The following is a 72,089-nucleotide window of genomic DNA, read 5'->3' on the forward strand; positions in this document are numbered from 1 at the left end:
CAGTAAAATCCCAAACTTCAGGTATTACGCTCGATTGGAGTTCTTCAGGTAGACTTTCAATGGACATGGGCTTAATTTCTGTGTCGGGCCTCAGTAACATCAATTTATATAGGCCATCTTCATCTGGGGTCTGAATTTCAACACCATTTGGTGAGCAAAAGATGGTGCAACGCATTTTGCACAACAAATCTCGTCCTAATAGGTTTACGGGACTGGAATCACAGACCACAAATCTGTGCATTTCCTTGAAATTTCCTATGGAAATTTCCATAGGTTCTGTTACCGGAGTACTGATTATCTGATTTGAAACTCCCACTACTTGGATAGCTTCTCCCGAGAGGGGTAGGTTAGGAACATCCGCTGTTCTCACAGTGGAACGGGTAGCACCAGTGTCCAACAGAAAGGTGACATCTGTCCCTTCAACCTTTCCTTCAATGTATGGTCCAGTCTGGTCTACCGGTAAGGAGGCGCCAAGCACGCACTCCTTGTCCTCCCCTCTCAGGCCCCGTCAGTATTGATCATCACAGAGAAAAGTATCATTTAACAGGTACTGTGGAATGGGTGCATTTCTTTCATTCTCTCCTTCCCACACTTCGACCCTTTCATTCTGTTGACCCTGATTCCTATAATTTTGTCTAGGAGCACGTGGCAACGGGGGTTGATTTACCTGCTGTTGGGTCTTTCGGATCCCCTCTTTCTGCACCTGTGGATTTAAACCATTTACGGGGGCATTATCAGCCTGCAAGTGCGGACATTTATCTCTCCAATGCCCCATCTGACCACATCCGTGACAGGGGAATTTTCCCATAGCCTCTTCTCTACTCATTTTTACCCGGGGCCTGCCTCCACCCCCCGCAGTCGGATTTGGAGCATTATTACTGTTAGTCATTTTACTTAACTGTTTTTCTTGTTGTTCAGCTAATTTCACCTGAGCCCACATCACCTTCTCCTTTAGGGCTTTCTTTTTGTTCTCGATCTCATCTTCGCAGTATTTGGCATACTTGAGAACATCATCAATGGGTTTCCCTTGCCAACTGATTTTGTTATCTCTAATCCACTGGGATATTTCAGGTCTCAATCCTAACACGAATCGATAACTGAAATGGGTCATATCCTTCGTGTCCACATTATCGATTCCACTGTAAGTTTTGAACACCTGTAGTAACCTTTCATAAAAGGAGTGGACTGATTCATCACGCTCTTGGGTAGTTCTATCTATACGGGTCCAATCAGTTTCTTTTGCAGGTACCTTTTTCTTTAGGTATTGTATGACTTGGTTATATTTTCTCATTACGTCAGGTGAGGGAGCTCCAGTTACAGAGTCTCTCTCGTACTCCTCATTGGGCTAATCGATTTCAATTTTACATTCGGTCCATAGGTCTACAGGTACTACAATGTCGAAAAACCCATCCAGGTCTTTCAGGAGACATTTCTGAACCTTTATGAAGCGTTCAACCTGTCGGTACCACTCAACCGGTTTCTCCCTCAATTTAGGGAAGTCATTGGTAAATGACACTATATCTTGTCTGGACCAAGGGACATGGACATATTTTCCCCCTGGGACTTCTCTCATGGGACATAATTTTTCCGGTTTGTCAACTTCTTGTAGGACATATTCAGCAGTCCGTGGTCTCTCCTTGCTATCCTCCTTTTTCTTTGCCCACCTGGCTTTCCACTTATTTAGATCTCCCCATTTCTGTACTAGGTTTATCAGTTCCTTAATCTGCATCTTCTTCCCTACTGTATTTAGGTTTTCTAAATCTTTGTCTGAAAAATCTACTCTGTAGGATTTTTGTAGTACTTTGGATCTGCTAACATCAATTCCCATGCATGCTGCCGTGTCCATTAATTTTTCGAAAAATATTTTTGCATTCCGGGTGAGATTCTTGCACATGAACAACAACTCCTCTTCATCCCGGACATTCAATCGGTCTAATCCCACATTTCCTGCTGTCAATTCCTCTAATTCTATTCTTAATTTACAGATATCTAAAGGTTTCGGATGAGAGTCTCCTCCTTCTAATTCTCGGGTCCATCTCTCTATTTCCTCAGGAGTTACTACCCTAGCACTTCGAGTCCCTGATGAAGACTCTATTAGTACGTCTTTGTTCCTAGTCTGAGTTCCAGTTCGAGACATACTACTTCCCTGTTCCTTATTAGGCAGATCCATCAAGGAAACCATGGACTCGCATTCACTTGCTTGGTCATCAATAATGAGTGGTTCCCTTCTGGGCGGGGGCATCATCGGGGTTATGACTGGAGTTTTGGGAGTATTCATTCTGTCCCCATATAGAGGAAAAACTGGACCAATGGTTACTGGAATCGTCAGGGCTTCAGGATTTGGATTAATCTGAGCTATGGCATGTATGAGATCGTTTCGCTGTCCTCTCAGGGCCTCCCTTTCCTGCTCGTGTAACACCCTATTAATGGGGGGGTCCTGTATCATTTGGGGTACTAGAGAAGGATAAATATTCGGAGCTGATGGAGTTGACAAAACTGGTCTTTCCTCACCAAAGGGGTTATAATTCGGGACCACGGGGTCGGGTCTACCAAATCCCTCTCCTCCCGCTCTTCTCTGTTCTATCCCTGTGGAATCGGCTTCACTAGTACTTCTTCTTCCTCAAGGTCGCAATGGAGTAGTTAAGCTTTGAGATCTGGTTTCTTCATTATAAGGCGGGGGACCTTTCATAAATAAGTCCTCTAAAAATTCATCTTCTGATTCACCCAGGGGCATCATGTGTTGGGTTTTCTCAGTACATTTCTTCCCTCCCATCATCTCATTAGCTCCGAACATGGGGAATAACCCTTCTACCATCATATTTTGTCTCCACTGTTTCAATTTCTGCTCCTTGGTTTCCTTTACCAATTTTGGATACCATCGGGTCACTCCCTTGTCCATCCGGGGTCTGTCTCGCTCTAGAGCCTCAATTTCCCATTCCTCTAGAGCTTCATACTGAGTTAATCTAGGTCTGGGATGTAATTCATTCATTCGGGTCCTTAGGTTAAATAGGACTCTCCCGTTAAAAGTACCATCAATGGGAAAGGCTAAAACTCCATCCTCCGCAGTGTACTTTACCCAGTTCTCTAACCATACACAGGTATGATACCCTTTTTCTAACATCATGAAAGAGGCGGGAGTATCTGGCGGAGGAATGATCACTCCCTCCCTAGTTCGTACGGGTTTGTCAGTTTTGAAGAAATTCTTTATTTTGCTGGCAAATGACATTTTTCTCTTTCCTCCGTACATGTTGTGAGGTCTGCCTCTTCTCATCAACTCTTTATGACACCCTAGATTTCGTAGATCAGGCAGGAAATCAGGGTACCACATACACCACTCGTAACAATCTATAAGCTCGGTGCGGAAAATTTTTACTTCGTTTGTGCTTCCAATGCTAGCGCGACTCCAATTTCTCAACAACCAATCAGTGCAGAGGTTGCAGACGTTCTTGACCAATGGGTGCGCGGCCTTTTCGCGAGACGCTTTCTCACGCTCAGGCACTCACCCCTCCCTTACAATTTCAGCTTCACTACACACCCGCTGGTTTAACCAATCCCAGCGCGGCACGGAGTGACGTCAGAGCAGCCCTTCGACTGACTCCCTCCTTTACAAGGTAACGGAAACTTTGTATTTTCTCTAAGGTGCTAATGTTAATTTTAGTCAACAACGTGTAACATTCGCCATTGTGTAGGAGTGTTCTAAAGAGATAGAAAGTTCTTCTTTTACTGCAAGTAAACCACTTCTGTCTACTTTTCATACACTTCGGATAGACTTCTCTTGCCTACCCTATCACGCAAGCATTAGAAAACCTGCTACTTCCCAGACTCATCCACTTCTTTCCGGGATATATACTAAGCCTGAGGTTTCGACAGCGTTTCCCTCTGCTAACACGCAAGCTCCGATGACTCTATTACTCCCTTAGTGTGACCCTTACTAGGTGATATCAGACCAAGGTTTCTATCAGCAGTCCCGTTACTTTCATTCATACAGTTTTCCGAAAAAGACCTAATTAGCGCTTCCAGTTCCACTTGAACCATGCACTAACCTTTCCTCCCTACAAATGACCTCAGAACGCGATGGATTCTACTCACCATCCGTTATACAATTCCCCGGGGATTTCAGACGACACTCAACAGTCACACACAATTGGTTAATAAAACATATAATATTTAGTAGCAATACATATATAAAATTATCTCAAAACAATTAAAATATTTTAAAAACAGTTGCGCAATAAAATATTAAGTAACATAATCAATATTAAAATTTTAGCAGCACATTTATTTTTCACGGTTTATTTTCTAACTATCTTATCTACCTATCTTACTAGTCCTAACCATTCCTCTGCTTACCAGAAATTACTGATAGAGCGCGCAGGTCACCCGGCTCACCGAATTTCTTTTCCACGCACTGGGCCCTGGCGTGTAAAAAAATGTTTATTCAATTTCAATGATAACGTTTTTACTGGGGTGAACCAGGTGATTTTCCAAATAACACGCTCTTATGAGTAATCGATGGGGTGACTCTTACACCACTTACTATTCATGTACCTGACTTACCACAGGCACATTACTCCTGACGGATCAGGAGCTAGCAGTGGACAGGTGATAAGGGTTTTCCTAAAAGGGAGAAAATTCTACTTTACACATTTAATACCTTTAATATCGCTTAATGTTTAATGACCACAGACACCTTGATGGTTTTAAGGGTTTTATATAGTTATAAGTTTAAAATGAAAATGCCATTACAAGGAGGCAAATGCAAAGCAATACATCAATGATTAAAATCAGAACCAGGATGTAACTATGAATAAGTGTGAGTATCATAGAGTAGAAGGGAACACTATAGGGCATGAATCACAATAAACATATTAACTAATATGGTTTAGACTAGGGCAAGGACGTGAGGAGGACCTAATGTGTGACCTAATAATTTTATACTAATTCCTAAACCTTATGCTATCTTTACTAACTTCACGGCAACCATACTAAGGGAAAGGGAATAAGTGGAACAATCTAGATAAACAGTTGGGTTTAACAATGTCCTATAGGAAGGGTAAAAGTGGAACATTTACTAATAATCAATTGCATGAAATTACATTCAAAGGAGATATGGAGAATATCACAGGCAAGATTGCTTTAATTAGAAGAGGAAAATTAAGGGTATAGTATAGACAGACACCTATGCCAATATTTACCTAAGTGAGAATGAGGACTAACCCTGGCCACGGGTCAGTTGGGAAAGAACGGGACAAGGACCCTCAAGGATTCAGGAATACCAGAAGGTGAGCAAGTACAGCTCATGGACAGTCAGGACAGGATACCCCTCAGGTCTGGGTCAGGACTGGGTTCACCAAGGCACGACCAACCCCTCACAGCTTCGGATGCAACGCCAGCGTTACCCCCTCTTCTGCACGGAATCCGCCAATAACCTCGATTGGGTTTTCGAATTCCCAGCAAAGTGCTTCGCTTAGCACTTAGGACTAATTTCCACCCCTTGGAGTTTGTGGAAAGTTTCAGGCAGAATGCTCCGCAGCACTCTGTATCAGGCACCTATAGAGTTCGTAGGGTCAGTGACAGGTCTGCTACTCGGACAAGTCGGACAATTTCTCCAAGCTAAGCTAGGCTATATATACAGTTTTAAGTTCCCAAGACCACCCATAAATGTTGCAAAATGACAAAGTCCCATCTTCTGATTGGTCAAGGGAGGTGGTTTAAGACATTTGTCACCACCTATATTTCTATTACGTATTTCACGTGACATTACCCTCCCCCTAGCATCTGGGTTCCCAGGCATACGTGTGGGAAAGTACAATAGTAAAGTAAAGGTTTGAAACATTGTTGCACATTCAGAGTAAAAATAGCATGTCTTCAAGGGCGAAGGTGCGCTTGGAAAGGACAGTCCCATTTTCAATGGCCAACTGGCCAGGTTCCATTGCTGCACGTCCCAGTTCTCAGGTCACGTGAGTGGGGTAACGTCAGCTTCAATATGGTTCCCATCCCTACTTCCAGGCCCTCATTTACGCGATACATGAAAAGTAAGCGAAAACAAATTAATAACACAGAATAAAATGAATACACTGTACACCATGACCAACTACTCTTAATCCCTTATTTTATAATACTTATAGCATTAAGAGTTAGTGCAGAAAAGATGCATATACAAAAGCGGCTTAAGATAGCATGAAGCATGATTAAAGACAAGCGGCCATTTTAGCAACAATGCGCATGAGCGAACTTTTCCCTCCAGATTGCGAGTGCGTCACATCACATGGGTATGACCGACGCATGCGCAGACTGAATTTCTGCAAAGCGGCCATTTTATTAATGTGCAAGCGTGATTATGATGAAAAAAACACATAGGCAAGCCTCCTAGGGACACCCGTGTGTTGGGGAAATACAAATAAAATGACAAACAATCGGAGTTAGTACAGTTATGATTTAGGCGAGGTTCATGAAAGAGAGCAAGTCGCGTTACGTGCGAATCCTTGCTCCATCAACCACACTGACGTGAGTCAGTGGTGGTAAAAATTCACGTAGTGGTTTGGTATTAACACGGTAACCATTTTTGTGAGCACAATGACAGTCCCGATAACCACACTGACGTGAGCACAATGGCGGACAAAATTCACTTAGTGGTTTGGTATTAATACGGTTCGTACCTACGGGTGAATGTAAAATGTAGCCAATAATTATATAAAATTGCTGACAATGAAATACATCACTTCGTTTAATTTGCAGGCTAAACAGAGAATATTCGCCTCGCTCTGCCTCCTGTACAAATAAATCACTACAGAGGTATGTATCTACATAAAGTAATGTGGAACACTAATTGATCAGTATAAGAAATAGGTAAAGTATAAAATGGATTATTACCTTATCCTAAATTATAGGTAAGAGGAGCATCTACGCTGTTAGAGTCGGCTGACCGGCATTACGTTTCAGAAAGTGACCAGGACTCCATGTGGAGCAGGTTCACAAGAGGTGAGCGAACCACCACGCCCTCAATTCTTTAGACATTAGTCCACTGACCATTCTCTGATATTTATTTATTATATATCCAACAGGCTGTCCTACATATATACAGTCCTGATGAAGACCCGCCCTTGATGCGTTAAATCACCGCATTGTCCCCAGGGTCGAAACGTCGACGCAAACCCTTTCTTTGTTTGAACCAACTATTCAAAATCTCTTAGGAACCTACATCAAATTATTGCATCTATCAGATTATTGTGTATATAGTTGTCTTCGTCAATGAGTACATGAACTAACAATTTTACTTGTTGTTTAAATTGTGTATCAATTATTTGCACAAAATGTATGTGTTAATTATGTTTTAAGTATGTTTTAGGGGCAGCTACTGTAGTCATTTATGTTTCAGATTTAAAATATGAAAGTATTTGAGTAAAAATGTGCTTTCTTTCTTATCATATGGTCAGTGTATTTAATTGTTTGTGCCATAAATAGTGCCAACCTTGTATCCTGATTAGGGACGAAGTAAACAAATAACAATATTGAAATACTAAATCAATAGGTATTCCTGTCCAACAGGACCATCATTATTAAGTTCATTCGCCAATCACAGTACTAGCACAAGCACTAACCATCACACTCCAACTAGTGCGATAACCCAGGATATTCCAGGCCACCCAAAACTAAAATTATGGCTTGGGTGACAGGTATTAGTCATTTTTATTGTGTAGTAAATTATAAAACAACTGTTGTTGTGCTTACTTCACGAGCACGGGAAACCACAGGCTCAAATTAAGCTCTTCTGAAAGCTCACTCCTGCACTGAGGAGAGCACATCAGAGAAAGATGGAGCTATGGATTGAAACTGTGGCGGTATGAATCTCAGCACAAATAGGTCAGTGAGTGAATAGGGTAATTCCTGGGGGTTCATGGGATACTAACTGCACCACCTCATAGACTGAGCAAAGTCAATGCGCTGCCTGATGGACCATTTGTCTTTGCTCCCATGTCTGTAAAATGGCATGAAATGCGAAAACTAGGGGTAACTGTTCCTAAATAAGAGAGGAAAGGAAGAGTTCTATTGAGGTTAGACAGATTGAGAGGGATAGTCAACAAGACTGTTTTTTTTGGTTTGTTTTTTTGAGTTTCAAAAACCTTTCTTTAGGTTGAGACACAACAAAAGTACAGACGTTGCACCATAGTCAACAAGACTGTTTCATGTTGCCCTCACATATCTCAAGGGATGTCATGCTTCATCATAGGGTGGTTGCTCTTCGTCGGGCCCGCACTGCAATGCCCTACGGGTCCCCCGAAGGGTCTTGTTTACTGTCCCTCTCAATCTGTCTAACCTCAATAGAACGCTTCCTTCCCTCTCTTATTTAGGAACAGTGATGCCTAGTTTTTGCATTTATCTCTACCCTAGGAGCAAGGGCACTGGACCTTTTTCCAGACCCTAGTCCCCCCCCTTATTCTTTGACAGATTGTACAATGGAATTGACACAAATGCTTCCCTCATTTGCATGAGCTTACTCCATCATGCAAATGGGAGAACACTTTCTTGGGATAAGGTTGGCACATTATGCACCAGTGCATTCCAAATTACAGAAGGAGCGCACAAGTGTCTGGAGCCCCTTATGCAATACCAAAGTGCTTTAAGGGTGCAAAAAAACAGAGCAAACGCCCACTGCACCACTGGGGAAATTTGCTTTATGCCAGCCCAGCTGTTGTAAATGGTCCCTGCCAACTATATCAGTGGGTAGGGCTCATGTCTGAATCAGCAGAAGAAATCCCTCAATGAAAGCTTGAGCTATGGTTAAAGGTTGAGTTTGAATAGCAAAATATTGAATTGATGCACTGCCTCCAACATTTAGTCAGTGGTGGTGGAAGACAGCTCATTCTTATGATGTTGAATCTGTTATATAGAACATGGTACTGTCCCCGGAATGTTTGAGTATTGGGCACTCCTCTACAATTTTCTCAACAAGTTTTGATGGATTTAATGCTTTTTCGGACTCCAAAGTTGAATGCATGATTTCTATAATGATTTGTATGTTTTTGTTGATTGATGCAGCCTTTTTGTACATTTGGATTTTCATTTCATTTTGGATATTACAAAATAAACAAAAATGACAATGTGCATGGGTTAAGAAAAGAGTCATAAGTGAGGATTCATATGTAGGCTCACAGAGGGAGATTTAAGTTTAGTTAGAAACTTTAGTTTCATTCAGATTGTGTTTTAAAATGCCCTAACGTACAATTAAAACCATTGCATGCAACTAATGACACTACTTAGATTTGCTTTGGAATGGCATCGCTTAGGTAGTCTGAAAATGCATACGATAGGGCTTTCATTTATACATCAACGGTAGCCTACCGAATCAATGTCTGCCAGAAGGATGTCTTATTGATACCAGGGATGTACGAAATTGACGGAATTGCCTTTAGCACAATTATGTGAAATTTCAGATAAATTGACATGAAATGCAGATATAGCAATTTTTTTTATATTTTAATGTGACATTAATATAATTTATTTTATTTAAACATTTCTAAAGCGCATCTGTCACCCAACAGGTATCCTAGCGCTATTCTTGTAACAATTTGAGGTCGAAAGAGTTGTCCTCTATAGTGATAATTTCAAGCCATACCGAAATACAACCTCGCATCAACTTTGGACAGGAGGACACACTTCACACTAACAAAAAACCAGCCAAACACAAGTGCCGTGAACAAGAGCTGCCTGCGTTCTGTTCGTTACTCCAATTATGCCAAGCAACATATTGGCATAACTTCACATAATTTTACGTAAAAAGCATAATGTGAACTGCTGGCACTTACACACATTTCACCAGGGTAATTGAAGCTTATTGATACTTCGTGGTTGAACAACCTATCCATGTCACATCGTAAGGCAACAAAAGTAAAAAATCTGAAATTAGGCAGTGCTCCACTTGGCAAATGTGTAGGACTAGTGGTCACTGTTGGTGTCTTTCCTTTTGTCTTTTTTCACAATTTCACATCTTGCAGGGCCCTTCTCTCCCACTCTAGGGAATTGATTCGGTTTGGACATGTTTCATTACAATCACCTGCATCTTCCTGCCCTGTCTCTGGAGAATTACATCTGTGTTCTTGTTGTTTACCTGTTCCTAAATTTACTCTTTTGGTTTAATGAGGAACTCCAAGCAACTGTTTTTGTTTCTGTCTAATTTCCCCTGGACCTTTTACCTTTCCATTGTACCTTTCTCGTTTTTTTTAAGTCGTGTGGCTAAGATACGTACATGTTGTTAAAGCTCATGTCATGGAACTACTCACCGAGACCATCTTTATGTGACAGGATTTCCTAGTACAGGGTATTTCTTCCTGTATGATATACAAGTTCAATTATGAATTTATTGCAACATTGTCATGCCTAATACTGTGGGCCCTGTTTGAAGAAATATGCCTAGGCCTAGAACATCTGAATAATTGAAAATCTTTAATTATAAACAATATTGCTGACTTTAAATACGTTCTATGTTTTGGGTCATACAATTTGTTACCATCATTGCAAAGAAAATAAGATCAACGCTCAAATTTACCATCATTTGCTTCAAAGTCCAAATCTCCAAACTATACATACTTATACAGAAAGCTAATCAGAGATTTATCTGATCTAGTTAAAGAAACCCAAAATGGTCTATTCACCGAGAGCTACCCCATTTTAGCCAGTTGTTAAGACTAAGAAGAAATACAAGTGATCCTAAACGTTTACTGCATTATATCATGTGTAGTTTGGAGGTGAATTGTGAATCAGCTTTCTGGTGCGAAAACTGACCAGAGCATAGCAATAAAATGCTTTGCAATTGAAGGGCAAAGCTCTTATTCATGTATGCACAGGGGTAATGGGGTAGTAACAGCCCAAATATCCTTAGGATCCCAAGAACAGCCAGACATACGTAAGCTACTTTGCCCAGACTGTACATCGAATCCTAATGCCAAATGAAACCAGGAACAAACACGGAGCAAGCGGAATGAGTAAAATGTGTAATTTAGTTGACGTGAACACTTACAACGACGAATCCTTTGAAAGTCATCGCCACATTGGAATTTGTACTGGCAGCTATACCTCGAGTGCAAATCGCAGGCTAGCTATCCTTGCGTTGCAGCACAATGCTTAGAATTGCTCTAAACCAGTCGGTTAATTATGACACTGCACATTTTTACCATTCACGCAATGCAACACTGTTTGTTTTGACGCAGCTCTGTGAAGCATGAATGTTAGTTGGCATAAGTCTAAAAACTTGCTTTTAAAGCAGCCTAGTCTGAAACAAAAAAAGTAACCAAGGATTAATCAATCTGCCTGTAAACATCTGACAAAAACATGAACACTGGTGAATTTACCTTTTTTTATTTATGTTCTCGTTTCAGATAACCAGTGATCCACTGAAGTTTGATAAAAGGTCCATGATCATCCCTCCATCCCACAAGAGACTCTACCACCTATTGCAATCACTGGAAACAATGTTACTCATCGGGAACTTTACCACCTTCTATTTAAATGTCTTCAGTTCTTTATTGCAATTTATTAGACACTTAGTGACATGCTGATATTTATAGGATCTCCTTCCCCCAAAACGTTGCCCCGTGAAAACCCCAACATTATCATCTTCTTTAACACATAGCTATGAGTTTGAGATGACTTTCCTCAGTAATTTCTACAAGAGAATTAATAGTGTATATTATCCAAACCTTTTACCCAATACTCTGTTTCTGTAAAGATTTTCATATTTAACTATTTTTTGTTACCTGCTGGTTTGCAATATTCATGAATACAAATAGCACATTGACTTCTATTTCCTCCAAATATCCATTATCTTAGCTATACTCTCGGCAGGTGCTAGTAATCGTCATCATAAACTGTTTAGGGAGAAATATTGAGTTTAGTCGTAAATTATTCACGTAGCAGTATTTATGGATTTGAGAACACTATCAGCATATATACTGGTGTACTCTTGAATTCTGCATCTATGATACGAGTTGAATCTAACTCTTTAATTCTGCATCTATAATATGAGTTGAATTCATCTATGATATGAGTTGATTCTATCAACATTCATTTACTCATCATGCTTGGTGTATAATGCATTTCATACATTGTATAATACTTGCTGATTTGCATATTCAAGTTACTTCCTACTCCAGGCAGTTGAGCAAAGCAAAGTTTTTATATTTTTATATTTATCCTTTTACTTGTCTTTTTACAGTTTATTCGGTGTCATGCTCCAAATGTTCTATGTTCTTAGTTGACATCAAAATCGTACAATACTGAGAAATGCATTTTATTGTAATATTTGATTGTGGATTGAAGCTTCTGTACATTTAAATTTTACATAGCTGCTTCTAGTTTAGAAGTAAAGGGAAAGAGCGAATCTGCATGTATGGCTGCCTCTTGCTAGGTTAGCAACCCTCCTTGGTCCTTAGGTGCCTAACTTCTTCAGAGACAATAGGTTTTATATGCTCTATATCTTGCACATTTTGGTAAACTTCTGGCAACGTCAGGGCCAGTATCATGATCCTGTTCTCTCTGCTGTGCCCGCTTTTTCTCATCTTGATATCTGATTATAACAAATAAGCTTCATGCGAATGGGCCTAAATGGTTAAAAAAAACTTTTTTAGAAGTAGGATCACAAGTGATCACCAGAAATAAGAGGCGGATTCCAGAAATCCAGACTTAAGGCAGTGTCTTGAGACTTTTTTGATCCAAATAAGAAGATCTAGTTTAGGAAGGGTTTTGCCATGTCTCTATAAAATGTGGGCCAATTTGATAAAATAATAAAATACTTTAAACTACAATTGACGAACATTAATCCAATTTTTGAGTGTGGAAACTAGTGACCCTGCTCTTTAAAGGCTTAAATGATGCAAGTGGTTTAAATGCATGCATTACGTTACTTGTTTTCATGACTGATCGTTCATGGTTTCGATCTCTGAAGTCGTTGTATACCTTACAAATCATCTGGCCATTTTGTAAATCATTTCTGTCATCGATTAACATCTGAAAAAGATGGACTACCTGCTGATGTGATCTGGACTACTTGCTGACGTGATATGGACTACCTGCTGACGTGATCTGGACTACCTGCTGACCAACCGCTGTCCATGCAGGTAACATCGGTGGGACGGTGGGTCCGTGTAAGGGGGGATTTTGAGGGACGATACAGAGGGAACGTTAAAGAAATAATTAATTTTCCCTCTGCATCGTCCTTCGAAATCCCCCTTACACGGCCCCACCGCTCTTACCTGCACGGACTGTGGCTGCTGCTGACGTGATGTGGACTAGCTGCTGACATGATCTGTAGTAGCATGTTGTTCACAGATGCTAGCTCGGAAACACCATCTAGCAGCTCTTGAATGCTTTGCAAGACTTGAGTGTGAGCCTTTTCTCTCTTTCTGATCACTGTCATATGGCTGTGATAAACAAGTACCAGATAACCAATCACTCTCAACCTTCCACAGCGCACTGACATCACGCCACACCTGAAAGAGCTTCACAGGCTCCCAATACACAAACAAGCACAATTTAAACTTACCAATACTTACAAGGCATTACATAACACTGGGCCAGGATACCTTAACAAATGCATCTGCTTTCTCCAACCTTTCAGACACCTCCACTGGTCCAAACTCCTACTTGCACACATCCGTAAAACCAGTTCCGGTGGTTGAACCCTCTGCTAATAGCACATAAAGCATGAAAAGACTTGCTGCTAAAGTAAGAGTCTCCGCCTCACATCTTGTATTCAGGAAGAAGCTGAAGACCTGGTTTCGAGAAGTCGTACTAGGCCCTAAGTTTGGCTAGACACGCCTGCTCAGCGCCAGGATACCCTCTTGGGTGATAGTGCATTCTACAAATCTGCATACTATGTCTTAACAGTTGCAGAATGTTCACACCGCTATGGGCCTCTGTTGTGGGTACTTTAATCTGGAGGCAACCCTGCTGTGAAGAGCATCACTCTAGTCTAGACAAAGCCTGAGTAGGACACAATGGAAAAATGGAACCAAACTGGTTCTGAAAGTGCAGAAGAGAACACATCCCCTGTATGCTGCACCTCTATAAGAGTGGGAGACTTTGCCCCACTTGTTGTTCTGGTTGTGGGTTCTCTCAGTCAGAGTGGGTGCACCATAGAGAACCCAGAGGACTATTACACAACCAGAGCTGATGTCTGCCTGACAGCTAGCTTCCCAGAAGTGATAGGACATCACCCAGAGTCTGAACTCCAAGCAGAGATGTCATTGTCCTAGAATGCCTGGAGGATCCTTCCTGGAAGTAAAGGAGGGAGTCAATGCTGCAGGTGGAGCAGAATACTGGTGTGGACAAGAGCAGCTGACCCTGGTGTGCTGCAAGCGTGAATCTGATCAATATCAAAGAAGCAGAGAATCCACAACACTGCTGAATAGTGTATGAGTAGATTACCTCCTTGGCCCATGGTTTGCATCAGAGGCACTTGCACCAAAGTGTGGCTGAGCAGACTGCACAGCTGAAAGAGAGACCTGTATAAGCCCCTGGCACTTACTCCAAGAGTGCCTGAAGGGACTTGTTTCATGACACTTGCCCAATGTGTGCCCAAGCTACAAGTGAAGCTGTTGCGTCTAGGCATTTGCCATTATGTGCACGAGAGACTGTTTGGCTGTTGAGTAACTGACCAGAAGTAAACTTGATGGGACCAAACCTGCTTTGATGTACTAAAGTGCTTTGAAGCTACTCAGCTACTGTCGACGGAATGGCAACACAAAACAGACCACGTTGTTGTCATTACACAGATAGGACCACGCAGCCAAATCGATGAATCACCCAGTCCAAGAGGAGGGGGATAGTGCTGTGACCTGTGTGCCCATATGCCATTGGTGCTGTGTGATTGGAAGAAGGCTGCCGCCTGAATACATCCACATGTCGCTGCTGCCTGCCAACACTGCTGAGTGTCCACCCAGAAGGAGTGTAGGAGCCACTTTACATACCTGCAGCTGGTGCATCTTCTGTCACTTTGGGATCACCACATCTGAAGGTCGAGAGTCTGGAGTGAGGCCTACCACTTACCTGGACTGTAGGAGAGACAAACACTCAAAGGCTGAGGGCCTGCTACTGCCTACCAGACTGAAGGGAGGGAGAACTGCACCAATAGTGAACTCTACCTTGGTGCAGGGTAGAACTGGGCAGAAGGGCCATCATTGTTGGGAGGCAGGAGTCCTGCACGAGAACTTATTATCGGTCACATTTTTGTGTACAATGTAGCATTCCATTTTACTGTGTACTGAATTACTTCAAGATAAGCACGGGCTGGTAATCGTTATTACATTATTGGGTGTCTGTTGAGTGCTGAGCCTGTTGTACCCTCTGCACGAACCACCCTGAGGAGCGTGTGACCGCCATTGCTACCCTGAGTGTCAAAACCTGAAGAAGTTGTACCTGGCCCAGTCTTTGGAGCCATAGTAGGGAGGACACCGGGAAATCATTGGCAAATTACCCTAGCCCCCACAGCTGTAGCCCAACAGCCCAGACATGCTTTGTTGCCCACTAATGGGGTACGGCAGTGATGCTGACAAAACACCTGGGCCAGACCCGTTTGACCCGATACCTTCCATGCCATTAATTGAAGCATGCCACACTTCATAACATAATTAAATTGCCATGTTTAATTGTGCAATAAATTGGCAGTGAATATTTTACTATTGGTGGATATTTCAGTACATCAGGCCTTTCTGAAGAGGATGTTATCAAATCAACAATCTTTGTTAAGTGTCTAAGTGTTAGAGTAATTAAATGGGGAAGTTATTTTGTTATGAGACTTGTTTTTGAGGCTTGTAACTATAGAGTCCATATTTGTGATCTTCGTAAAAACCCAAAAGTTACATAGAGTGGGATGGGATTACAGTGGACTTCTCCAAAATCAATTAAAAAAAACAGCAACTCTAGAAGACGAACTGACATTTTTTAATTGACCGCATAGTAAGAATTGATATTGGGCCACTAGAATAATATTGTCTAAATAAATCAGTAAACATATGCCCTGCGACCTAAGGTAAGCAATCACTGGCATCATCAAATGAAAGGGTGGTCAATTGTTATAAATGGTCCTTTATCTGAAAAAAATGTTTGGTTGCATGAAAATTGGGAATCTGTGAGCTGTAGTGTGACCATCCAATCCGGAGATGAAAAACAAACGTTGAGCTGGATAATAGCCTCTGACCTCAAATGACAATAAAGACCAACTAGTTGAAGTGCTGAAGATTTATTACGACTCTTATTTTTTTAATGTATATTGTTCAAATATCTGATTTCGTGCAAAGGAAAAAATCCACTGTCCCCTTCTTCAGAGGTTCCTAAGGGAGTTCAGAAAACTTGTGTTTGAGGAGTAGCGTGTAGATTTGCTGTGAACGATTGTTGATTTCACGGGGCTAAATCAATCTGAATCCCTGTGATAGATGATGGAAACTCACTGTTGATAAATCCTGCTCTGTTTTGTCCTCTTGTGTAATATTACAAGAAGGAGGGGTGGAGGTTGAACTTGTCCCTGCTCCTATTGACCATCATGAAACACCAGAACCAAAAACACTCCTTAAAGAGACGCATGCCTTATATATTGCTGCAAAGGCTGTGACATACATACTTGGACATTTATTTAATTAAATATTCTCCAAATTGAAAACCATAGGATGCAGGGCCTGCTTCCGTATAGGAGAGCTAGGCTAGTGATTAATCCTTTGTAATTAAAAGGCACTTGCCCAGTTCATGGGATATAGTTGAATAGGCATGACCAATGAAACATTACTCTGTAAACTCAATTGTTACAAATATCTGAGGTGCCCTCTTTAGCATTTTAGGTCTTCTACATATTTTAATGGGTGCCATTGTTTATATTATTTAATCTTCAAATGGTGACCATGCCCGGTCAATGGTTTTCTTCGGGTCTTTACAGTACTTTGAAAAGAAGCAGAAGAGCATTGTCTCAGCAGAGGTAGGGATTAAAGTTGTCAGCAATTGATGGGGTGAAGAGAAGTCCACCCTGAGTCTCTTCCATGCTACCTTATGTAATTGTTGAAAAATGATGGCATAGATATAAACCAATAATTGTGCCATATGAGACCATTCTGAAGAAACACTGAGTTTTATAAAGGATAGACCAAACAGAGACTCACCTGAAATATAGAATTTCAGCGTGACAATCATGTCCAATAATTCTCATAAATAGATTTATATGCCCTCTGGGTTCTTTCTTTGTAGGTACAAACCAATTCAACTCATTGTCATCAACACTCTCCTTTAAGGTGTTAAGAGTGAACTATATCATCCGAATCTTTATTAGTATTACCAGTATCACCAGGTTGGCACTGTCAGTGACCAGTTTGTTGACCTACTGGCGGTGAAGGATGGGGTGGTAAGGTGCATGTGGTGATATGGAGAGGTGGTCAGAAAGCTGACTGTAGGCTAGATATTGTCGTGTTGAGCCAAACCCCAATAGGGCTTCAAAGAATGATTAATAACCTTGTTACTTACCTGGAGCACAAAAGTTTGGAATTGAATAAAGAGAAGACTAAGGTGGTCCGCTTAGTAGACCCCAAAAAATCGACCTTTAGATGCTATGCAAATGGAACCCAAATAAAGGAGGAAGCGTCTTACAAATATTTAGGTCTAAAATTGGGGCGAGGACCGACCCACAAAGAACACAAAATAGACCTAAAGGCGAAAACACATTCCTTGATCTATGCACACAGGTTACTATACAAAACAAGCATTTACAATGCAATGGTTTTGCCTTTGTTAAAGTTAGAGCTATTGGCATTGCTCTTGACATTATTTTTATTTATGTGTTTTTTTTAAAACATAAATAAATGGCATTGTCATTTACAATGCCAATAGCTTAATCGCTCGCAAATGCATGACCTCTTGCATTTTACACCCACACAGAGCCACCCACACAGAGCCACACACGCAAAGCCACACACACGCAAAGCCGCACTCTGCACTGGCAACAGAGGGTTGGCATGAGAGGGTAGGGAGAGCACATGGACAACGGAGGGTGGGCAGGAGAGGGTAAAGAAAGCACACGGGCAACAGAGGGTTGGCATGAGAGGGCGGGGAGAGCACACGGAAAATGGAGGGTGGGCAGGAGAGGGTAGGGAGAGCACAGGTCAACAGAGGGTGGGCAGGAGAGGGTATGGAGAGCACATGGACAATGGAGGGTGGTCAGGAGAGGGTAAAGAAAGCACACGGGCAATAGAGGGTGGTCAGGAGAGAGTGGGGAGAGCACACGGACATCGGAGGGTGGGCAGGAGAGGGTAAAAAAAGCACACGTCAACAGAGGGTGGGCAGGAGAGGGTGGGGAGAGCACACGGACATCGGAGGGTGGGCAGGAGAGGGTAAAGAAAGCACACGGGCAATAGAGGGTGGGCAGGAGAGGGTGGGGAGAGCACACGGACATCGGAGGGTGGGCAGGAGAGGGTAAAGAAAGCACACGGGCAATAGAGGGTGGGCAGGAGAGGGTGGGGAGAGCACACGTCAACAAAGGGTAGGCAGGAGAGGGTATGGAGAGCACATGGACAATGGAGGGTGGGCAGGAGAGGGTAGGGAGAGCACACTGACAACGAAGGATGGGTAGGAGATGCTGGGTCAAGCAAAATGACAAAGGATGAAAGGCAGGAACAGAATGAGTGAGAAACACAGAGGGGGAGAAGTACACAAGGGAGCCAGCTGGAGGAAACACGCACTCTCATAAAGTGGTGCTTAAATAAAAAGAAAAAAGTACCACCTGAAATAGTGAGCCGTGGATGGACAGCAGTGCGTCCATAACGCTAAAGAAGAAAAAAAAAAAGAAATAAAGTAGAGGGAGGAAAACCTACCGAAGCTAAGAATTCCAAGCAAGCAAAGGAGAGTGACAATGAACCGAAGTAGAAATGGGCGGGCGCTAAGTCCACTGTAAAGTACCAAAACGTCTGGCAACAGACAGAGGTGAGACATAATAAAAATAAAATGATGTACACAGTGGGCTTTGGATCCAGTCAGAGGAGTATTGGTCACTCACCTCCTGGTACATGACAGCGAGGGGGGGGGGCGGGAACGGGGCACAGGACAGCGAGGGGGGGAGGGCGGGAACGGGGCACAGGACAGCGAGGGGGGAGGGCGGGAACGGGGCACAGGACAGCGAGGGGGGGAGGGCGGGAACGGGGCACAGGACAGGGAGGGGGGGGGGCGGGAACAGCACACGGTGTTCAATTATTCTCCTGGCGATGTGATTACTGCCAAAAGAGTCCACTTCAACATAAGAAATTCAAGGCATAGTGCATGTAATCAAAAGTTTGCTAATCCTCTTAATAGCACCATGCCCTGCTCCCAATTAGATAAAAGCCATACAGTAAGCCTAAACTTGCTCTAAATAGTATGGCAACCACGTGCTTGGGCGATACAAGTCTGAATGCAACCCCCTGGGCACCAAAAACAAACAAGCAACGGAGAGTGAAAGGGGAGGGGGGTGCGGAACGGACAGCGGGAGGGGGCGGGAACGGGGCACAGGACAGCGAGGGGGGAGGGCGGGAACGGGGCACAGGATAGCGAGGGGGGGGGGAGGGCGGGAACGGTGCACAGGACAGCGAGGGGGGGGAGGGCGGGAACGGGGCACAGGACAGCGAGGGGGGGGGAGGGCGGGAACGGGGCACAGGACAGCGAGGGGGGGGAGGGCGGGAACAGCACACGGTCAGCGGGAGGGGGGGCGGGAAGGCAATCATAGATATAATTAAATTATGTTCGACACCTGCTGGCTCATAGAAAGAAAAAAAACATGTTCGACAACAGCTGGCTCAATCTCGAGCCCCCACGGGGCTGCAGGCAGCTATTGGTACCATTACCCAACTGAACTACATTAATGTAATGGTCTTGGGGGTCGAAGGGCGACTGCCCGCCAGGCTGACTGGCAGGGATTACACTGGCAGATGTGTGAACTCGCCAACCTCGGAGGCGGACGGCAGCCCTGCTGTTTGGGAACAAGGCACGGGCTGGGAGGCGAGAGGAGAGAGGTCGGAAATGGAGGAGGTTAGGGCGGGGGCGTCTGGAGCCTGGAGGGTGCAGGTAGAGGGTACCAACGCCGCCCTCAGCAGCCAAGGCAGTGATAACATGAGAGCTTAACTGCTCTCCGAAGGTAAGTAACAGGCAGAGCTCATGCGGGTGACCGGCAAACCTCGTCCCAGACGCGGGATGGAGGCGAGTTACTCGTCAGCAGTTTGGACGGGCGGGGCCGGCGGATTGCTGCGGTTTAGCACAAGTGATTTCAAAAGGATAAGTGAGAGGCCGCCTGCCAGGCAGGGGTGATACGGGTTTCTCTTTCATAACAAGGTTAGCGCACCCTTTCACTGCGTTTGCTTCAGCTCTTCTGTCGCTGGTAACGTCGCAAAAACAGGCGATACCGCTACCGCAATGGCCCCGCCATAACCTAACTTGCCCTAAACTACCCTTGCCAGCAGACCAGTAACCTTTGGAAAGTGCTTTCTCGCCTGGGGGCCGTTCCTGTGGGATGAAGCTAAATGAATTTCCTTTCACTGAAGCCACGCCCAAACATCGACACTAACAAGGCCTTTCTCTTCTGACAGGACTTTGAAATCCTGCAAGTTAAACCCGATTCAACACTTTTAACCAGACGATTGTTCACCATGAAGAGAGCAGGCCGGGATAAGAAAGGCGAAAATATGCACTTGCGCATTTTTACGTTTTATTTAACTCTTTTCTCCAGATGAGAAAATCATGCAGGTGAGCATGCATGGCAGGAAAAGTCACTTAAAATGTTTGGGAAAGCTAACATGTTACAACCTTGATGTTTTTATCAGCACTTACAAAAAACACTTTTTTGGGGAAAAGTACATTTTTTTGCTCGCCTGCTCTAGATTTACTATTGCGTAAAATACCAGCGACTTGTGAAGTTTTTCAAAGGGGTAAACACAATGGTCAGTAAATTTATGACTGGAAGTCTCATTTTAAAGTTACACATGCAGCAGAGAAAGGTTTATGAATTAGGCCCAGTCATCACTGTGAGCCCCCGTGCTGCCCTTCCTTGGTGAAAGCCTCACACCGGTCACGCTACCTGGTTCTGACTTGCATGGCCCTTACTGTATTATGCTGGCCAGCATACTGGTCAACTAACCCACATTTGGCGGTTGTCACACGCTTTATCGAGTTAATTCCCATTGATGGGATCACAGTCCGAAAGCCAGACTAACCCCACATTTTTAGGTCGAGTATCCCACTAGAGTGCATGTTTAAGCCGCCTAAGTCATGCAGGTCTCTCACCCTGCACTCCATGTTTCTCTCCGTTTCCCGACTGCTTCTCCCCACATCCTGCTGTTGTGCTCGGCGGTCTTCTCTCCTTTGGTTTCATCACACTCGCTCGCTGTGTTGCATTCCCCCCCCCCCGCCACACGATTGCTTTTGCATTCCCTTCAGCTCCTTCCCAGTTGCTTTTGCGCCCCTTCCCACGTGCCCTCCAACTTGTTGCTTCATTGTTTGCCACCAACCTCCATGTGTTGCTGCGCTGTGCCCCAAGCCACATGTTTCAGCCGGCATAAAAAAATAACAGGTTTTCTAACTCCGCATCCAAAGTAACCCGAGCACAGACAAGGAAGGCGGGCATCAGGAAACAAGCGGGAGGGGGCGGGAAAGGGGGAGGAGAGACGCAGCGCCATTGCGAGGCCAGCATCAGGAACCCGAGCACAGACAAGGAAGGCGGGCATCAGGAAACAAGCGGGAGGGGGCGGGAAAGGGGGAGGAGAGACGCAGCGCCATTGCGAGGCCAGCATCAGGAACCCGAGCACAGACAAGGAAGGCGGGCATCAGGAAACAAGCGGGAAGGGGCGGGAAAGGGGGAGGAGAGACGCAGCGCCATTGCGAGGCCAGCATCAGGAAACAAGCGGGAGGGGGCGGGAAAGGGGGCAGGAGAGACGCAGAAGTGCCGGCAATGCCGGACCAGATTCGGGGGCGTTCCCGGCTTTTTGCTGACGTCGCGTGACGTCGGCAAAAGCCAAAGAATCTCGGGAACGCCCCCGAATCTGGTCCGGCATTGACGGACAGGCCCATCGTCCAATGGCTATGCTCCATTTATGGAGCTAGCCAATAAATGACGAGGGCCGACCCAAACCCACACTACAGTTCTCATTAGGTTTTCGCCTGCGCGAAAAAGCTGCGCAGAGCGCCGCTTTCGCCAGGCAAAACCTAAAAATTGAGTTGTCCAAACTATACCCATCTTTTAATGGTGATGGAATCACAGACCTTACCGACCTTGTCATATGCACTGGTCACCTGGTGTGGCAAAGAGGTGGGGCTGTTAAACAATCTACAAACAAAGGTATACAAAGCGGTTTTAAACCTCCCAAAATCAGCCTCGCCAGCACAGGTTCATCTAGAATTTGGCCTGCAGAACCAGAAGTTTCGTGGCACGAGTAGTTTCGGGAAACTTTGCCACAAAATACGTCTGTCAGAAGAAGGTTCACTGGACAGCCTGTGTTGGAAAGAAATTGAAAACCAACTGAAACAAACCACTCTAAGCTGTTGGGGAAATTTCTTGATCAAATCCTTGAGGGGGTTAGGAATTCAATCGACATGGGATTCTATCCCAGACAGAACCAGCTTTGACAAAATAACAAATAATGCTGCTAAATGGAAATCCTTTCTGGAAGACAAATCAATAACCTCCAAACGTCGACATGGGTGGACACTGATTAATTCATACTCCTTGATAAAGTCCCAGCCTTATTTAGAAAGTCACTTTAACATGACACTAAAGCAGAGATATATAGAACATCGGCTGGGTTTACACCTTTCGAAGGATCTGCAACCACCCTGGAAAGGCAGTTACACGGACCTTCATTGTCGCCTATGTGATTACCAAAATGAAACGCTACCCCACCTGCAATGCTTTTGCCCAGCTATTATGGACCTATGGAGACAGCTTTTAAAAGACATTTTTAATAAGTTGAACATTTGTAAATGCAGGCAAGCTGTAATTCGATGGCTGGAGGGATCGTCTCCCATGTTGGCTTGTAGGGGGGTCAAATACATGAGAAAAATACAATCTCTCCTACGACAAGCGGAACTTGGGGAAACAAGTAAAGTTGAAAACGGCAAACCCAATGCTTGATAGATAAATTTCAGCAAGTGTGAAAACATGTCATTAAAGAGCAGGAAAAATTGACTGATTTGAGACGACCAGTTAAAAAAGAAGGGAAAAAAAAATTATGGACTCTCCAAACTCAACATTGTATAAAATAAGCCTTCCAAATGAACTCTATGATTTTAAGCACACGATAATGGGTAAAAGTTACGAGATGAAATGCCTTACGTCATACGTATTACAAAGTGTGTGAAAATTTTAAGGAATATTTTTCTACTGTATTTTGTAAATGATTTTAAATATTTGGAAACAATAAATCTTTTTTGACTTTTGACTTTTTTTTACTTTTGTAGGCTAGAATTACTATGATATATTGTAGCATTGTACCAACAGAGTGCAAGTTCAAAATACTAAATATCTGTCGTATCAGAAGACTGTGAAGACACCTTTCTGTTCCATCAACATTTCGCCGGCATATTCTTTTTCAGACCAATTAAATTGTCTGACAAACCACTGCATATATTTATGGCAGCATCAGTAATAGGAATCCATGGCCTGCACCCACAAGCAGGCAGGGTATTAGGGGAAATGACATCTCAAACAGTCTCCCCCAGATCTTTCACATTTGCATAAACAAAGAAATTGCTTAACTGACAGAAACAGTAACAGAATTCAATTCTGTCTATTTTGTTTTAAACATTTTTTAATTCAGGCCTATTTCTAATACTGGTGCATCATTTGATAGAGGTTGGTCTTTATAATTACTCATATTATAATATTTTTACAATAATACTATCAGTGATGTATGAACGTATGTATGTATGTATGCATATTTTGGTATTTCTAAATTGTACACCTAGCTAGCTAGCAATGGAGCGCTGCACTGGGGCCAAACCGCAATCGGGGTACTTAGGGCAGAGGGAGGAGGTTGATCTAGTGGAAGAAGTGATGAGAAGTCAGCCTATCTGAGGTATTGGTCCTTGACGAGGTAAGTTTTCAATTTCTTCCTGAAATGTGTTCAAGATCCTGGGAGCATAGGCTGAGAAGGCTTGTTTTCTTGTTTGCTCCTTCCTTCAGTGTTAAGTCTCCAATCTGGTGATGTTGTAGCTCATATCCTGGTGTTGATAGCCAGATATTGTCAGTTTGTTAGCTAGGTAGCTAGGGGTCTAGGTGTAGAGGGCCTTGTGGGTGATGCAGCTGATCTTGAAGGGAACCGCTGTATATCCCTTAGCGCAAAGGTTATGTGGTCAGGGCTCGAGTCGGGGTACCATGTGGGTGGACGGTGTCCCCCCACTTATTTTACCGGGAGCTCGATAACAATAAACTGCAACTGAGTGCAAGCCACCTTTCGTGACGTCACTTCCTGTTGTGACGTCAGCGTCAACCACTTCTTTTTTTAGGACTGGTGCCCAGTATGTGGTTAAATATCTTCTGCCACTTAACGAGTCATGATGATGCACGCAGGATACCTTTCAGGGATGCGAACATGGCCTCTGGGTTGCCTTTGAGCAGGCTGTTGTCTCCATTTAAGAGGGAGAGGACTCGGTGTGAGCTGTCATTCCGAACTCTTATCCTGAGAGAAAAGGTTTCACTTTTTTTAGAGGCAAGAGTTCGAACCAGGCCTCCAGACAATGTGCTCTTTGAGTGAGAGGTTGAAGTTGAGGGTGAATATGAGGGATTTGGCCTGTCCTTTCCCTTGCAATGTATAGCATTTTAAGTTAAAGTTGGAGAGTCATGACTGAATCAGAGAATGTTTGTCAGTGTTGATAAAGGAGGGGTATTCAGTCTTTATGAGGTTTAGCACCAGGTAGTTCGCTTGCATCTACGGTATTTGCGTTTCAAGGCAGGTTTTGTGTATCTGTATGTCATGGATTTAGGGTTTTTGGAGATACAGTTTGGTAAGAATACTTATGGATATTGAAAACACTGTCTGCAAGAGTGGCTCTTAAGGTTTCCATATAAGGGCTGAAAATGATGCGAGACAGGATGAAGCACTAGGCAACTCTGCGAGTGACGGGGAGATTGTGAGTTGTGCTCATTTCTATCTGAACGAATTGTGGCTGTTGGTGAGGTTGAATGAGTACCATTGTAGGGTTTTGCCATGCAAGTTTTCAGGGTGTGGGTCAATGATAGACAGTCCACAGTGTTGAAAGCTATGGAGAGGTCAAGAAGGACCTAAAGGCAAAGGTCATTTTTGTCACTGACATTGACCACTTGCGGCTCGGCTGTTTCATTACTGCAGCGTGACCTGAACCATGATTGGTATAGTTCAATTAGGTCATTTTTGCTGATACGCACCTGCAGATGGGTGCAGACTGGCAGCCTTCTATAATATGTTTCCAACAAATGGGAGGTGGGTTATAGAACAGTATTTGTCAATGCCAGATAGATGTTTGTTTTAGCGGGTGGGAACTGCACGATCTGGAGACTTTGTTCCTTGGTTTTGGTGCTGGAGTTGCAGGGCCGATTGTAGTCTACGTGGAAGGCAGGGTGGGAGTTTTGTATAAAGGCAGAGCTGATGAGGTCTGGTATTTCTTCTATGAAGTACTTGTAGGTGCTGTGTGGTCTGTAGTTGATGAAAGGAGGCTGTTTTTCAGATAGAGAGAAAAACAGTACCAGGAGAGATGCTTAAAAGGCTTAGGTGTAGCCATGTTGAAGATGGTTCAGAATACATTTTCTTTTGTGACTGTGAGCCTCACCCCAGTTTTGCATCTGCAGTCTGTATGTTGAATGCTGTATTCAGAGGTAGTGAAGGAGTAGAATTGTGTATTTTAAATTGCTGAAAATGGATCCACATAATTTGGGATTCCATAGATCACTCACATTCATTGAAGAAACTTATAATTCATTAATGAGCCTTTATCAATCCAGTGCAAAACCAGAAACGTCCCCGACCGCAAATGCCCCATGTCTCCAATATTTAAGTATCCTTTGGAGTAGTCTGCTACTCATTTGCAAAGTACTCAGCAACTCAGCACAATGCTTAATTTGAGCCAGTGGTTTCCTGTGCTTGGCACCAGGACCTAATTCTCAACACTTGCACTAATGAAAGTCCACCACATGTCAAATTTTGAGAAGAGCACCTCAACAGTGTTTAATAATTCTAGATCAATTAAAAATTAATAATACCAACTGCCCACATCACTCTTATGGCTTTGGGTGCTAGAAATAGTCTGGAATGTCACACTTGTAGGAGTGCTGTGGTCAGGGGCGTTGCATGGTCAGTAATGTTGAAGGGTGTGAGCTTCTGCTTTTCCAACAATCACAATGGCGTATCATGTTAATCATTATATGAGATGCAGCACATGTGGAGGCTTAAGGGTCAGTGGAAGGGGAAAGGAGAGCGGATTGTGACGGGGTACTCAAAACACTGTAGTTTGTAAAATAACCATGTTGTAAGAACTTCAAATTAGAGTCCGTACAATAAAGTTGTATTAAATGCAAATTGCCAAATGCCTGACACTGCAAGAAAAGAGCATGACAAACTGTAACCTTATTTATGACTGAATGCCTAGAGAGGGCCAGGTTAGAGAGGAGAGCTAATACGAGGCTAAGTGAGTTAAGTGAGCGGGGCACAAAAGATGGGGATGAGCGAGGAGGAAAGCTGAATATCATGTTGTGGAATATTGCGGTCCTAGCCGGAAAATTTGAAAACACAGAGTGGAGGAATCAACTCCAGGGTTTTCATATACTAGCTTTTCAGGAGACGTGGGCAGTTAACCCCTCCCCCTTCCAAATAGAGGGTTATAAATCCTTCTTTGTGCCCGCACAAGAAAGTGGAGCAGGAAGAGCGAGAGGAGGGTTGGCACTTTATGTCGACCTAACCCTAGAAGGTAGCTGGTCTGTACCAACCTGGACGTCACATACCCTTCAAGCAGTAACGTTTCAAAGCAGAGGGTTGAGGTTACAGCTGCTCAACATCTATAACCCAGGGCCAATGAATGGGAACAATGCCGCCCTATGTGAGATAGAAGAAAGACTCACACAAGAGGCGGAACAGAGGAAAGGGGGGGACCAATTACATTACTAATGGGTGACCTCAATTGCCACCTCTGTCCAAACCTCTCCCCTATATCAACAGATTGGGACACCTGCCCATTTAAAGATGGTCTGCACTTTGAACATAGCCATGAGGGTACAGCACTAACTAAATTGGTAGAAACCCACTCATTAGCCCACACCATTGACCTGATAGTCCCGGAGGTAGAGGGCATATATGTCCCAACGTTTAAAGGAAGAGGTTGCTCCACCACTATAGACTATATAATGATATCCACCTTTGCCAAAAATAGACTAGCAAAGGTTAGAATGGAATGGAGCACCTTTAGTGATCATCATAACCCCTTAGTTATGGAAATTACATACACTGGTGGGGGGGGGGTAAGCACAACCATGGGGACACTAGCCTGCAGCCCACAGATCAGGGGAGGCGACTAAGGTGGACAAAAATAAATCCTCAGGAGTTTTATAAAACACTAATCCAAAAAGGAGGAAAACAGGTTGAAGACTGTCTGGACCCCCTAATAGAAGGACCAGAGTTAGTTGCAATATTTGGATCCCTGACAAAACTAGTCGATAAACTATTGGAAGCAAGAGGGCCAAGTAAGGGTCTTAAGCAACCAAGGTGGTTCGATAAAAGTTGCTCCAAGGCACTGAGGAACTTAAAAGCATGTCTTAAAGCTAACCCAAGGGATAAGGCAGAAGTGGCTAACTGTAGACAGGTCTATAAAATCAAAGTAAACGAGAGGAAGACCACCCTACAAGCAGAAGTATGGGCTGATTTGAGAGAGGCAGGAGAAAACAGGGACTTTGCAGAATTTTGGAGAATTGTAAAAAGGCCCTGTTTCCAAGATAATTCCGTCCCGGTGATTAGCACCAATATCCTGCCAGAGCAATGGGTTGCTCACTTTGAGGGGCTCTATAACTAATCGAAGGTAGCAATCCATGAAGGGGGATGGGAGGGTACCCGGAGTGCTGAAATAGACTTTGCAGTAGAGGAGATAATTAAGGAGATCCAAGGTTTGACCCCGAATAAAGCTCCAGGGCCAGATGGCACCCCACCAGACCTATACAGAAGTAATATAGACCTCTGGGCCCCAATCCTAACCAGGGTCCTAAACGCGGCTATTAAATCAGGTCTACCACGCTCCTGGTCCACTGCACTGATCGTACGCATTTTTAAGAAAGGGAGTAGGGATGATCCAAAATGTTATAGGCCGAGTTCGCTCATTGATGTCTCGGCCAAAATACTAGGTCGAGTGATTCTGAATCGGCTTATGGAGTGGACAGAGGAACACCGAACTATAGTTGATATACAGTACGGGTTTAGAGCCGGAAAATCAACCAGCGACCAGTGCCTGAATCTGTACCTGCTAACCACCAAATATACAAAAGCCAGCAAGGGTACGATTTACATGGGATTCATGGACTTGGCTGCGGCCTTTGACAATGTGAATAGGAATAAACTGTGGGCCATGATGCACAAGATAGGTATAGATGTGGGGTTGATAAACATCTTAAAAGAGCTGCACTGGAACACCACCGCCAGGGTCCGTTTTAGCCCAGAGGGGGGCGCACGGACCCTTTTTTGTGCTCAGGAGGAGTAAGGCAAGGGTGCATTCTTGCCCCTTTCCTTTTTTCACTCTATATCAATGCCTTAGAGAGTGCCCTCATCTCCCTAGCTGTGGACTGCCCCAAAGTAGGACCGCGTCAAATCCCAGTACTATTGTACGCGGATGACGCAGTCCTGCTTGCCTGAACACCGAGGGGTCTACAACAACTGGTGGATGGATTTGTCAAGTTCATGGCCGAATTGGATCTATCTGTAAATCTGAAGAAATCCTTTGTTATGGTGGCCGGCAAAAAACCTGCAAAAAAGTTCGTGTTTAAAATAGGGACGCTTACTCTGGATATAGTAAATACTTTTCCCTATCTGGGCCTTCTGTTTGATGGTGAAATTCAATTCAGTCAACTGATCGAGGAGCATTGCACCAAGCTAGTTTCTTCGAATGGTGCAATATTAAGCTTTGCTCGCAGGCTGGGACGATGGTGCCCCGAACAAGTAATGACCCTGTATGGATCAATTAGTATGACAAAGGCCCTGTATGGTGCGGAGGTGTGGGGCTTCAGGGACTGTAAAAAACTACAAGTAGAGGAAGACAAATTTCTCCGAAGAATCCTGAAAATCCCACACTCTGTCCCTGCCGAAATTGCTCATACAGAACTTGGGACACCATATATCTCAGACTATGTTAAGCTGCGGCCAATTATAGCCTGGATCAAAATTTGGACCAATCCAGAGGCATCACTGAGCAGGGAAATTGTTACAGACTGTTTGCAAAGGGATAAGGGGCTACAAATTCCCTGGTTAAAATATGTTAAACATTCCTTAGAGTATATAGACCAGGATCAGCTTTTTAGCGACCCTTCTTCGATCTCTATCAGCTGTAAATTAAGTGTCAAAAAGCTGCTTCAAGAGAAATTTGAAACTGTTAGATGTGGTCTTGGCTCAATAAAGAGTTCAATAGCAACTCATGGTTTAGTGAGAAATGGGGCGGGTATGGAACCCTATCTGTTTCTGATGTATAGCCAGCATGATAGATTTTTAATGTGCTGTTTTAGGCTCAATCGGTTACCTAACATTTTAGCATATCCCTCTGGTTTTACTGTAACGATTGAGCAGAAGGGTACCTGGGGCTGCGACAATAGGTCTCCGCAGGATACCCTTCATTTTGAACTTTTATGTCCATTTTATCGAAATCCTAGGCGTTTATTATTGGTTGACATCCTTAGGAAACAGAAATTTCGTCATGCAAGAGCTGCACTGCTTTTCTTACAGAAAGCCAGTGACACGCACACTTTATGCTCTATTTTAAGCTTTTTAAAAGTAGCTGTAAGACTGAGAAACACAAGAAATTAACCAACCTTGTAGATAATAATTATCTCTCCTCGTGAATTGTATCCTTTCCTCCCTACAGTTTTTAATTTGCTAAAAAGTTCAGAAATGTAATTTAATGAATTTTTATTGTGTAATGTATTGTGCAATGTATTTTTATGATGGTTTTTTAATCGTTGAAATAAAGATTTACTGAACTTACTGAACTGAATGACTAATACTGGGCTTCGAGGGAGTAGCATGCTACCCATCCACAAAGTGATTCAATGCCTTGGCAAGAGTAGCAAGCACTGTATAAATAATAAATCCATACCTCTAGGTTGCCAGTGGGCATGGGCAGCTCTTGCTTACAAAAAACATGCAGGAATCACTGCCAACAATCCAGGGCAAAGCAGACACTGTTGACTGATAACTTTGCATTCAGTCCAGACGCTGCTTCCTTCTGGGTAGAGAGGAGTTTCTCTCACCAAAGACAAACAGGTACAGAAAAATGTGCAGAGAGTTCTGTGTGGTCCTAAGCGTGGGTGAATTTCTGTCAGTGGTGGAAGCCATGTTTCGGTATACTCTCCTAATGTCCCTCCAAAATGTTGGGTTCACTTTGGCTGGGGAGGACTGTGGACAGTCTCAAATGACAGCAGGTCTTAGCTAGCCCGAGGCGAGTGTGGGGGACACAACATACTCACCCTGGCCACCAACACGCTCCAGAGGTCTACCAGGTGGCTAATGTATATGGCTCCTGAGTCTTGCCTTATACAAAGGTACTTGGTTCTTCTGCAGGGCCTGGGCCGTTCTTAGCAGACTTTCTGCGTCTGCCTGGAGGCCTGGGCACTGTTTTGACAACTGCAAAATGTTAGGAACACTAGAACACAATTCCTCATGCCGGAAACACATTTACATGAGGGACCATAGCCCTGTATGTAGCTGTAGTGAGCCACCCGTCCCTACAAGCCTATTTCCTACATCACAGATACCCCTTGGCCCGTCGGCCACGGAAATGAACAAGGCGGGGGCACTCGGGGTCTTTTTCGGGTAGTACTTAGTCAGTGGTGTGCGCGCCACTCCTTAAGCCGCGCCCATACGCCTAGCCTCGACTTCGGGCCACTATAAAACAGCCACGAAGGAAATGGGGATGCGTAGACAGGAGAGACTTGTGGAAGATGTGTAAGGTACACCGTGATTAATGTTTTGTAAGATCTTGAGGCTGAGAATATGTACTATGTCGTCCAATCATGTACTGTATGACTATTATTTAAATCAATAAACAAAGTTAAAAAGAAAAAAAAAACAGCCACGAAGGCCGCGTTTCCTAGGCATGTATTCGACGGTTATGGGAGAAATTACTACGAGACGTTGGCTCTTCTTTCACAACAAAATGATTTATGCCCACGTGACGCAGAGGATAAGAGCTTGGACAGGTACACGGCGGGCGTTTCATCGCGCCAAGAGGGAACATGAAGACGGACACGCTGTACCTCTTCCACTGAAGTGTTTCTCAAACACTTTTCTCCTCGGGGCAGCCCCCGCGGCCTGTGATATCTTCCGCTGTAAAACGGCGTCATTCGTTTTACGGAGAACTAATCTCTCGGTGACTGGGCCACGCGCGCGCCAAGTGTTTGTCTTGGCCTCGCGCGCTCTTCGGGGATGGCTTTGTACTTGTTTCTCCGAAAGCATTATGTAAGAGTTAGGGGATGCGAGCCCTGCCAAGCGTGTCTGTGGTCTGGAAGGAGGCTGGGGCTTGCGCTCCGAGCAAAACGTTCGAGAGGGTGATCTCATGGTGTGACTTTCCACGGAGCTCAGGCCTCTGCCGCCCGCAGCAGCCAGCAGCTACTGCTGGGGCTCGAGCAGCCCCTTTGTCACTGGAGGGCCGCGACGAGGCAGAGAGAAATACAAATACACATTTGCTAAAGCTGTTTTGTTTCTTCATGAGGAAAATAGTTTTCTGTATGGAAAAATTTCATTCCCTGCATTCGCATCAATTTTCCCACCCTGGATAAGGGCTTACTCCAGCCCTTGACAAGACTTATTCTCTGAGAACATCAAGGATGGGAAGGTTTTTAGGCACTGGGAGATTAAGGGTGGGAATATGTATGCCAAAACTTTCTGAAAGTTTGACCCACTTGGGAAGGTATTTCCACCCTACAACAGCCACAACCACCTTGTGGCAACGAGCAAATTTGCATAAAATATAAAAGAATACCTGAGTTGAATCTTGCGTTATGTGTGGGTTCCAGTAAAGAACAGATTTCAGTACAATTTGATGTTCACCGTTTAAATAGCCTAACATGGCCAAAGGGCAATGGGACACCTTTACATCAGAACCAGATTACATCACACTAGGTTAGAATCCTATTTTTTATTAGAACATTGGAATGTTGGGCGCTCTAGTGACGACAATGGAGTGCTGCGGGCTTATAATGGCCGGTAGAAGCCCAGAGCTCCAGCATTCCAAATGTTTGTCATTCACTGCTGTTGCTGTGAACAAAGGCCACATGCATTCCTAGGGGATATAAATTTGATGTTCGAACCCTGGTTCCCAGCACCAAAGTCGTCAATCTAGCCGCTAGACCTCATCCTCTCCCCTTATTAAAGGTCTGCACCTTTGGCGCGGGCCTTTAACGTTGGAGAGGGCCTTTAATGGACGTATAGTCCAGTACAGCACGCTATAAAGCTATATTAGGTACTGGGAGATTAAGGGATTTCCTCAGAATCACAGGATGTTTAGCCAAAACCAGGAGTCAAATCTAGCTCCCCTGTCCTAAAGTCAACAGCCTTAGCCATTAGGCCACATTTTCTCCCCCGTTGCCACTGGAACCACCTAAACCGTTATTTTGAGAACCTTGAAGTGTTTCCCTGGGGAGACCCAGGCAACTACAAGTTGCTCATTGTGTCCAGGCCTGAAATTATTGGTTCAGAATTAGTATGTACCTGAGTTAAAGTCCTCAGAATAGTTGACAATTTATGTAAAAGACCTTGTAAATGTGGTATGACAGGCTATTCCCCATTTTGGAGTCTTTAGCTTGTAATCCGCCTTAACTCATGGGGAAATTCGGGACGTAATTGTTAATTCTGGACCCAGAATCATCAGGCGGAGTTACAAAGGAACTTTTAATGAGGGCTTAAGCCAGGTGCGGTCGGCACAGGTAAGAGCAGTAGGGCTGGGCGAGGTGGGGGTAGAAGTTGACTAACAGCGGGAAAGGTAAAATTAATTTAAAAAATAAATAAAACCACTTACCTTGCGTTCAGTGATATGGTGTGTGCAGGGTAAGGGGCTTTATTTTTTTTAATTTAATTTTACTCCTCCCATCATCTGTTGACTCCCCCCATCACGTCCCACTGCTCTTACATGTGCGGCCCGCACCTGGCCTAAGCAGTGTTGTCCTCTGTTGGCTAAACAGTAATTCTTTCTTCATAAAGAAGGTTCCCGGGCTTTAATTACCCATACGCGAGATGCTACTGTACTGTACTCACCTAAATGGTACTAGAGCTATCAACATATAAAGGATTAAGCCGCGGTTGGCCTACCGTGGATATGAACTGCAGTTTGGACACACACAGATAAACAAAGGCCCATTTATACGTACACAAAGCGCGCATCTCACTGCCTGGTCTTTCTGACCAGTATTATCAGTCACACATACCACAAATAACCTCAAGGGGGTCCACGTTGATACTGACAAGAGTGTGTGTCTAGATGCTGCTAGAAAGTCCCTGCCATTAAAGACTGCGAGCCCCTTCACAAAGCATCTTCTGTGGTTGATTGTTTCGTAATCCCAACTATGGGGCGACTTCCTGCGGAATTTATAGGAGTGAAGTCCACAGGGGAAAGTCTTATGAGTTGTGTCCTATATTCGGCGTAAGCACAGCCAAATTGGTATGAAGAGATTATAATGTATACTAAAGCAAAGACGCAATCATGAAACCAGAATGGCTGATCAGCGTGAAGGCATTGTATAATCAGCAAACACGCGTTAGCAAAGGGTATTATGTAACAAGAAAACCTTTAACAAAGAAACGTGTTGTAACAAAAAGGCATAATGTAACTAGCAAGCATGCTGCAGCAAAAAGGAATGATTTAACAAGCAAACAATGTATAAACGGGTAAGATATAACAGTGGATCTTACAGCGCGCTACTGCACCATGCCATGTTGTGCAAAACAACAGCACAACATTCCATAACATACAATACCATTATGTGGAATGCATGCCAGGCCGTGCATACCATGCGCTGTCAAACCAACCAACCAGAATGCCATATCAGACCATCACAAGCCACACTACATCACACCATGCAAATCATTCCATGCCATAGGTACAATACCGCAGCACATTGCACCATACCAGGCCATGCCTTACCATGCAATGACAGGCCATACCTTACAATACCATACCATACCATACTATACCATGCAATACCTTACAATACCATACCATACCATACCATACCATACCATACCATACCATAGCATACCATGCAATGACAGGCCCTACCTCACAATACCATACCATAGCATAACTTCCCATACCATGCAATACCTTACCATACCATACCATACCATGCAATGACAGGCCATTCCTTACTATACCATGGCATACCATGCATGTTGTACCATACCATTTCATACCATACCATACCATACCATACCATACCATACCATACCATACCACACCACAATACCATACCATACCACAGCACAGTAGCGTATACCATATAATCGAACACTGCACCATACATACTATACCATAGTATCGTGCAGGACAGCATAAAACATTGTAACTTTACACAGTGTAACAGTACACTGAACAGCACAACGCGTGTGCGCTAATTGACTGTTAGAGCAATGAAGGCAACACATAGATGTGACCTAAAAAAACGGATTTTACATGCATTCTCTGGATAGAGTGTCACAGTATGAGGAGAATGTTTTGATGGCTGATGCAAACAAATTCTGGTTCACTATGGCTTACTTCGCAACACTTGCCGGCACCCTCCATAGCAGCAGCCGCAACAAGTTTCCCGGGCCCATGCCTGATCAGATGTGCTGCTTCGGCCCAGGCTCTTCTTTGAATTCTGTGACTTGGAGTCTTGTTTTTTCCAATATAAAACAGGACTAAAAGTCCCAGAATTCAAAGAAAGATAAACACTAGGACTTGAGCAACAAATCACACATGGTCTTGGGAAACATGGCAGCTTTGTATCAGGAACTGGAAAATATACATTCATAGTCCCCTAAGAAGCCACAAAAGAGAACACTATCTGTTTGTGCAGTAAACCCCTTTCTGTGTGAATGTAGTTTTTAAAGGTCTGTGTAGAGAAAACAATTATTTTCTGGGACTCGGATGGCTACCCATCTGAGTCCCATAGGCACGTGCCTTATAGCAGCCATGTGTTGTTTTATAATTGCACTTATATTGCGCACACCATCCCTGCTGAGGGGTTACAGTGCTTTAAGGTGAATAACATGGGAGTGGCCAGAAAAAAAATAACTTTAATTTGAAATATATGGCTGCCACTGAGTGAGTGAGTGAAGTGTGTGGTTCCCAACCCTTCCAAGAGGATGTGGCCAAATGGCTAGAGCAGGCGATCTCGAAGCTGGGGAACCGGGATCGAGTCTAGGCAGGGACGCTCAACATCCTGTAATTCTGGGCAAATCACTTAATCTCCTGTGCCTACCAAAAATTAATATACCCGTCTGTAACGTAACTGGTGCTCATGTAAAGCGTTTTGATACCTTCCGGACGAGTTTGCGCTATATAAACCCCCCCACGCCCCCCCAAAAAAGGTCTGCAGGAATTGTTCCCCCAAGGAAAGTTACCTTCTTCCTTTCCTTTTATCTCCTTTCTATTTTTCTATCCATCTTTCTTTTTTTATTTACTTCTAAGAACCTTCTTTCCCTCCTGTTTTGTTTTTTCCTTTTCATTTTTCCTCCCTCCCTTTTTTTGTGCTCTCAATCTATTTGCATCTCACTTACATTTCTTTGCAATTTTGCCATTTAGCTTTCTCTCTTTAACCATGTTTGAATTCTTTGCCACACCCTAAACCTCACCACACAACTGTTTTCATTGTATATTCTATCTTGCATTGTACTTTATTAGCTTAGCGTCTGTCTTGAAAGCAGAAAGTTAAGAAGAGCACTGAACAAAAAGGTAGTGGTTAATCCAGTGGTTAATGTATGTAATTGGTTACTGATTAATACTGCTTTTTATTGGTTGTTGGGATTAGTCATGTGCTAGCAAGAAAACCATTGCATGCATTTACTCCAATTTAGTTGATCAGCCAAGAGTAAATTAGTAAGAGTTAGCTGTGATAAATAGAGGAGGGGCAGAGGGTTAGCGGGTATGTGAGTTATGAAGTTTTGACTAGATCAGTAGACAGGCATGGGGAGATTAGGCATTGTTAGGTTTCAGTGATATAGTTTCAAAGAAAGAATCTGTGACCTTTGAGGTGAGTTGCGAGGAAATTGCAGAAATATAAAAAGGCAGACAGTTTAGGGTAAGCTACAGCCAAAGAGAGGGAGGCACACGAGGATGGAGGATGAGGAGTCTTTCGCCAAAAAGGGAGGTGAGAAAATAATCACTATTTTTAAGTCAGTGCCACTTTTTCATGCATGTTTTTAAGAATATAGAGAAGGCCTATTTGAGACACCATGCAATCTGAGGGCATGAAACTGTAGAAAGAAATGGCATTATTTGCATATGGGATTATATTTTACTCTATATAATTTGTACAGCGCTTACCACCCCCATGTGGGGTGCCAAGCGCCTATTCTTACAGATAGCACGCTACCCAGAGATACGTGAAATTACGCCTTCCCCACACCAACAACTTAAATGAAAACTTTCAAAGCACCTACGGATCTCATTCGGCCCTGATCATTAGTGTGTAGTGTAGGGAATCTATTTCTAGAAAGAGAGGTCAGAACTTGTACTGGCACGTGCCTTTATGAACACAATCATGCAGATTCCTTGATGGATCAGGTTGGGAATGCCCAACCTTTCACCATTCATCTGAAATCCATACAATTCTTGGTCACTCTATGCTTTGCAAGTAGGGAATTCCGGAATTTGTCAGCACAAATGCAGAAAATAGTGCCATCAATCTTTTTCTTCCTGCAAAGTGGAAGTATTAAATCATGTCATGTCCTGGCTCAGCTCTTTATAGTCTTTTAATATAAAAATAATTATTTTTTTATAACCTATATTTGGTAGCAAGTTGTTGAGAAAAAGATCTTTTCAACCAAAGGGGGAAGAAAACACAACACATCAAACTGACAGTTGAAGACGTCTACCCAAAACATATGTTTAGAGACATTTAGTTTCATGAGCAGCTGTATTTCAATGGATACGTCATAACTTTGGGTTCTCTGAGGCACACCCCAGCCACTGGTTCAGTTCAATGTCCATTCCTGTATGTGTAAATATTACCTCCATCGACCCCCCAAATGTTCTCATATTTCAGGGGGCCTCTCTTTGCTTCCTAAACCAGTTTCCTGAAAACCCGACATCTGTTCAAGCCTCTTAACAAGCCTGACTTAGTATACATGGTGATGCATCTCCCCATTGAAAAGTTATGGCTCTCTTAAACTATGACTTTTTTGTTTCATAAAATCCAACTCTTCTAAAAGCCTCAGAAGCTTGTTTGTGGTCCATCTCCATTCTCGTCTCTAGTATTCCTTTAGCATCTCTGGCCAATCTTTCAAGCTCTACAGTTCCTGAAGGTATGGTAAAGTTGTCATTTTCCAACTCACGTTAATTTGTAAGCCGGTCCTAGTTCTATCAGCCTCTCTTCCACAGTCAGGCCCCCATGGATTATATGTGATTGAGATCCGAGAGCTTGTCCAGCCAAACTTCAGCACTGATAGGTACCTCACCCTGGCGGCACAAGCAGGCTCCTCTTTAATTAGCCCATTCTAGCTCCCCGTCATCTTAATGTATTGTTTCTAAAGTTTCCACAAAGTGTCTGATGTGAACATCTGCAGAGTTCACTATACCTTGGGTTCTGTTCTTTATTTAACCCTCCTTTTAAAACACAGCATACAGCGAGTCTTGATAGGGAAACATATAGAGCTTTGGATGCCATTCTCCAGTAAACAACTCTATCTTCAAATATTATTCAACATCTTTGGAAATACACAGAGTCACCTGTCTGTTGTCACCATGAGTATTGTAATAAACAGCAGCATTTGTGTGCTTTAACTGAGGAAGTTTCTAGCCTGTCGGCTTCCTCGGCAGCCATCTTGAGTTCATCTTCTTCAGTATCTGTCAAGTTTATTCAAGCACTTTTTGTCTTCCCTCAGGCATACATAACCTACTAAGTAGAAGCATGTGGTTTTATGACACTATAAAATATATAACTACATTGTGATATTTTACCACACTTTTACTGTGTAGACCTTTATAATGAAAATTAATTAAAAAAATATATTTTACCTCTACAACCCAACCTCTACGACGCATAATTATATGAAATATTTATATGAAGTATTTAAAATGATGAATGCATGGTTTCTCAGTCTTTTATTTTCCCTTTACCTCTTTGGTACCAAAAAAAAGTTACGTGTAAGTGACTTATAGAGAAATTGAATCTTTCAACTAAACTTACATGGCTACCTGTAAAAGTATTCATATGTCAAATGAGGACATCACCTACAAAATTTCAACACACACATATTAAAAAGCCCAAAAAAGTCCAACAATGAACATGTAGTTTATATCTTAAAAACTTATACCATGAAAACGCTTATTAACCGTCACAGAAAGTAGGTTGTCTCTCCCAAGGAGATCTGTGATTAGACAGGGCACTGGTAGTGTCTAAAGGATAACAGGATCTATAAACACATGTACAAATGAAAAGGTTTCACCCCTTGATTTGTTACTCCATTCCTTTTTTAAAGAAGAGAAACTGAGGGAATGTCTTCACTTTCATCACATAGTGCCTGGTTATGATGCGGTCTCAGGACCAACCTACCTCCGGTCGACGTCCCAACAACGGCATTACAATGCGACCATACATGGTGCGATCACATACTCCATTTCCCTATGGAAGCTTGTGCTGCGGCCATAAACTGCCCATGCCACAAACTCCCATAAAGAAATCGGATCCTGTGTAAATCCCTGCACCAAGTAGCAGGCACCTCAGGGTGCCTGCCACATCGTGCAGTGATTTACAGGGGGCACAATAGGAGCCACTCAGCCCCCCAACTGGAGCCTGCAGAGACATGGGACCTGTGCTAGGGGCCACCAAAGTTGCTTTCCGACAGGCTTTTTATGTCGGAAAGCCCGACATGAAAAGCCTGTCGGAAACTGACATCATAATCTCCACGGAGTAAATGTCGTACATAGTGGGTTATGAGTGGCCTCCGACTACCTGACGGGCTCCGTGAGCCCGTCAGTAGCCAGTTGGTCTGACCGTCCGTTTTCAAATCCAACAGCCTTTATCATAATAAGACAGTCGGATATGAAACATGGGATGTGAGTCGGAAAGCCTCCGACCGCCCATAGTGTCTTTAGAAATAAATATGAGTTGGATGAACGATTTCAAGAATTCAAAAATGTAAATTGATACACAATGAACTAAAACATACACATGCATTTTTCACCTTTTGATCTGACTGTGAAAAACAGATTAGAATTCATATAAGCCTTTTAAGTCTTCAAATTCCAACAGGTATAACTAAGATACCTGAAAATAATACACACTTGCTTTTCCGAAGGAAATAGATAATAAAACAGATTTTCTTCAGTAAAGAAATCGAGCAATCTGATATAGTAAGTGTAGATAAAATACCAATATAACAAAGAACCATAAAAATACAGTTCAGGTAGCCATTAAAATTTTTTTTTTTTGTTTTCCTAGAAAACAGTAGAAAACAGTGACAAAGCAACCTATGTACATCTAGAAAAGGAACCAGACTTTTATATAATTGACAATATTTATATGTTAGGGAAAGAATTACGCAACTGCGGGTTCCCTGGAAGTGTGTGAACTATTTCAGCACAAAATGTACAGGAAAAGCTAATACTATGAGAGACGGGGTTAAAAACCACAGACCACATCATGCTGCATCCGCAGTATAAAGGAAAGTGAGGGAAACTAGTGAGGCATTGAAAGACACAGTTAATATATCAAGAGAGCCCTCGGGTTTAATACTGAAACAACAACTTGACACACCCCAACATGTTGCAGGCCTGTAGCCCTCAATACCAAATCTGAAAAGAACTATAATCCATAAAAGACAACATGGAAAGGGCTACACTGCACACCATTTAACTTACAATCAAATACTACTACTTGACAAACTAAAAAGAATGCATAATAACAAACACTTTTGGCAGTATGCAATTCAGCATGTCAATAAAAGAAGATTCATATTTTTCTCAACACAAAAAAATCTACTAGCTGTTGAAAGGAGTCAAATTTGGGTGGTGGATGGCACGTTTAAAACTTGTCCAACTTCATTGACCAAATTTAAGTGAGTCACAAAAAAGCAGGAGTAAATAACATGCTATTAATATACGCTTTACTGCCTGACCAAAACAATGATTCTTACAGTGAATTTTTGAACTGGGTAACTTAAAAAATCCCAAAAATCCTCACTGCAAAATTTATAAATGATTTAGAATTACCTATGGTAAACTTAATGAAAAATTGTCTGTCGCTGCATCTTTAGATGGCGAGGCAGAGCCAATAATACCACTGAAGGATAGATTTAGCATCCCACCCTCTATCACTTTTTAGAAGCTTCTAAAAAAGAGCAGAATTACCAAGAAATGAGGCAACCCCAAACATTGCAGGTATTCTAAACCTCTTTTTTTTTTTAACTGAGACAAAACCAATCACAAGTACTTGAAAAATGCAGATAATTTGGAATCCTTTCAAGTGTAAACTACTTAGAAATGCTTTCTTTTATATTACAGTACTAAAGAAATACTACCATACTAACAGTTCTAATCTATAAAACCTTAAGTGAAACAAACATACAAAAATATTTAAAATAATGCTAGACAGGTTTCATGCAAAGATCTGAAAAGCACTCTGGGTTCTTGCACTAAGCTTGCACAGCTGGGTTCGGACGTTGAGAGGCAGAGCCAGAGCCAGAGAAGAGCGCCGTGGAAGAGTAGCTGCAGGAGCAGGAACAGTGGCTGAAGAAGAGGAGCAGAAGCTGCTGGTGTGCCCGTGCCAGGCACCACGATCGACCGCCATTCTCGAGTGCTGTCCCCAATGGGATGCCTAGGACACCATCACAAACCCAATATCCACACATGAGGCTGCCAGAGGAGTCACAAAAAGATAAAAGGGTAGAGCAGGAGGCTAGGGAAGTGTTGTGCAGTGGTGGTTGGTACAGAACAATGGTGGCGAGGCGGGTGGGTTGAGGGGATGTGAAAATAAAAAATTAAAACCCCACTTACCTCGTCTGTAGGGCCGCTGTCTCTACATCTCTCCTCCGGTATTGTCTCTCCTCTGGAAGCAGGATGTACCCAGGCTCCCCTAAGCCAATCACGATGCTGCTGTCACCATGACAGCAGCATCGTGATTGGTCTGAGCTTTGTGGTTCGGTACTCAGATGGAGACTGGGAGCCTTGGCATGTTCTCCACAATGGATGTGCATTACAGCCTTGTGGAGAACATGCTAAGTGCGCATGACTGTTTGGCTGGCCCAAGAGAGACGGACAAACCGTCATGCACACTTAGGTGCATGAACCACTCCTCCCCCTTCTGGCTGTGAGACAGCCCCATGCCACCCCACCCCCAAAACTGCCCCAGTAAGGAAAAATAAAACGATAATAATGATGTGTTATTATCATTTTCTTTCCCTTTTTTTCACTGCTAAAAAGCAGTGGGACGATGCTCCTCCGCCTCAGCAGAGGAGCCGTCACTGGTGTTGTGGCCCCATGGTGTGGTACACTTACACTAGGCTAAGCAGATGGGCTGGACAGCGCAGAGGCGGTTTGCTTGTCAGACTTGTGCAAAGCAAAGTTCCCCCTTCCTGCCGAATCTTTCTAATGGCCAGCCACCACAGCATACAGTGCATTTTTGGTGTCCCCACTGGAAAGCTTCTTCAACTAATTAAACACCCGAAGCATTCGAGCGATGAAAACCCCTTCAAAAAAGTAATGCATTATGTATTGCTCCACTGCAAACATCCACACTGGACTCGCCCTGATGACACTCACCGGAGGCTTCAGAACAGGCAAACACTGCAAGGTTATTCAAATCGCAGAGTAGGATCACACAATGGAGGCTGCAATTGGCTCCCAGGTGTGTTAAATCAGGCAGGTAAGCAATGAAATCTAAAAACTCTTCAGCAATCAATTTTTCTCAGTCAGAATGAGACTACCACTAATGTAACCCTCCTGCCATGAAACTTACTTAGCAATCATAAAATAATGCATTGCCCTCAGGCTGCCTCCTTTTTTTCTCATGACCTAATCTGTAAGCAGGATGCATGAAGTGAGTCACCACTGTCAGTTCAAGGATTCACTGAATAATACACTTTAGCACAGAGAACAAACTGAAAGAAGGGCCATGCCCTTCAATTTACCTACATTCTTTTAAGTAAATAAAATGGAGACTGACAACCTATCTTTGCTAGTAATTCTAATAAAAACTGGGCATAAGGCCAACAGGTAATTTATTTACTTGTTATCACCCTGTACATAAACCCATCACCTAAGCTAAAGAAATAAAGCATGAATGCAGTTATCTCTATCTTGACAGACGTGAAACCTCAACACAAGGATTCCCACTGGATAATGACAGGCGATTTTAATCCCAACCTAAGGGACTCCCTGACAAGAGGAGCTCAGTATCACATGGAACATGACACCCAGGAGTTGCCACCTCATGTCTAAAGTCACCTGAGGAAGGATGCAAACGGAGAATTCTTGCTAACGATGGAGCATGATTTTTGCAAAATATTCTTGCTTGATCAAATCTGCTCATAAGTATGTTATTAATAAAAACAAATGACTAAACGTGTGAAAATTATTAACACGGGTACTTGAAAAGAATAATGTGAAAAATGTGCAAGGGAGAGACAAAACATTAGTAACTGTAAGGTGTAATGATTTATGTGCTGAACATAAATGATTACATGGGTTTTATGTAAACACATAGCATGAGAGAGAGAATTACTAAATGTGTACTAGAAAACTCACAAGTAGATTAATGAACGAGTAATAATGGAAACGTTTTCAGAATTTCTTTTTTTCCGTGAATGTTTTTTTTCTCAATAGCAAGAAAACATCAATTATTAATAGTTAAAATTCTGAAATAAGATTAAACTTATGGGTTTAATTAGAATAATACATCTTCTGAATTATCGATCTCTTATGTATTTCCTTTTGATCTTTTAACTGAAGTGTGTTTTATTTCTTTAGGAAAACAAAGATTTTACAGTTTCTCCAAGAAGGCCTTACTCTGCTAAAATTATTTTTCTTTTCTAACATAGGCCTCAGAAGAATGTACTTTATCCTTCTATTATTTTCTAAAATGCTGATTTATTTTGTTTAGTTGTGCACAAATGAAGGAATATAACTAGGATTTCCTCTTCCTACCGTTAGAGTATTTCTTTCTTTGAATAATTGTGTCAACTGTGTTGCAAGCTGATGTGGAAGTGAGCACAAGGACATGGAGAAGAATACAATTACCATTTCCTGCTTCCGAAGAGGATGATGACATGTAATTAAACAAAGAACTTTAACAGAAAAACCTGGATGAACGGGCTAGGACAATGGTCACCTCATAAGGCTGACCAATGAAATCAAGTGGATTGTAAAAACGTTTACTTTAGGGGGGATGGATTTTGAACATTTGGGGTAAAATTATTACAGTGGGGAAATAACTAGACAGTAGCTGTTTCTATGCGAAGAGAGCCTTAGCTGCTATTCTCTCTATGCTACTCTGGCTGGCTACTATGCCTGCAATTCCTGGGCGAGGCTATCCTGATTACCTTGCACTTCAATGGCTGGTGATGTTGCTCGAGCTAAACCTTTTCAGCCAAAGGGTTAGCTATTTCTAACTATTGCACGATGTGCATTAGTTTCATTGATGTAGGTTTGTATGAAATCTAAATTGCATATTGATACTGCAATTAATTTTTTCTCTCTATCTCTCCTCTCACACTCATTATTGATTTATTTATGTTTTTGTTATGAACTGTATTTACTTGTGAATGTGCCTGTAATATTGAACTAATGAAGATATTTGGTGTATCTTATGTACTTGTGTATTGACCAATTTATATTTTGAAATATTTAGATAAAAGTAACTTGATAAGTATTCAGGGTTTGTCATTATCGATGAGGTATTGACATTTTGCATATTGTGACTATGGTTGTTAGTTAGGCTTTTCCTTCATTATAGCTCCTTATGAAGGAAATAGCATCTGTCTCTCATTATCGAGTCTCTATTAACTCTACCAAAGGTCAATCGGAGGTCCTGATATTGTAAGTAATTTATGAATATACATGGTCCCAACTCTTGGTTATAGAGAAGTTCCTGAAAATCAGGATTATTGTGCATGATAATATAATTTCCACCGTTTGCCCTGGATCACTACCTTTCTTGAGTGCTTTTCTCTCAGCGCCTTAAACAGACACTTTCCTAAGGACCACCCAAGGTCTTATACCCACTATACAGCCAAGAGCTCTGCAGTATTGGGTTATACTTTCATCTCTTGTCAACTTTTCACTTGTATTACAGATTTCTCTATCTTCAAGGGCTATAAAAGTGGTCATCTCCCACAAATATTTGTTATGGTAAACACAAATCTCAATCTGGACAAAGTAATCGCCAAAGGCCAAAGTAATAACTATGACAGCAAAAAAATATCACATTGGAAATTTAAAGTTGAGACATTATATGATCATTGGAAGGCACACATTTTCCAGCTTGTCGAACACCAACTGTGAACATGTTCACTACATGGCAAACGCTACAGAACTCATTGTTAACACACTTAAGTGTATGCGGGAAGCCAAAAAACAGACACATGCTCGTCCTTAACACCTTCCATGCTGATGACGAGCTCAGCTCGTCATGAGGCACACTGCTCGTGTGCTCATGACAAGCTGAGCTCGTCATGACCACATCGTTTCTATTGACCTTCAGCACAGCAGACAAATATCTCAAGCAGTCAAGGTGTTAACCAGTCCAATAGATGGTGCACCCAGACCCTGAAGAGTACCCAAGCTCTTCTAAAGAAATAACTAACAACATTATTTAACGACACAGAGAATGAGGCCACAGCTCAAAACGTCTAGGAATTACGTAAAGAATATAAAAAAGCAATGTAGGAAGCAAAAAGGATGCATGAAGGAAAGGACTGCTTAGCGATATATTTTGTCAGCATGAGTAAAAAACAGCAAAAATTCTGGGAAATCATAAAAAAGAAACCACACTCGCAGATTACTGTTAAAGGCAATAGTTTTCTGCCTGATGTCTGTACCAACTAAATTTCCAACATTTATGGAGGCTCAATTTACATAGCTAGAAGAGCAACCGAGCTATAACAGTGACAGTTTTCCACATATGGTGGTATTCAGGCCGGAACATACAAGATCATACCATGAAGAGTAGGTCTGAAAGTGCGCCATGACAAAATGGTGTCCCAGTCGCACTTAATAACTGTGATAAAGAGCATTGGACAATGCTCATTGCATGGTTACCATGACAATCCCAGACTCATGGCATGGATCAATACTACATCCAATTTACAAAAAGGATCAACATTACACCAAAGCCCGAGGCTAATAGCTCTCTTAGACATAGAGTCCAACTACTTGCAAATCTGTTGATGAAAGATCTGGAGACATGGGCAATCAACTCTAACCCAATACCTTTTAATCAATCATGTTTCCTTGAATCAGCAAGTACCACATATAACTTAGTTGTAGTAAAGGACATCTCATTTCAAAGTAGTATAAAGTACTTTCTTATCCAATACAGGCCCCAGCCTAGTAGAGAGCATATGGAATAGGATGCTCCCCTCAAAACGTCCTTCAATCATCTCCCTGTCCCTTACCTACATTTCAAATTAAATCATAATACCAGTACTGACAGGAATGATCTAAGGTGTCACATAAGGGACAATTCACATTACCATTACAACACATCCCTTGGAGGGGGGATACAGCAGGCCAGTCCCGGCCAGGAGAAACGCCAAGTGGCTGTGTCCGCACGGCAGACAGAGCGGGGGACCGCCCGCTGCGACGGAATACAGGGCGGTAAGAGAAGAGACCGCTGTCCGCGCCGAGGAGGAAGGAGCCCGATGGGACAAAAGTGAGGCTTCCCCCTGCGTCATCGGCCTGGGGGATATTGGGGGGATCTCCGGCGGCCCAGCGGACGGGGGGGAGTTGCAGTGGGCCCCGCACCCGGGCCATATAAACACAAGCGGAGACTGGATCCTGTAACCCGGAGGCCTCCGAAGCTGACTTACAGGGCACGGCGGGGAGAGGATCCTGCGACCTTGGACCCCGTTGGCGGCTCGCGACCCCAGGCCTGCGCCTCAGACAGGCGGGAGTTCGCGGACTTTCGACGAACGGGGACGGGGCTGCCTGGAAAGTGGTGATCCTCCTAAAAGCGAAGTGTGGAACCGGAGCCTGACTGGCCGGACTAGGCTGGGGTCGGTGGCGGTGAGGCCTCTGCCCTGTGGTGCGACCCTGAGGAGGAGCTGGAGTAGGCTGAACAAAGGGCCGCCCTGGTGCGAAGGCGCAGTCGGAGAGCACAACGGACATGAGGCCTGGACCCTGAGGATCTTTGCTGAATCGGCCGGGCGAGAAGGCTGACCCGTGCTTTGATAGCAGATGGAATACCGCACCCCGGGGGAGAGTTACATGGAGGGTTGAACTTGAAACGGGCGCACAGGAGCTAACACGAGCACTGCAACAAGGAGCGGAGGTGGTCAAGCTAACCACGGAACTGCCTTTGAGCTAGAAAAAGGGGACGACCCCCTCTGATAGCGTACCGACACTAGAGAGCTGCAGAGGAAAGGACGCGAGCTACAGTGTTCTGAAAGACCCTAGGGCGACCCAAGAACACCGGAGCGCATATTCCCATCGCGCCATGGGGAAAACCAAAGGCAAAACCGAGGGGGCCACGGCCTCCGAGTCCCTGGAGGGGGGCACAGCGGGACCATCGGACTTACAGCAGCTTCAGGACCGCATCCTTGAGGCTATTGCAGCAACCAGAGATGCCTTGCAACAAGACATTGCGCAGGTGGTGACGGGTCTGGGGCTCCTGCGAGCTGACCACGATAAACTCAAGGATAGAGTTAAAGAAACGGAAGAGACTTGAGGTTTTAGCCCCAGCCCACAAAACCATGGAAGCGCAGTTTTCGGATGCTTTGGAGAGGATACAAACGCTGGAGAGAAGGGCCGAGGATGCCTAAAACAGAAGTCGACGCAGTAATGTTCGGATAGTGGGTCTGCCGGAAAAAACAGAAGGGGAAGATATGATAGGGTATCTGGACGACTGGCTAAAGACTCAAGTAGCACCGGAAGGCCTGTCGCCATTCTTCACCCTGGAACGTGCTCACCGGGTCCCGGCTAGGCCCCCCAAGCCAGGATTGCCTCCTAGACCTGTAGTGGCCAAACTGCTACACTACAAGGACAGAGACCTCTTACTCCAGCGTGCCCGAGAAGTGGGGCCGTTCCAAGTGGCAAACAGCAAGGTGACCTTATTCCCGGACTACACCTTCGAGACGCAGAAGCTGCGGGCCTCTTTTTTATCCATAAAACGTGAACTGCGGAATGAGGGAATTCGATACTCCCTGCTCTTCCCGGCCAAATTAAGAGTTATACTGGACGACAAGACACACTTCTTCCCTACATCGGCGGATGCCTGGGACTGGTGGGAGACGTATAAAGGGGGCACAGATGGCGCCAGAGTTCGAGAGGAGCGGGAGAGAGCGAAGACACAAACACGGAAATCTCAAAGACTGCGATGGAGGCAACAAGGCACGAAAAAACCCTCGGTGTCTCAGACGGAGGCGGGGAGGCAAGCTGCGTTACAGGCGGACGAAGCGCTGTCCAACGCAGACGCCTCCCCATCGCAGAGGGGCTCACACTCAGAGACCAAAGACACAGGATCAGAGTCGGAGGCATCAGAGACAAGCAGTGCCAAGGGCCCGTCGGTGACTCCACAAACCTCGGGGGAGATCCTGAACATTTGATATGATGCGGACATTGGAAGGCCACTCCTACGGAGAACAACAGTTGCGAACTGTAAGGTATTGCTGTGGGGGGGCTCAAGCTGGGCGATCAGACAGCTGCTACTTACTGGGGGCGGGGAGGGCGGCTGTTACCACCTTCGGACCTAGCCGCAACCCGATTGCCCTTAAGGCGACCACGGTTACGACCGTGAATTAGTCTGGCAGTTGAGGGGATGGACCTAGTTTGGATGGGTACTGATAGTTTGACATTGGGGCCTATTCTGGGGGGGGGTGGCAAAGGGTATTGTTGGGGTTGATATGGCTTATGACCAAAGGATAACACAGAACCAGAGGGGATACATTAAGCCAGACGTTTTAAAGGTTTATTGGGGAGAGTCCACCACTCATGATATTACAGAACTGAGACAGGAACAGAATCACGAACTATGGGACAATGGCTAATGCAAACAAAATAAGATGTATAACCTGGAATGTGCGGGGGCTACACACAATGGCACAAAGACATAAAGTACACGCCTATCTGGTCCGTCGAGGGGTACACATTGCACTGCTGCAGGAGACTCACATTACGAAGCCGGAAGGAATAGCACTACAAAAGAGATGGCTGGGCCAGATATTCAACACCACTTACTCAGCGTTTGCCAGAGGGGCATTAATATGGATCAGGGCGGGTGTCCCGTTCCAGGCGACCAGGCACATGTAAGACCCTGAGGGACGCTATGTAGCGGTGAAGGGTAGGTTGAGAGGGAGGGACATTACACTGTGTAGCATCTATGCGCCAAACACTGATCAGGTGTCCTTTTTCATTAGACTTTCTGGGGACTGGCGCATTTCCTGGCAGGCCCAATTCTAATGGGGGGGATTTCAATTCAGTAGCGAACACAGCACTAGATAGATCCCACCTGAACTTGGCAGATTCTCCCGTTCACCGCCTCACGAAAGGTAGACTAGATTGGCAGGAACGATGGGGATTGGTGGATGTGTGGCGTATACAACACCCTGCGGCGAGAGATTACTCGTTCTTCTCGAGTCTCCACGACCTACATGGCCGAATCGACAAAATGATGTGCTCCCGGGAGGTCGTGCAGACAGTGATAAGAACCGAGTATCTAACCAGGACAATCTCGGACCACAATCCATTGCTAATTGGAATGGGCTGGGTCAGGGAGGTATCGTGGGTCCCGACCTGGAGACTGCGCCCCAAAACATTGGATGATCCACCTTTCCGGGAGGAACTAGAAGGAGGCATTAGCCAATACTTCGAGGTAAACGAGGGGTCCACAGCATCCAGGGCAATGGAGTGGAACGCTTTTAAGGTGGTGGTCAGGGGCCAGTGCATAGGGAAACATGCGGGTGCGCGGAGGGTGCTGGTGGAGGATTTACAAAAGGCGGACTCCACACTGAGGGACGCTGAACGGGCTAGGCCGGGGCGCCCACACTTGCAGGAAGAGGTGAACTCAGCTAGAGAGGCAGTGGCAGTAGAGGTGGAACGCCTTTGTAGCTTCGATTATAAGGCATATATGCTTCGGGCCCATGTTGAGGGGGATAAGGCGGGTGCACTACTTGCGTGGCTAGCGAACCCTGCCAGGCGTAGCTCTTCGATACTAGCGATCGAAGGGCCGGAGGGACAAATGCATTACTCGCAGATGAAGATACTGGACTGCTTTCAGAGCTACTACACGACCCTATACAGCAATGCACTGGCGGGGCGGGAGGTCGACATACACGCCTTTCTGGGGGATCTTCAGTTACTACACCTGGAGGAGGAACAAGCGACCGCACTGGGAAGGGATATAGAACTAGGCGAGATTCGAGGGGCAATTAAACGAATGGCTCGGAACAAAACGCCGGGCCTAGATGGCCTACCCATCGAATTTTATAGTACATACATAGACTTATTGACGCCTAGACTACAGACGGTGTATAATGAGGCTAAGAAGACCGGACAACTACCCCAATCCATGCGAGAGGCCTTAGTGGTCCCACTATTAAAACCTGGAAGAGCAGGAGAACACCCGGTCTCTTACAGGCCGCTGTCCATGCTGACCACGGATTACAAAATATTAAGTTCCATTCTGGCGGAGAGGCTCCTACAACACATGCCCGACCTGGTCCACGAGGATCAATCGGGTTTTATCCCTGCTCGGAGCACGACAATAAACATAAGGAGACTTTCACGTTTGGTGGACAGCCCACACATGGAAGCCCAGACGCCCCTGGTCTTATCCATAGATATAGAGAAGGCGTTTGATAGCCTAGAGTGGATTTATTTATATAGGGCCATGGAGCATTTTGGACTGGGGGAAGGATATATCAAATGGACGCAGGTACTCTATGCGGCAGCGGTAGCCAGGGTGAGGATAGGACCCCTTGTCTCACACCAGTATCCGGTGGAGAGAGGCACCCGGCAGGGCTGCTCCCTGTCCCCCCTCTTGTTTGCCCTGGCGATCGATTCAAGCGTATTGGAAGGAGGGGCTTGTAGAGCCAATGACAACTATGGCCTGCCAATATACCATGATGGCAGCCGGAACCTATGAAGCGGTGACTTGTTTGTACTCGAGAATGCTCCGGGAAAATTTGCCACCGCTGTCGGCGCTGAAGGCCAAATGGGAAGCAGACCTGGATAGAGAGATCCCGGAAACGGTTTTGGCAGGTTTAGTGCGGCGAGCCAGGAACAGCACGAGGAATGCGCGCTTTCAGCAGATCCATTTTTATGTGCTGCACAGGGCATATTTAACACCGGGGAAAATCAAGAAATACTTCGGTGCGGATAATGCGGTATATCCGAGATGTGCTCTCGAGGGAGCGGAGCTGGTACACATGTTGTGGTCCTGCCCTGGTCTCCGAGAATACTGGCAGGAGGTGGGTGACACTTTGTCGGAGGTGACGGAGAGAACAATCCAATATGACGTAGCAGTTTGTTTGTTGCACTGGTTCCCCCACACGCCTAAAAACAAAACAACGAGCACATTTATTGACATGGGCTTATTGGTAGCCAAACGGGAAATTACAAGAAACTGGAAGGCAAGAGTAGGTCCCACACACAGGAGATGGGCCACAGAATTCTTGAAATGGGCCGCTTGTGATAGTACACACAGATATCAGATGGCTCGCCGTAAACCAACGGATAGGGCACTGGACACGACGGTGGCTTGGGAGACAATGGTCCAAGCCTTGAGAGACAGTGCGCAACAGGGGGAAGAGACAGAACTGGAAGACACAGAGGTAGGCCCTAGGATGGGACCAGGGACATCGCAAAACTAGGTCGCATTTGAAGGCGACTCCTAATAGCACCCATAGACAGGGAAGAAGTGAATAATCCTGAGTGGGTGGTGGACACGTGGGGAGGGGGAGGGGTGGTAGTTGGGGGGATTTTCAGGGGGTGGGGAGTTTATAGAGTAGAACTTCAGAAAAGCAGACAAGTTCATACTTTAGAGGGAGGGTTACACCGACCACATAGAACTGAACAATGGGAAGTTTCCTGCTTATCCCCACTCGACCTCCGGGTTGTGGGCCGAAAGGCTGTGTAAAGAAATTAAGGGAAACGAAAAAAGCGAGAAATTAGCAAAGTAACCCAATGCAACTTATGTGATACTGTAAATCTGCAATACAAATTATGTTTCAAAAAAAAAATTACAACACATCCCTTCCCAACAAAATAAAATAAATATAGAATAAAATGTAAAAAACAAATTGGGCTTCTTACAATTTTTAACTAAATAACTGAAGGGTAAAACATACCTCATTCTACTTCTTAATAAGTTCTTGTATATGGTTCAAGAGTACTTAAGTATAATTTTATTACAAAGCTTTAATCGCAGAGCAAGTATTAACTCCATAGTTAACCTACTACATGCTTCAAATGTATATATACATTAAAACTACAACATGCTTTAAATATATATAGGTACCATGTACAAATACTAATTACAAACATAGTCTTTGAATTTTACAGGTTTTTGGTTTCTCATTATTAACCTACTCAACCTCTCCTCTCTCTCACAAAATGATGTGGCGGCAAATGATTGATTTTCCTTGCACTTTTTATGTCGAACAATATCTCCCATATGTTTCATGACATTGCTCTCTCCACATTCATTCCCATGTTTCCAGCAGGGCCGGCTACTCCACTAAGGAGGAGGAGGGTCGCCCCATTCACTGTTTTGCAGCAGTCAAAAAAGGGAAAAATAAAATGATAATAACTTGATGTTATTATAATGTTATTTTGTCCTGCTGCAGCAGCTTTGCGGGGTGGGGCTGCTCTGCTGACAGAGAAGGGGGAGGAGGAGAGGTGGGCACACTTGAGGTAATAGAAAATTTCAGGTAGCTAGTGTGTCCCCAACTCGCACCCCATCCAAACACACGTGTCCCCTGCATGTCATGTAATTCCTTTTCCGTGCATGCTAGAAAGTCGCATATGCATTTGCGTCCAATGTTAACATGTCACTTATACAGTTCCCCAAGAAAATCATGTTAATTAGGCTTCTAGGCCTATGGTGCCAACCTCTTTACATGGTACACTTATGAATAAAGCACACGTTTTCTCCATGTTTCCTGGCCCAGTCGAGCCAGGCCCTTAACAAGACTCCAAGTTCTTTTCTGCCTCTGAAGCTGCAGTTTAGGTATGCATCCCTGACCTCTACCTTACATTGCACAGACGAGCGGTGCCCGGCTCGGCCTGCTTGCCTGCCAAGACGATATTTTGCCTACAAGTTATCTGCTCAGCCTCCGCGAAAACACATTCCAGTCTAGTGAAATAGGTAAACATATTCCCGGCTGCAGAGCAAAGGGCCCTGCCTTCCTGTCTCCATGCAAGTAATTCACTGCTCCCGTTACCATGGTAGGCCCATGGCCCCCGCACTCTACATGAAGATTCATACGCACGCACTAGCATTCAGTGATGAACGGCCTCTGCCCGAGAGACCTTTTACTTCAGACACTACATCCTCCAAACATGAGATACCAGATATGCTATAGGTGCAGGTCGTTCTGACATCCCAGACATTAGTCTTCTCTACTAGTGTAAAAGTCAAAGCCCCCAGCTCTCCCCAGTTACACGTCATGCTCAGTTGCGCGCGCATAGAGGTCAAGAGTTTCTGCTGATTCTGCAAACTTTCTCTAAAGCATCCACCCACTTGTGACGTTTCATGTGACGTTTCTCTGACATGTCCAGTGCACGCCCATGTGTACGCCTTCTTACACGCCTTCTGTTACGCACATGTGTTCTTATCTCTCTCTTTTCACCTGTTACGCCTACTGTATTCGATTCAATTATACTGTTTTACTATATATAATGTGTGATGTTAATAAAATGTTGAATGTCCCTTCCTGAACCTTAGTGGTGATGGAACTCGATGTCCCATACCTCGAGGTATTTCATTAAAGTCCGTATGACTCAGATTCCACGGACTCTGCCTCTCGTTTAATTGAGCTATTCTTTTGACTTTTAATTGTATGGAAAAATGATACGGTAATTTTATTTACCACATAATTTGGCGCCCGAACAGGGACCCCCCTTCCCCACTCGCCGGCGATGTACCGCAGGCCTTGGCCCCTTCCACAGCTGTGACGGAACCAGTGCACTCCTGCGGGTTTTTCCTGCTAATCTCCCTCAGGCCTACGGAGGAGACGGTGACTGCGACCCGGCATCCAGACGAGGCGGTGAGGAATGCGGAGGATCCCGACCAGAGCCCCTAGTCGAGAGAGCAAGGTCCGAGGTATCCAGAGGCCCACCTGTTCCGAAGCGCATGCGTAGGAGGATTCGTAGCCTGACGCAGTCCAGTCCAGTCCAGTTTCCGAGGCCTTCAGTTTCTGCTTCCCGGTGAGTACCGTTATTGGGAACGCATCTAGACGGGTTCATTAATTTGTGCCCGGTCAAGACAGGTCTGGGTACACAGACCTGGTCCAGACGTGTTTACTTCGGTAAATACGGTAAGACGTGTCTCTTTATGGGACCGGTATGTCTGTACTGTTCTAGCAGTGCATCTAGTAATTCAGTATTCTAGAATCACGAGACTTTTCCAGTGTTGTGTTTTCTGTACCAGGTAGTAACTGTTCGAAAATGTTTTAATGTGTTTTCATGTCGTGGTATGAATGATTGTTTGCTATTCATTACTGTGTTTATTGTGTTCACGTTCAAATCAGTCTCAATATGCCACTGTTCTCGAAATTACGTCAGATAGGAACTAGGAAAGGGATACTCGAAGAAGCAGTTCCCGTCCCGCCTAGGGACACTCCTGGACATTTTATGTACAATAAGCATGGCTTAGATGCCATACTGTACCTAGATTTGTGGGTGGACTATACCAAGGGTCTGGAAGAGATGTATAGATGGCCTGTCTCAGGGACATGGGATGCTGATTGCATCATGAGAGTAGAAGAAGCATTATGGAAAAAGAAAGCCAGACAATCCCAGAAAGATGCCATAGAATTATGGCGTAAAGAAGCCCATAGAAGAACAGAAAAAGAATTCAGGAAAGCAGAGAGAAGTAGAGAAGAATCAGAAAAAGCTAGAGAAAAAGAGTTACTAGAAGAAGGAGAACGAGCCAGAATAGAACAACAAGACAGACAAAGAAATGCCCTTATTACAGGACTGTATCCAGTTCTTGCCGAGGGCCTGCCCAAGGCGACCCCGGAAGTATCACGTAACTTGCCACCACCATTGGTCCCGACTAAACTCCGTCATAAACAGACCGCAGCAGATATTTTCCTTTCCTCCTATTTAGATGATGTTGCTCCAGCATATACTAATGTACCCGTTAATAACGTACAGCAGCCTGCGCAGTCTGTTCAAGCCACTGTTCAAGCCACGACCCCTCCACGTCACCAAGACTCGCTTCCCGCGCCTGTTGTCACTTCCCCTACTGTTACTGCTACTGTTACTGTCCCACCTGTCATTGGTCCTCACAATCCTTTTGCGACAGCTGCAACCCAGAGTCCACCCCCATTACATATGCCACCTTTACTCGCTATGACACCAGTAGCTACATCCCAGCCAGTGCATGCCCTCGCTTCCGCTTCAGGAGGCGCAGCAGGAGGTCATCTTCGCACCCCGCCTCAAGTAAAACGAATGACGCTTAGAGAAATAGCTTTACAACGCACACCTAGAGCAGCGACGTTCGAAAAACTTAAAGAGTACATTACAGATTGCAGATATGATCCAGTACCAGGCGAAGAAGACATGATGTTATTCTCACTACGTTTACGACGAGTCACAAATTATCTGGTTCTTCTACCACATATGGAAGAACATCTAGATAAAATATTCCATTTCATTAGGACAGGGGAAAGACCAGAATGCATTCACGAGGCCATGGCACACCATAAGGTTGAGACACAGAAAATGATCTTACAGTTTTTGATAAATTGTTTGATAAGGGACCGAGATCGGCCAGGTACAAGCAAAGAAGAAATGGATGTTTTGATTAATTGGAGTAACAACATAGCCGATGGTAAACATAGCACACAAGGTAGTATAGACGCCATGTACAGAAAAATCTGTAAAGAAATAGTATTGTTACACGCTAGGGAAACGGAGAAAGAGAATGAAATCGAGGAAGAGGACGAGTTAGAAGAGACAGAAGAACACCAAGAAATGATAGCGTACGTAGGTAGAGCAAGACCTTTTGACAGACCCATACGCCCAGAAAGCAAGAAACGTTTTCTTTTTCCCATACCAGAACAATGTTCTCTTGAGCATTTATTTCAAGCCACTGATGAAGTACTGAAACAACGAATAGGTTACAGTGAACTTAGTACCATGTGTGAACAAGAACTAGCACGATCAGCAGTACAATGGGCTGATAATAACAGCGTATATAAAGATGATTCAGTAGCGCAAACATTTTTGAATCTTTCTCCAACCGAACAGCGTTTAGCTGGTATGTACATGATCCAGCATCTCATTATACTATATGAGAGTCAGCATTCTGATCCAGGCCCCCTATATAATATTCTGGAAGAATTACTCCTGAAAAGATGGAGAGGCCTAGGTACCGATTTAATTAATGTGATTCTTGAACACCGTCGCAAATACAGAACTTTCTTGACTCCACATTTTGTTCCTGTTCCACCCCCAGTAAGGAACACATTTTACATAGACAGACAGAATCCCTTACGAGAAGTTCATCCCGTCCAGGTCCCAGGGGGTGCGCTTCAACGAGTATTCGTATACACACCCTTAAGCAAAATGGAACTATTGGAAATGAAGAAAATAGTGCCTTGTCATGATAAAGATCCAGCAGGGTTTCACCGTGAACTAAAAGACATGTTACTCATGGGAGATTACACATATCCCGATATTCTTAAAATGTTAAAAGTACTGTTGCCAGCCGGTATTTACGAGAAACTTAAAGAAAAAGAATGGGAGGTGGGAGATAAAAAGATTATCTGGACTGAATTAGAAGACGAGGAAAATACACGAATTCCAGGTACTGGTCTCGGGGCCAAAACTAAAGCATTACCAGGATTATTAGTACAGGTTTTGCCGAGGTTATTGGCGACTAAAAAGGAAGACTGGGATGCAATCTCAGCCTGCAAACAGAAACAAGACGAAGATACTAGTGATTTTTATTCTAGATTTGAGAAATGTTTTATTATTAATAGTGGCCTGAAAACAAGTAGTGAATCATATCCACATCTTTTTGTGACCAAACTGGTCGAGAATTCCATACCCCAAGTTAAGAATAGAGTCCTGAAAGTCGAGAGCACATGGCAAGCAAATACCCCTTCTCAAATGTTGCAAATGTTACAATACCACCAGAACCGAATTAGAGAGGAACATGATCATGAACAGAGACGTATGAAAGATACAAAGATGAAAGTATTAGTAGCACAGTCTGTTCCAGCAGACGGTCAGAAAAAGGGTACAGCACCCCCAGGTCGTTCTGCAGCTCCCGTTAAAGGGAATTGCAACTACTGTAAACAGCCAGGTCATTATATAAACAAATGTACTGTTCTGAAATACAATATTGCTACCGGCAGGACGAAAGAAAGACCGCGTCCTCCTAGACAAGAACATGTCCCACAGCATATTCCACAGAATACGCAACCACCACAGCAAGCACAACAGACAGTAGCTGTACCACAACCCCAGCCTATTGCTGCCACGCAACATGTCACGCAACAAATGTACCAGTATGCACAGTCAGATTACCCCGATTACCAACAGTACTCATGAAACAGCCTAGAGAGGGAGGTTGGCTTGCCTCTTATTGAGGTTCCTGTAGATCAAGGGGGTCCCTATGTACATAGTCAGGTATTAGGGAAAGATAGAAAATTTTTGATTGACACAGGGGCGAGCAGAACTACCATCAGTCATGACGAGGTTCCAGGGGCACCCCTCTCAGGCTCACAGAATGTTTCCCTGGGTTTTTCAGGAAAGCCTATTTTTAACGAAGTGTCAAAGCCAGTTTCTCTAGAAGTTGGTCCATTGTCCCGTACTACAGACTTGTTACTTACGAAAGCATGTCCTGAAAATCTGCTTGGTATTAAAACGTTGAAAGCATTAGGAGCTGTAATATGTTGTTCTCCGGAAGGAGTGAGATTATTTTTACGTGATTTCAAAGGGCATTATGTGTTACGAGATTTTGATCCAAGATTGCAAAATGTACCAGCGCATTTATGGGCACAAGGTCCAACTGATGTAGGTTGTATGCACATTACACCTTATCGTGTCACACTCAAGCAAGGAGTTGTACTACCTCGAATTCGACAATACAAATTGCCCCCCGAGGCTGTAGCAGCCTTACTGAAAATTATTGACGAATTGATTGCCCAAGGAGTAGTTGTAGAAACTGACTCCAATGTATGTAATTCTCCGATCATTCCGATTCTTAAACGAACTGACCCAAATGCACCACCAGTCTACAGATTGGTGATCGATCTTCGGGAACTAAATAAATGCATCATTCCTCAGTACCCAGTAGTGCCAGACATATCTTCCTTATTGACGGCTATTGATTCCGAAGCGGCGTTCTTTACTGTAATTGACCTCAAGAACGCTTTCTTTAGTGTTCCCATTCTTCCGGAAAGCCAGTATCTTTTCGGATTCTCTTTAAATGGCCGAAGCTTCAAATTTGCACGTGCACCTCAAGGGTTCACGGAAAGTCTCAGTATTTACAGTCAAGCCCTGAAGAGACAACTAGACAGTATTCACATGCCTGCTGACACTGCTCTGCTCCAATATGTTGATGACTTGTTAATCACTGCACGGACCGAAAGTGACTGTGAGCGCGCCTCACTGACTGTCTTGTTTTTCTTGGCCGAAAAGGGGCATAAAGTGTCCCCTTCGAAGCTACAATTCTGTGCCCAGCAAGTGGTATACCTTGGGCACTTGCTGTCCAAATGGGGGAGACAACTGACGCCAGACCGCATCCAGTTAATTGCACATCTGCCACAACCCAAGACACAAAAGGAGGTACGGGCCTTTATTGGCCTCACCTCGTACTGCAGACAATGGATCCCTCAGTATGCATATCTAGCCAAACCACTCATACAGTTGACAACACAGGAGGCAGCGACTTCGACTGTCCTCCCTTGGACTCAGGAACACACACAAGCTTTTGACGAATTAAAGAAAGCCTTATGTCAAGCACCTGTTTTAGCGACACCATGTTATAGCAAGCCTTTTACACTTTTTGTTACTAAACGCGACGGCACAGCATTGTCTGTGCTCACACAAGATCAAGCAGGAAAACATAAGCCTTGTGCTTATTTTTCTAGTACATTGGATCCAGTGGCCCAGGCTCTGCCTGCGTGCCTCAAATCAGTTGCATATTTACAACAAGGGGTGGTGAGGGACAGAGTCTCTGGATTAAGCAGAAAGCTCTCACCCAGTCAAAAGATCAGGGCTAGATCCAACACCGTTTTTTAGCTCACTGCACCATCCCAGTTTCAGAACCTGGCTGTATGCAAATTAGTCTGTTCCTGTCCCAGTGCATGATGGGAACAGGGCAAACCAAACTACAAAAGCCAATTCTTACACTGGGAAGGAAACAAGCTCCCGGGGACCGGTTTCTGGCATTTCAGCCGTCTTCGGCCCGGTTTGCTTGAATCCTGATGGTGCAATGAGCAAGGGTCTCACATCTGAGAATACCCTTCCACGCTTAGGGTGGACAAAAATATTTACAACAAGGGGTGGTGAGGGACAGAGTCTCTGGATTAAGCAGAAAGCTCTCACCCAGTCAAAAGATCAGGGCTAGATCCAACACCGTTTTTTAGCTCACTGCGCCATCCCAGTTTCAGAACCTGGCTGTATGCAAATTAGTCTGTTCCTGTCCCAGTGCATGATGGGAACAGGGCAAACCAAACTACAAAAGCCAATTCTTACACTGGGAAGGAAACAAGCTCCCGGGGACCGGTTTCTGGCATTACAGCCGTCTTCGGCCCGGTTTGCTTGAATACTGATGGTGCAATGAGCAAGGGTCTCACATCTGAGAATACCCTTCCACGCTTAGGGTGGACAAAAATATTTACAACAAGGGGTGGTGAGGGACAGAGTCTCTGGATTAAGCAGAAAGCTCTCACCCCCTTTTTGTAAATCAAATCAGTTGCAGCAACAGCTCTAGCAATCAGACAAAGCGACTCAATTGTGTTAGGACATCCCCTGAAAGTACAGGTTCCACACTCTGTGGAAGTTCTTCTGAACCGAACCCAGACACAACACTTGACCATAGCAAGACTGACAGGATACGAATTGACATTGTTTCAGCCACACATAGAGATCAGACGTTGCAATACATTAAACCCTGCCACATTGTTACCCTCGAGTACAATTGACCCGACACCACACGACTGCGTAGACGTCATCAATACTGTAACGAAGCCCAGACAAGACTTGACAGACATTGCATTGCCCGATCCAGACCTGACACTTTACATGGATGGTTCATGTATGAGAACAAGCACAGGAGAGTTAGTGGCCGCCTATGCAGTGACCACTGAAACTGAAGTCATAGAAACACATCATATTGACACGTTGTCTGCCCAAGCAGCAGAGCTCATTCCTCTGACTCAAGCCTGCATCCGAGCCAAGAACTTGAAAGTAAACATATATACAGATTCACAGTATGCATTCGGAGTTGTTCATGACTTCGGCATCCTTTGGCAAGAAAGAGGTTTTTTAACTCTTCATGGCGCCAAGATACAGCACGGTCCCCTTATTCAAGCTCTGTTAGAAGCAATACACTTACCTGCATCCATTGCTATCATGAAGTGCAAGGCACATACGAAAGTCACTGATACTATTTCCCAGGGTAACGACCTGGCAGATCGAACAGCTAAACTCACAGCTCAGACTCAAACAGACATACCGACAGATTCGACAAAGACTGTAGTACCAGCACAGACACATTGTATGACAGTGAAGGATCCAACACTAGATGTACTCGACATACAGACACATGCCACTCCAGACGAAATCAAGAAATGGACTGAACAAGGAGGGATCCAAACAGATCAGGGATGGATGACGAAGGGAAGAGCCACATGGTTCCTCCCCGACTCTATGGTTCAAGTTATCATCAATACAGCACATAGTCCTGCACACTTAGGAGAAAAAGCCATGTTAGACAGCATTCAGAATTTATGGTTCAACAAGCATTTACGAGCAGCAGCAAAACAGAAAGTGTGTACCTGCATGATCTGTTGTCAGTTCAATCCAGGCAAAGGTGTTCCCGTGGAACAAGGTGGTTTCCATCCTCCTGACCATCCTTTTGAAGTCCTCCAGATGGATTATATCCAGATGGACTGATGTAGAGGATTCAAATATGTCCTCGTAGTTGTATGTGCCCTTTCCAGATGGACAGAAGCATATCCAGTCCCAGATTACACTGCCGCGACCACTGCCAAGCAGCTGGTTTGTGAATTCTTCCCGCGATACGGCTTGCCCCGTGTCGTGTACTCAGATAATGGACAGCCATTCTCGTCCGAACTTATGAAACAGGTATCATTCCTGTTAGGTTATCAGTGGAAATTTCACTGTGTACGACACCCCGAAGCAGCTGGTTTGGTCGAGAGACACAACCAGACTCTGAAAACACGATTAGCTAAAGTCTGTGCAGAAAAAGGTGTAGATTGGATCGTAGCACTGCCAGTTGCCCTCTTTTATATGCGCATGGTAGCTCATTCCAGAACCGGACTATCTCCCTATGAGGTAGTTTTCGGGCGGCCTCCCAATATGTGGGGTACGCCTATGCCCAGAAAGATTACAGATGTCGATAGTAATATGCTGACAGATTACCTAGCTTCCTTGATGTCTGCACTACAATCTTGTCGTTCACAGGTTGCGGCTGCCTTCCCGGACAACACCCAAGTAAAACCGCATGAAGTCGTTCCGGGAGAGTTTGTTTATGTCCGAAATTTCGACAGATCAAGTCCGCTGGAACCCAGATGGAAGCAGCCAAAGTTGGTGTTGATGACAACGAGGACCGCCGTAAAGCTGGAAGGTCGCAAGGGATGGTTACACTCCAGTCATATTAAAAAAGTTCACGGACTGTGTCCAGAGACTTCGATTAAGGACTGCCCCCTTTCGGACACTGACTCTAAACTTCCCCTGTTAGAAAAAACTCCCCAACAGGAGTACTGTGCCAAGTTGAGGTCTAGTAAGTCAGACAGCGTTTAATTGTTTAAGTCCCCCTCGGGTGAAGCGGTTAGACAGGTTTCTGACATGAATAAGATAGACCCAAGTAGTCAGAGAGATAGGCGAATCAAAAAGAGAGAACAATATTGTAAGAACTTGCATAGTCGATGCATTATAACGTTAATCTTCATGTTTATTCTGAGCATTTCGATCATATGTGTAAGCTTCCTGTTACATGATTTCTTTCCTCCTTTCAATTCACATGTACATACTTTCTCTAATGACTCTGTAGAGCACACTTTCAGCGACCTGCCCCCTCATGAGCTGTCCTACCGATTAGCAATGCGCAACAATACATTCATTTGTATGTTACACCATACTCACCAGACCAGCAATGCCACGAATTGCTGGGTGTGTGGCCGACTCCCACCTTATCAGAAATACAAGGGAGCTCTGCCCCTCTTTCCCTACCCGTTTACACATAATGGTTCATGTGGAGCATGGTTTGCCTTAATGTCTTCATTAGACAGTAAGTCCACAGTTTCCCAAGGCAATTGGATATGGGCGAACCTGAATACAGTCATGAATAAAGCACGTTTCCCAGACGCAGACGGGCTCCCTCAAAGGAGAGGGACTGATCTAGAAAATGAAGTGTATGCATTAGGTAACTTTTCCCTCAATCTCATGATCCTGAACGTCCAGTCCGAGACTAATTCGGACTTGCGGTTTATTACCAGTGAAAGGTGAATTATGCGTTAGAAAGAATGGTTCAGTACATCTAGGACACAGTGATTGTAATACTGTGGTCGAATTCAGCGATAAAGGAAAGTCTACTTTCAAAGCCTCACGCCATTCTTATTTTATCTGTGGTCAGACAGCTTATGTACATCTGCCCCCTGATTGGGATGGGACGTGTTATATTGCGTTCCTGTTGCCACCTGTTTTTCTAGCCCCGCCTGATTATCATCGAAATTCACGCCTTGTGAATGTCAGACACAGAAGAGACCTTCCTCCTGTTATTGATTATTCCGAATCAGCATGGGATCAGTATAAGGATTATGTTAAAGGATACTTCTGGTTCATAGGTCCTGTCCAGAACAGTAAAATAATACGCAGGTTAACGAGAACCCTTGAAGTGGTAGTGAACAAAACTACTTTTGCTTTAGGTAACCTGACTGAAGAGCAATCTGCTATGAGGATTGTTGTTCTTCAAAATCGCCTTGTCCTTGACGTCATCCTGGCCGAAAGGGGCGGGGCTTGTAGAGTGATCGGATCCAGTTGTTGTATTTTCATTCCTAATAACGCGCCATCCGTGTATAAGGCCATAACAAGGCTTCACGAAATTGCTCACCTGATTCACCAGAATCCAGGCACCTGGACTTGGTCGGGTTGGCTCTGGAGTGTGATGTCTGCCTGGGGATGGAAATTGCTATCATTCCTAGGAATAATACTGCTTATTCTATTCAGTTGTTGTCTCTGTCTGCAATGTGGGCCAGCGATTTGCTGCTTGTGCGCCACAGCTTGTATCCCCCGTCCAAGTTCACATTCCCGTTCCCGAATGAAGAAAGAAGAGCAAATGATGTTATATGAACAGATAGATGGTCTCATGAATATAGACATATCCTAAAGGGTGAAGTAGGGGCCAAGGAGGGAATGAGGTAATAGAAAATTTCAGGTAGCTAGTGTGTCCCCAACTCGCACCCCATCCAAACACATGTGTCCACTGTATGTCATGTAATTCCTTTTCCGTGCATGCTAGAAAGTCGCATATGCATTTGCGTCCAACGTTAACATGTCAGTTATACAGTTCCCCAAGAAAATCATGTTAATTAGGCTTCTAGGCCTATGGTGCCAACGTCTTTACATGGTACACTTTTGAATAAAGCACACGTTTTCTCCATGTTTCCTGGCCCAGTCGAGCCAGGCCCTTAACAAGACTCCAAGTTCTTTTCTGCCTCTGAAGCTGCAGTTTAGGTATGCATCCCTGACCTCTACCTTACATTGCACAGACGAGCGGTTCCCGGCTCGGCCTGCTTGCCTGCCAAGACGATATTTTGCCTACAAGTTATCTGCTCAGCCTCCGCGAAAACACATTCCAGTCTAGTGAAATAGGTAAACATATTCCCGGCTGCAGAGCAAAGGGCCCTGCCTTCCTGTCTCCATGCAAGTAATTCACTGCTCCCGTTACCATGGTAGGCCCATGGCCCCCGCACTCTACATGAAGATTCATACGCACGCACTAGCATTCAGTGATGAACGGCCTCTGCCCGAGAGACCTTTTACTTCAGACACTACATCCTCCAAACATGAGATACCAGATATGCTATAGGTGCAGGTCGTTCTGACATCCCAGACATTAGTCTCCTCTACTAGTGTAAAAGTCAAAGCCCCCAGCTCTCCCCAGTTACACGTCATGCTCAGTTGCGCGCGCATAGAGGTCAAGAGTTTCTGCTGATTCTGCAAACTTTCTCTAAAGCATCCACCCACTTGTGACGTTTCATGTGACGTTTCTCTGACATGTCCAGTGCACGCCCATGTGTACGCCTTCTTACACGCCTTCTGTTACGCACATGTGTTCTTATCTCTCTCTTTTCACCTGTTACGCCTACTGTATTCGATTCAATTATACTGTTTTACTATATATAATGTGTGATGTTAATAAAATGTTGAATGTCCCTTCCTGAACCTTAGTGGTGATGGAACTCGATGTCCCATACCTCGAGGTATTTCATTAAAGCCCGTATGACTCAGATTCCACGGACTCTGCCTCTCATTTAATTGAACTATTCTTTTGACTTTTAATTGTATGGAAAAATGATACGGTAATTTTATTTACCACACACTAAGTGCACATGGCTGTTTGGCCGGCCGTCTCGGGTCGGCCTAACAGTCATGCACACTTTGCATGTTCTCCACTTCAGGCTACATTACAGCCTGGGTGGAGAACAGGTTTGGGCTCCCATTCTTCATCTGACCACAGAACTATGGTGCTCAGACGAGTCACAGCGCTGCATTGCAGCGTTGTGATTGGCTTAGGGGAGCCTGGGTGCTTTCCGCTTCCTGGCCCAAGTCCAACACAGAGGAGAGATGGGGAGAGATATGGCAATAAGTTACGTTTTTTTTTTTTAACACCCACTTAACCCGCCCTGCTCTGCCACTCGCATTCCGTGATGGCCTCCACTGGTTTCTAGTAGATACCATGTATCCATCTCCCACTCCAACACTCGACTTCTGCAATTCATTCGCATCCAAAGACCAATCTGATTGCTTTGGTTTCAAATCTCTGTTTGGTTCCTCAACAATTTGTTTTTTCCTTTAAACAAATAAATGTCTTTTAAATGCCTCACCTAACCATCATTCAACTGTATCAAATTGCAGAACACCTTTTACAACCTGTACAGGTTGAAGAAACTCTCCTTCATGTTCTCTAGATACACCTGGCTTTTTAACTCTAACCCAGTCACCTACTTGTGTGCTGACCTGTTTACATTAGTATTTTTTATCAAAGTAATATATATTTTTGGGGGCTTAGATAAGTTTTCCTCCACATTGGAAGATGTCCAATTACTCCTCCTTGGTTTGGGCATTCACCCTACATTGTCCTTCATAAAAGGTAACCTGCCTCTCATAATTTTCAAATGACTACAACCATTGGAGTTGCAAGGTGGCACTCTTTATGCTCAAACCGTTCTCCACACTTTCTTGAACCAACTAAAATGTGCTTCTTTGGCGAACTGTATAGCATTTTTCATCACTCTATTAAAGCGCTTCACTGCACCATTACCTGTGGGGATGTAAACAGATTTAGTTTTATACATAATACTGCTCCTTCTCAAATAAGACTTGAATATTTCAGAAGTGAATTTGGGTCCATTGCCAGTTAGGATTACTTCGGGCAACCCATCCCTTAGGAATACTTTATCTAAAAATCTTACTACTGCTTGGTCTTCTACCTTAGATACTACTTCTATACCTGGCCTTTTGGCAATATGATCCTTTAACACAATTATATACTTACACACTTCTCCGTCTTGGGCTGGACCTAAACTCTCAAGTCCACTCTTCTCCCATGGCATATCCTGACCTTTTAAAGGGCATATAGGAGGTTTTAATGTAACTAGTGCCTTTTTTGAATTGTTACACAATAACTTTCCTTTAGATGGCAAAATCCAAACCTGGCCACAAGTACATGTACTTGACCCTGTTCTTTGTTTTAGTTATCCCTAAATGTCCTTCATGACACAAATTGAGCACCTTTTCTCTCAAACACTGTGGAGGAATTATTCTACCACATCTTAGAATCCTAGGATTTCCCAATGAAAGTTCATGCCTTAACTCCCAGTATACTTGTAATTCTTCTCCTACATCCTTCTTACTGGGCCATACTTCCTGAATCCATCCTTTAATTTTCTGCAACACTTCATCCTTACAAATTGCTTCCTTCCATTCCATTCTCAGCCAAACAGCACTTTTCCAAGACTTATTCTGGCATATTTTTCATGGGAAGAGGCATTCTACTAAACAAATCTGCAACCCATTTTTTGAGCCCTGGCACATAGCACACATTGTGATTATAATTAGTAGGTTGATTGACGTACCGGCTAGTCATGGGGATGCATTCCACAAACCCTTAGTAGTCAATGTTTAGGCTAAAGGTTTGTGGTCATTGCAAAATGCAATGGTGCCCCCCATATGTACGCTTAAAAATGTTCTTACCCCCACGCACAAGCAAGTGCCTCTCTTTCGATAATGGAATACTTCTCTTCCTTAGGGGTCAATGAGTGCAAAGCAAATGCAATAATGCCCTACTTGTTCTCACAGTCAAATTGCGTCAGTACTGCACGAAATCCCTTACAGCTTGCATCAGTAGTTACTACAGATCTTACATTTGGGTCAAAGCCCTGCAAGGCTGGTGCACAATAAAGTTCTTTTTAATTTCCTGGAACACATCTTGACATTCCTTGGATCATTCAAATTCTCACCTTTGTTTTCAACAATTGCTTAATAGAGAACGTTTTGAAATAAAAATTAATTGCATATTTGGAGTATAATTCTGATATCACTAAGAAATATCTTGCTTCATCTTTGTTGGATGGTGTAGGTTCATCCTTTATTGCTTCAACTAAAGAGGTTTTTGGTTCCACTCCCTTTCCACTTAGCTTGTTATCTTAAGTCACAGTATTCCTCACAAATTTGCATTTAGCAAACTCTGCAGTTAGACTTTTATCTTGCCATATCTCCAGAACTACTATAAGTTTGAAGTCATGTTCCTCCCTAGTTTTTCCAATTACCAGATATCATCCTGGAAAAACATTACCTTTTTTCATCATTAAACAGTATGAACATCTGTCTTTGGAACATTGCAGATGCCGATGCCAACCCAAATGTTACCCTAACAAACTAAAAGCAACCAAACGGCATAATAAATGTTGTTAAAGGGTGACTTTCAGGATGCAAAGGTACCTGGTGATAAGCAGCAGTTAAATCTATGGTTGTAAACCATTTAACATCTTTTGCTGCTGATAACATTTCATTAATCTTTATCAGGGGAAACTGGTCCGCTAATATATTTCTGTTCGAATGTCTTAGGTCCACACATAACTTAAGCTTGCCATTGGTCTGTTGTGCTACAACCAACAGAGCAACCCAATCTGAGGACTAAATATTCTATTATAACTGCTTTCTCCAACTTATCCAGTTCACTTGATACTTCTTCACTGATTGCCATGGGAATATTTCTAGTCTTGTGAATGCAAGGAACTGCATCATCTTTCAAGATAATGTTATATTGGAACCCTTTGAGTTATCCTATATTCCCTGAAAACACCCCCGCAAATTCTTCTTGTATTTTCTTTTCTTCTTCCTCTTCCCTTGGATCACTAATACATGATCCGAGCTGTTGGGATTCAGAACAATGCCAAGATTGTGGTGATCGTACATGGCCGTGCGGATCTGAAGATCCACCGACCGCCTAGGCCATCGAACATCGCCCCACTATCCATCACGACCAAATTGCCATGTCTCCGACCGCTTAATGGAGGGGAGAAGTGCCCGAACCGACACAGCCCACATGCGCCGAAAATGCAGCGAGGGATCATCAGCTGTAACACTGAGGTGGCCCGGCTGGGTATTCCATCATGGCGGTGGCCTGACCAGTGGAGGAGGACCGGGTGTGGCGAAGCGACGTGGGAGTAGAGGTCTGTCGGCCTCCTGCGGTTGCAGAGGAGCGCTTCCTTCAAGCGGTGCACAGACACGCGTAGGGACAAGGCCTGCCTGTGTGTTCGTCCGTCTGCAGAGGCTCCTAGTTCGATATAGCAGCGAGTGCCCGTGGTGGTGCTCTGGATGATATTAAGCCTGCGCCTGCCTGTGCCCCTGACGTTCGCCCCCCTCGCTAGGGTGCACTCCACGCTGGCGCCACACTCCACAACACCGCCTGGGATTTGCTGCAGTCTCTCTGTGCCTCTTCAGATGCGACAGTCGTGGTGGCCCCTGCCTTGGCATCCCAATGACAGTCCTGGGATCCTGGAGCTTGTGGACCGTCGAAGTTGGCTTAGTGGAAGCTGCTGGGAAGGTGAGGAAGGACCGAGCAGTACTTGTGGCCCACTGGACGTGCTGCCGGGGGATTGCTTCATGGCTGCTATGTGACGTGGAGCAGCTGACTGAGCCTAGAGGCGCTGAAGACTGCCTCTCTCACATTGGTGATGGCTGTTTGTACGACCTGGTGGGGAAGGGGCATCAACGCTGTTCCCAGGGGCCACGTCAACGTGGTGGTGAAGGTGGTGCACCTAATAGACTACACAGGATGTACTGATCTGGGGGCCGCCATTTTATGCAGAGGTTGCTGTGACTCTTACTCTGGGCCCACCATCTTGTTGGCCTCGACCGTTTTCTGCGTGTACAACTAGCCTTCTTTCATTAATCTGTCCAAACCTGTCATTGTTTGCCATCAATGCTGTGGCAGTCCTGGAGAAATGTGTCATGGGGGTGCGTTTGTATGTGCGTCTGTGCGTGTATGAGGAGGTGTGTGCGTGTATGAAAGACTATGTTCACATTTCTGTGTGCTTGTGCATGTCTGTGCGTGTGATGGTGTGGACGTGTATTTGGGTGTTTTTGTATTAGAGCATGTGATTCTATGTGTGCTTGTGTTTGTGCGAGCAGATGTTTCTGTATGTGTGCTTATGTCTATGCATATGATGGTGTGTGCATGTATTTGAGTGTTTTTGTATTAGAACATGGGATTGTATGTGTGCTTGTGCGTGTGGATGTTTCTGTATGCGTACTTGTATGCGCCCTCTGTTCACGTATGGGAGTGTGTGCGCACATTTGTGTGTGCTTGTGCGTGTGATGGTGTGTGTGTGTGTGCATGTATTTTGCATATATGTCCTTGGGTATTTTTGTTCTGGAGCATGTGATTTTATGTGTGCCTGTGTTTTTGATAGTTTCTGTATATGTGCTTGTGATTGTGTGCGTGTACGAGAGTGTGAGCGCATTTGTGTGTGCTTGTGCTTGTGACGATGTTTGCATGTGCATGTATTTGGGTGTTTTTGTATTGGAGCATACGATTTTATGTGTCCTTGTGTTCTTGGATGTTTTCTGTCTATGTGCTTGTGTGTGTCCGTCAATGCGCATATGAGGGTGTTTGCTCACATTTGTATGTGCTTGTGCATGTCTGTGCGTGTGATAGCGTGTGCACGCTGGATTTGTTATTCTCTGGCGGCCGCTGTCCTGGATATTGACTTTAACTGCCAGCTGCCTGACCTTAGGATGGCCACCAGTGTACAGTACAGTCCCCTACCTGACCCCAAGATCGTTTCCACAATGGCCCCCTACACGTTGTTTTACTTCACCGGGACAACAATTGGACATTGACCAGAACTTGACCCTATCCCCTAACCTGCCTACACATCAGGACTTGGAACCTGCGGAACTTACCCCAGACTGTGGAGACCTAGCGATTTGGCTGATGCCTGGTGGAGCGACCATATAGTTAAAGAGGAGATGGGTTGTGGACTCTCCCCCCCCTGCTGTCACCTACCCAGCCGGACCTTGGGCAGATTTTTCCCTTGTGTCTACGTCCTATCTTCCTCCTACCCCTTTACCCTATCCCCTTGCCCTTCCTTGCTCAATTCACCTTGTCCCCTGTGTTCTTTAAATGCTTATCTTGATACGTATGTAAATTTTAACTGATGTAACTTGCAACATTATTGTACCTAATGTAAGGCGCTCTGATTCCCTCGGGTCTAGCCAGGGCTATATAATAACGCATTAATTACATTTGTTCCCATTTAGTACTCTTTCTATCTTTGTCTACCTCCCTAGCTCCTAGCTCCTATCCCCTCTCCCCTGAATCTCTCATCTTGCTTGCTAGTCTGCCTAGCTTCCTGTCCTTTGTGCCCTTTGACTAAGCACTCCTCCCCTTGTTGGGGAAAGATCCAATATTTATACTCTGGAGTCTCAGCAAACCCGCTGAGAGAGTCTACTGAGCCAAGGGAGCCACTCACAGCTGAGGTATGGTATGGCACCCCTTGCCAAAGCACTCCCTCTCCCCTTTTTGGGGAAGGATCCAGAAAGGGCCTTGGTGTCTCAGAGACCCTTCTGAGAGAGTCCACTGCGTAAAGGGAGCCTCCCGCAACTGAGATTGGGAAGTGATACCACTTTCCCTGGGATCAGAGCTTACTGGACTGTGGACGTTGCTTTGACTCGTCTACCGGTTTATGTTCCCCCTCGCCCTTCCCTTCCTCTTCCCTTGCGGTGTCCTTCACCCTCCCCTCCTCTTTCCCGCCTTCATTACCTGTCTACTTCCCCAGCTCCTTCCCCCTCCCCTGAATCTCTCCCCTTGCCTGCTTTTCCCTTTTTGTATTTTTGCTCATTGTTAATCTCGACCATACAAGTAACTATTTTGCCATGCTCTAATAACTGTGTAACCTTTGTAAAGATGTAACCTGTCACTATGATCTGATGCTCATGTAAAGCACTCTGATACCTCCGGGTCCAGCCAGCCCTATATAAAACCTTTAAAATAAATAAATAAATAAATAAATAAATAAATAAATAAATAAATAAATAAATAAATAAATACCCTGGTCCCACCATCCCAAAACTGATGGACCCGCCTCGGAAACATATAAATTACACACCGCTTCACGTTTTTTTAATGCAAAGTCATTAATTTCTTATACCCTTTAAGAATGATAGGTTCTCCTGTGAAACATTTGGGGGAGATGTCCGATGGTTCTAATTTGTCACCCAAAACTGACATAATTTCTCATTTCATACTTTTCAGTGAATAGGGTATATGGTGACCCAGAGTCAGCAGTTACTATGATTGTCACGCTTCTCATAGTTATTTCGTACTTAGGTTTTTTAACTTTCTTTGCAGACTTCTAAGGCCTTAGAATCTGAATCAACACTTAAAACACACTTATTTGTGTCATAACAGTCTGTTTCTTTTGAATCTGAATTTGAATCTTCTTCTAACGCTTTAATAGATACCTTCTTACCACCCTTTCTTCTACATACTTTTTGAAAATGCCCATGATACCACACCAAGAACATCTCTGATCAAGGGCTTGGCATTTTTTTATCATTGGCAAAATGTCCTGCAAAACCACATCTGTAACAGTTTAAGTTAGTAGAATATTCTGACTGTTCCTTTCTAAAATTAGATTTCATTTGACTTGGGTTCTTTTCTCAAGGAAGCCCTGACTTTTCCTTTGCTTTAATCTTGTTGACTACATCTTTGCTTTGTGGTGTCGCTTCACTTTCAGATACCATCTTGTTATCAGCCGATACGGCTTTTGCACACCTTCCAGACAGTTCAGCGCATTTTTCTTTATTAATAACCTCTTTTAATGGAGACTCTCCTTTTGCTCACAGATTTTCTTGTATGGAAGTATTGGCTCCATGCACTGCACTTTGGTCTCAAATTAATTCATCAAGTAATATTCCAAAATGACAAGTCAAAGCTAAATTCTTTAAAGCAGAAACATATTCTTTGATAGTCTCCTCTTTGGATTGTTTTCTATGGTAAAATGCATATCTGTCCATGCCTATATAGTGAGGGGCAGAATATACATCCAAATCCTCCATACCATTAGTTAAAAACATCGCTGTTATGTATGGAAGTACATAACTCTATAATGTCACTGCGAACCATAGATCGGCCCATGGAGCTTACCTGCCTTATGAAAGCAGTTTGCTGGTTTAGTTGTTTGCAATTTGTGAGTTGTAAGCTGAGGATTGTGTTTGAGGGTGCGACTATTTTCTGTGCTCTGCTGTCAGGACACAGGTGGTGCAGTTATCTAAAAAACATCCAGGTTTTCAACTGTCTTCAAAAGTATATATGCATCTGG

This window comes from Lissotriton vulgaris, chromosome 7 (assembly GCF_964263255.1).
Source record: "Lissotriton vulgaris chromosome 7, aLisVul1.2, whole genome shotgun sequence".
Classification (NCBI taxonomy): domain Eukaryota; kingdom Metazoa; phylum Chordata; class Amphibia; order Caudata; family Salamandridae; genus Lissotriton; species Lissotriton vulgaris.